At 35.5% G+C, this 72089-nt stretch overlaps 1 pseudogene across 1 annotated transcript; it reads left to right on the forward strand.

Annotated features, from left to right (window-relative positions):
- The first annotated feature begins 18333 nt into the window (after positions 1–18333).
- Positions 18334–55946, forward strand: LOC308340215 (small ribosomal subunit protein eS7-like; annotated as a pseudogene). The gene is made up of 2 exons: positions 18334–18385; positions 55334–55946. The product of its transcript is annotated as a small ribosomal subunit protein eS7-like (transcript).
- The last annotated feature ends 16143 nt before the right edge of the window (positions 55947–72089 follow it).

Raw genomic sequence — 72089 nt, forward strand, 5'->3', positions numbered from 1 at the left:
TCCCAGTTCACATAAGCAGATGGTCCAAAAAAACAATCTGGCTTGGGAAAAAGTACCTTCTGTACCTTTGAACTTATCAAGGGAAACTGACAGTTTATATAAATTGAGAAGAGTACAATTTAACAAGGTAAGTATTATGGACTCAAAGGCTATAATTTTTGTTATATAAAGTTGCTTAAGGTCTTAACTCTTCACACTTTCTCAACCCAAAATTATTTATGAAATAATTTCAAATTGATACTTTTGAACATAGGAATAGTTACAACTACTTGAAATCAAACAAGATCTCTGTTCATTTTTGTTTTGAGGTTGTGAGCTGGATAGTTAGAGAAAGCTGTTCCTAGTTAACCAAAATCATAAAAAAATTAATATTATATTACTCATAACACTAGCTAGTTAAAAAACTTTGAAAACCCATTTTTGAAAGCACATTTATGTAAGATAAATGCCAGCATTCTACGAAAAGTTACATTTGTTAAAAATAAACATCTAGGGGCACCTGAGTGGCTCAGTTGGTTAAGCAACTGCCTTCGGCTCAGGTCATGATCCTGGAGTCCCGGGATCAAGTCCCACATTGGCTCCCTGCTCAGCAGGGAGTCTACTTCTCCCTTTGAGCACTCCCCTCTCATGCTCTCTTCTTTCTCACTCTCTCTCAAATAAATAAATAAATAAATAAATAAATAAATAAAAACAAAAACATCTAAGTGAATATCAATGAAGACGGCAATTGCACTGATAACACTTCATTGTTTTAAACATCCATTTCTGATATCCTGATTCCAGAAGTATACCGCATTATAGGCAGAAATGAGAGAGATGTCTGTGCTAATGGAATGTTTTCCCTGGCCCTTGTACTCTCCCCAGCCTGCTACCAGGATCAGGACGCGACCGTCTCTCTGAAACACATGTTAGAGCTAGTTTAGTAGTCCTTCCGACAGGAGTGCATACATACCATTGGAATCTTGAGCCTCCAATTTTGAAGAGTTTGTGACAATTAGTTATCAGTTATCACTAACAATTAGTTAGCAGGAGTTAAGAAGCTGGCTTTAAAATTAACTCACTCAGGAAGTCATTCAACCCTTGTGAGAAAAGCACCCCCTTACAGGGATCACAGATTTAAAAATACAGAACCGGCCGATTTTCTTTTGGCAGTAGCTTTGATGTTAGAGACATCAAGCAAATACATCTGGAGCTGACTTTGACATATGTTGAGTATTCTTTGTAGGTCAACCAAAACAAACAAATAAGCAAACAAACAACAAACCCCAAAACTCAAAGGATTATTTGATATCACAGTGGATTTCATTAGTTTCCACTTAAAAATACTGTTTGGACATGAATATTACCTGCAAAAATTCATTTTAATCTCCTTTATCCTTTCTTCTTCCTCCTTGACTAAAGCAAGGAGTTGTATTTACAAGGAAAGCAATGTGAATCATGCTACCACAGAGCTATGGAGCTCTATAGGTTCTGTCTCTTACTGAACACTTGCTCTTTGAAAGGTGGAAAACTAAGTACAGTGGACAAATGGGAGAAAGGAAGGAATTGGATAACATTTTTTACTATCCACTATATGAAGGACACCATACTTGGAAACTTCCACATACTGATTGCATGAAACAGTTTAATCTTTTCAGTAGCTTTAAGAGACAAATATTGTTACAATTTTACAAAGAGAAAGAGACACTGAATTGCAGGCTAAGTATTGCCCAAGGTTACACAGCTAGTTAGTAAAAGAAACAAAATCTATATAGGATTAATCCCAAACACCCTGTGGTTCCTACCTCATGAAGCTGACCAATTCATTTCTGTCAAATTTAATTGACTGTGGATCTGTTATACCATATCTTCTCAAAAAAATTTAATTTCCTTCTGACATATGCTTTGGGATTTTGCACAAACTATATGTATTTTCTCCACTTCCATGTTTAATCCTCTAGAGAATAAAACCAAACATTTTTATTCAGTTACTTTATTATTTATTTACCATGTGTATGGTTGCCATTTTATTAAACTAGAATATAAATGAAGATTAATGATTTGGTTTCTTTTTATTTTAGCAAATAGAGGCATTGTTGCTGATACTCTTTAATCATTACTAAACTTGATTTTCGGCCCATTACCACAAAGACTATTTTATTCTCCTAATTGAACTGGCATTATTCCTGATTAAAAACATTTTAATAAGTTATACTAAGTACTTGAAATATTGTCTCAAGTGTAAGTTATTATTTTCTATGTAAGGCAATTAATTATCTGAGGTTCTTCAGTATGTTATTAAGTATAAGCACTATTTCCAATAAACATTAACTTAACCCTCTTAATTTTTTTTAAATGGTTATTTTAAATAGACTACTGCTATGAAGCAGATTACAGTTTCCTGAAATATTGCCAATAACTTCGTACTACTGAACCGTTGCTCTCTTGTGGTGCTTTTAACATGCCCACTTGCTTTCGGGCTCTACTTGGCTCCTCCTTCACAAGGACCATATGAGAAACACCAGTAGTTTTCTCCTTGTGCTATTGACTTTTGTATTTTATCCATGCCAATTAAAAATCTGTTTCACTTCAATGGGTGCCTGGGTGGCTCAGTCAGTTAAGCATCTGCCTTCACCCAGGCCATGATCCCAGGGTCCTGGGATTGAGTCCCACGTCAGGCTCCGAGACAAGCCGTTCTCCCTCTGTCCCTCCCCCCAGTCACCCCATCTCTTGCTCTCTTTCTCTCTCAAATGAATAAAAGTTTTTTTTTTAAAAAAACCTATATCACTTCAAAATTCACGTTGTCAGCTTCTGCACATTGAAAATTTGAGAAAAACACTATTCGGACTAGACAGCCTCAGAAACTGGTATTATTTTGGTGTTAATACTCCACCACATTTTCAGTGTTCCCATTATTTTATTCCCCAAGTCTCAAACACCTCAACACTTCTAGATCCTTTACTGTCAACAGAGGGTCCTCATCTAATGAGATTCTGGGGACACTTTAGCAGAAGCTAAGCAGCAATGAAGGATTCTATTTAGAGGCTCAGAAATTAATAGCCTTGTTGACACCTTGATTTCCAACTTCTAGCCTCCAGAACTGTGAAAACATGCATTTGTGTTGTTGTGAACCTCCCAGTTTGTCAAACTTTGTTACAGCAGCCCTAAGAAATACAAATATGAATCCTAGAACTACCCTGGTTCCTGACAACACTGAATCCATACTTAAACACTCTGGCTAAAGTCACATTACAGAAAACCAAATCCTACAGTCTTTCCTAATATTCTCTTATTTAAATACTGCATGATTCCTCACTACAGTGTGGAATTCCTCTTATTGCAAAAAGTCAGTACACCCAAATTTGTTCAACCACCTGACAGCCTCTAACTGAAGGGCAGTGAAATCTCCCTCTTCATTCTTGATATTTTTTACCTCACAATTAAAAAGCTGTAACAGGTTCCTAACTATCGTTATGCCTTAAGTTTTGACTATATTAATTTCTGATCTACTACTTAATATACCAGTTAATCTTTCTAAGTATGTTCTGAGAGGTTTTCATGATGTCCAATAAACCATGACTCATGGATTAGTGTAATCCCTTCTAATCAGTGCTGGCCTGTGACCTGCTTGAGTCAATAGGAGATGACAGAAGTTATGCTGCGTCAGTTTCCAGACTAAGCCTTATGAAGGTTTGACAACTTCCAATTTTGCACTGTGAGGGAAATCAGCCCCCATGTATGAAGTCTGAATACTCTTGAGGTCATTTTTATGAGCAAGAAGTACAACTGAGAATAAATGAAGGCTCACACTCTATATTTCTAAACATTTAAAATTATTAATCAAGCTAAAGAAATGATTTTTAAAAATCTGTCCTCTCTAGTGTAGAAATACAGCTTAATCATGACCTGGTGGGTCAATTCTGAACATTCAAATTCTCAGAATCCTTGGAATTCTGTGCTGGGCTTGAATGATGTGGGGACAGTAGGCCTAGGCTCCTGATCCCCATTTCCCTGGCTCTATGTGCTTTGTCAACCCTCTTCTCTTCTCTTTTCCAGTCTGTTTTGCACTACAAAGGGCCTCACATATATATCCAAGATCCATCCCTATCCCTACAAGAGTTGCCTTTGAGCTAATGACTCTCAACCTACTGATCTTCAAGAGGACAGAAGCAAGGGTCAGGACTGTGCAGGCTTTGAATTAGGCTCAGGATTATTTGGTTGAAAAATTTAATGTTCCAGTTAGCTCTACTTGCTTGGGGCTATAAACAGGAACAAGATCTGAATTGTGGTTTACCTTGGCCTATTAGTGCCTCAACATCTGGGGTAGCGTGAGACTGGAAGAAGACAAGAGCTCCTTCATAAGCTGTAGGCTCCAGGGCAAGACTCTCATAATGGGTCTACGCTTAGTACTGAGTACTGTGCTCGCATCTTATAAACTGTGCCTCATATCACACCATGATAGAAGCCATTATTTTAGTGATTATGAGTGAAATTTCTTCTGTATAATAGAATATTAAGGCTAATTCTAGATCCAAATGTGGTAAATGAAATTTATCCCATTTTTTTATAGTCCCTACTTATAGTTCCTATTCCAGCATGTGGACTTATCTTTGCAGCCATATTTCTACAGGATAATGGGATGCTTGCTTTAAAGCTATATCAGTCTCTTAAAAAATATATATATAAAATAATTTAATTTGGGGTGCCTGGGTGGCTCAGTGGGTTAAAGCCTCTGCCTTTGGCTCAGGTCATGATCTCAGCATCCTGGGATCGAGCCCCGCATCGGGCTCTTTGCTCAGCAGGGAGCCTGCTTCCTCCTCTCTCTCTGCCTGCCTCTCTGCCTACTTGTGATCTCTGTCTGTCAAATGAATAAATAAAATCTTTTTAAAAAATAACTTAATTTATCATAAAGCATCTTTATTCCTCAGTGAGATGCTAAAATACCCCACCATATTTGTATTTCAAATAATTTTCTTGATTAGCCCCCATTGTTCCTTATACTTTTAACATTTAACATAATTTACACATTATTACACACATCACTTACACATTTAACATAATAGTCAAAAGTGAGTGTATATTCAGATAATCAATTTTAGGTATTTTTAAGTGGTTTGCAGTATTAAGAGTAAATATAAAAGAATACATATTAAAATTATTCAAATTCCCTTTGAATGTGCAAAAAATGATATCGTGTCAGATATTCTCCAAGATATGTATACTCATTAAGAGACTGTTTAAAGCATAGGACCTATAATCACAACTTTATTCATATGATACCATATTAGAAACCTTACCTCAAAATTATATGTTGTCAAAAATGGTAAGTAGCATGTCATTTGTAATTCTGCTAGACTTTCTTATTTTGGGGGGTCAATTTGTATCCAGGAGTCATGGGAAAATTCTCACTAAAGATTACTTTCAGCTCTAATTGCAGATATTAATTTAAAAAGCATATCATTAGCTATACGGAGACTTCGGAGATACTGGAAAATTGATTTAAAGGGTATATTTTCATTAGCTGCACACTTTGAAAGTTCTTCCATTTTTTTTTTTCAATTCCATGCTTGGATGTACACTTTCAATATAATCTCGTTATCATTTCCTTCACAGATATGTGAAGGAAATCATCAGCTGATGGTGAGAAGTTAAGTTCGGAGACTGACACATTGGTCTTTCAGTCATATTAAAAAATCCTAAGGTCTTAAAGGTCTTATTTTATATTAAAAGTCATTAAATTTGGACTGTGATTCTTAGTCAGCTCAAGCCACAGAACATGTGGTGGTAAACACTGGCTGTAAGGAAGTCCACTAAAGTGTTAGTTTTTCTTTACCATGTTATTAATATCATGAAAAAATATTTGTAGTTTTGTCCCCTGATTCAGACATTCTTGAGAACACATGTCCCATTAACCATGAGAGCATTCCACAATTGAAAAAAAAAAAAAAAAGGTTTTCTGATGCATCCATTTATTCAAACAGGTATCAAAGAACATATAAGTGGCCATGATATCTTAACTAGTGATTTTCACTATTCTCTTTAACACTGACTGACTCCAAATCCAAGGAATATTTTTGACTGACAATTATTTTTTGAATAGTGCAGTTTTGGGATTGATATTCAGATGCAAAATCTTTTACATCTCCTCAATTAAGATATCTGGAGTGCCTGTGTGGCTCAGTCAGTTAAGTGTCTGCCTTCTGCTCAGGTCATGATCACAGGGTTCCGGGATCAAGCCCTATACTGGACTCCTTGCTCAGCAGAGAGTCTGCTACTCCCTCTCCCTCTACTCCTCTCCCCCAGCTCGGTGCTCTTTCTCTCTCTCTATCTTGCTCTCTCTCTCTCTCAAATAAATAAATAAATCTTAAAAAAAAAAAGTTCTATTGCACACATAGTGGTTCTTTGAACACTGACTGAGAAGTATTAGGAATTAAGGAAAATCCTTCTGTCCCTATAGCATACATTCACAATGGTGAATGAAACAAAAGTCATTAAGCACTTTTCCCTCCTGTGTCAAAACACATTTTCAAAAGATGGCACATTCTCTCCATACTAGTGTTTCTGTCCTACTGTGAGCTAAAATATCAGACAGCCCAACTCCTGATAGTAATCGTTCTTGCACATTGTATGTCACTGGTGTGAACAGTCCACCATGTAATTTGGCAAGGTATTTTCCAGAACTTCATTTTCCCCCTGAATGTATTATGTGTTATTAACTTCACAGGTGGCTTAGAAGCTTCTTAGCAATTACCTTAATCTTACATTTCAAATTTGTGAAATGTATATGAGAATAATTGTTTCATCCCTTTTTTCCCTGGGACCAACAAATGACCTGTAGACTAACTGATGGTGTGTCAAAGATCCCAGTTTTCAAAACACTGCCTTGACTTCAAGACCCAAATACAAAGTAATAATATCTGTAGTACAATGGAGTGTCGGTGTGCTACATATTTTAGACAATTTTCTGGAGGAATTAAAATCTAAAATATCTGAGTAAAACTACACTTTTAAACTTAAAAATAATAATTTTGCTGAAATAATGAAATACAGACCCTTCAAACATATACAACTTTGTCTCACTTAATTTCAAAGTGGTGCTATAGTACAAATTCAAATCCACAATATGGAGCAAGCTTGCTAGTTTGCTATATGTGGATCAGTAGCATTAATAGAAAAAATTTTAAAAATCTGCCTCATACAATATGGAAAAAGGCATTATACCTTCCTTATACTAAAGAGTTATTCTAAAAAAAAAGAGTTATTCTAAGTCAGTATTTAAAATTCTGAGATAATAAAAACTGTTACATATGCATAATCTGTCGTAGTTTTGGATTGGTGTCAGGGGTTGGATTTATAACTCTTGCCCCACTTGATTTCTGATAGGCACGATAGTGTCAAGATAAAGAGCACAGATTCTATATAGTGCTTTGATAATTATTTACTTCTTCAAACTTAAATACAATAATTTACCTTCCTATACCTGATTCTCCTCACTTAAAAAATACGGATATTAATAGTGTGGATACTAAAAATATATTTAGTACATAAACTAATATATATTTATACATATATACTAACTCATATATGAAAGTATCTGAAATGACTGGCTCATGATAATTGCTCTAAAATCAACAGATTTTACTACTACAACTATCACTGTAAATTAATTATTTAAAAAACAAACATAAATGATGTGTTTTATGATGGTCTGAGAAAGTATAAAAAGAAATTTTCTCATCCCTTTTTCCTAAACTCCTCTGGTCAGAATACACAGAGCTTTTCTCATGACAAATATATACATCTGTCCACCTCCTCATTAATTGTGAGAATCCTGAGAAAATAATATTGATCAGATAAACATACTCCAGGCTCTCACAGAGTTTACACTTGAGTATATCTATACTGTGAATCAGTAAAAGTTTTTATTTCTTACATTGTTGCTTATATAAAAATAGTTTTTCCCCTATAAAGCAGAGATGTATTTATATATTTATGAAAGGTCTGGATGACTATACAAAATAGTTAAGAAAAAATATTTTTTCAGAGGTTAAAAGTAACTTTTACAATCATACTGACATTGCAAAGACATTAGGAAAATATTTTTTTTAATTTTTTTATTAACATATAATGTATTATTAGCCCCAGGGGTACAGGTCTGTGAATCACCAGGTTTACACACTTCACAGCACTCACCATATCACATACCCTCCCCAATGTCCATAACCCCACCACCCTCTCCCTCCCCCCTTCCCCCAGCAACGCTCAGTTTGTTTAGTGAGATTAAGAGTCTCTTATGGTTTGTCTCCCTCCCAATGCCATCTTGTTTCATTTTTTCCTTCCCTACCCCCTAAACCCCCCACTTTGCCTCTCAACTTCCTCATATCAGGGAGATCATATGATAATTGTCTTTCTCTGATTGGCTTATTTCACTCAGCATAATATCCTCTGGTTCCATCCACATCATTGCAAATGGCAAGGTACCATTTCTTTTGATGGCTGCATAGTATTCCATTGTATATATATACCAATTCTTCTTTATCCATCCATCTGTTGATGGACATCTAGGTTCTTTCCATAGTTTGGCTATGGACATTGGACATTACTGCTATAAACATTCAGGTGCACGTGCCCCTTCGGATCACTACATTTGTATCTTTAGGGTAAATACTCAGTAGTGCGATTGCTGGGTCGTAGGGTAACTCTATTTTAAACTTTTTGAGGAACCTCCATGCTGTTTTAGGAAAAGATATTTTTTAAAAATTTACTGGGTCAAGGACCGATGACATGACTCTAATAATTTAGACCAGATGATATATCTGGATTTTTCAATAGATGATAGCAGAAACAGAAGTGAAGTCAACCCAGAGACATGGAATGTTTGATAACTGTAAATTGGCTTCAGAAATAAAATAGTATCAATGTAGTATCAGATGCCACACCCAATGACATTTAACATTTTATCCATAAATATGTAAGTGGAGGTAAGTATAGCATGCCTTACACAGTGGTTACAATATATTGACAGACCTTCTGAATTCCACTTTTTTTTTTTAAGATTTTATTTATTTGACAGACAGAGATCACAAGTAGGCAGAGAGGCAGGCAGAGAGAGAGGAAGGGAAGCAGGCTCCCTGATGAGCAGAAAGTCCAATGTGGGGCTCGACCCCAGGACCCTGAGACCATGACCTGAGCTGAAAGCAGAGGCTTAACACACTGAGTCACCCAGGCGCCCCCTGAATTCTACTTCTAAGGTGTATCTTTCCACATACTGATGAGGCGAGCTGTACTACATTCCCAGTAAATATGTAAGTTGTCTTAGATGAAGATGATTATGTCAGTTCACTGAATCAGAGGTTAGAAGCTATAATTATGAGACTAGCATTCTTCTTGATTATGTGCATCCTAAATATCAAACCTAAAGTGGTGAAAATATACATGGCTTATCAAGACTAACATGACAGAGGAACTTAGGTTTCTAAAATAGAGACTCTCATCAAAGCCTTGGGAAGAACGGAGTAATATTTAAGGAAGGCAGGTATTATTATAAGGGCACAGCATGAAAACTAGACAAAAGGAGGCAAAAAATCTAAAATTGTTCCCAAACTTATAGGCAAGGTTATTGTAACTAGATCCTTACTGATGGTCCCATAGAAAATGGCCTAATTTTGACCAAATTGATTCTGAGCTGACTTTTTATAGTTGGCCTTATTATATGCTGACATACAATATAACATATAGTACTATTAGAAAATATTTACAATATCATTTTAAACACTCCATCACATTGTAATAGATGAGACAATCTGATAAAGTTGGTTCAGAAATTCCCCCACTAGAAGGTATGTGCTATGGTGAGTGCTGTGAAGTGTGTAAACCTGGCGATTCACAGACCTGTACCCCGGGGCTAATAATACATTATATGCTAATTAGAAAATTAAAAATTAAAAAAAAAAAGAAATTTCCTCACTGTTTTGTTTGTTGTTGGTTGTTATGGAAAAGTAAAGTGGGGGGAAGGAAAACACTATATACTCATGTGGGAAAAAGCTAAGATCTGTGAAACATTTTACAATATACAGCAATCACATTGGTTTTCTCTTTACAAGACTGAACAGTGTGATGATAATTTCTTTGACACTTATTAGGGAATCAGAAGCTGAGCACCTTATCTATGATCTCTCAGGTACTGAGTGCTGGAAGAAGTTGGGAGACCATTTGCAGGTGCCTTTCATAGGCCAGTTTCTGTATCAGGTTCTTTTATAAGCATTATCTCTTTTAACCTTTCCTATCCTGTGAGAAAGATGCAAAATGTAGAAACAAAGAGTCAGATCAGAAAAAAATACATTCCTATCTTGGTGCCAGAGTTCACTGCATTTAATCAGGCTGACTCACACTAACTAAACTCACAAAAAATTAAAATATATACTCTCAGATAAATTAATATACTAATTCACAGTGAGCGATATACCTGTCACACAAACCGTATTTGCTCATATGGCCAAAAAATCAATTTGGCAAACCAAATTAGTCAGAAGTTTTACTGTAAGCATGCAAATCACAATAAGGAAGGTGATTTTGCATGCTTCAAGTATTAGACGGCATCAGGCTCTGATTGCTTAATTTATAGATTACCATCATTGAAAGATGTCTGTCATAAGCACCATGAGAGTTGAATTTTATGTCAGAACTCTATTTTCCCTGCACAGTGTGGAAGACAAACTGCCAACCTTGCTCCCCCGTTACTTAATTTTCTTATTCCATTTCCAACTCCTTCTCTTCCTCTTTTTCCTCTTTGCCATTCTCCTCCTTCTATTTGATCTATTCTCTTATTTCTTTAGGTCTGTTAAAGCTATCTAATTAATGTGAAGTCTCACATTTTCCCAGGGACCAATCTATTTCTGTTATTCATAGAAAAAATCTTATTTATGACCTTATTTTTCATCATTTATTATCTCTTATTTATTATTTATGTTCATTACTATCTATTGCAGCTTAACTTTTATAGGGTGTATAAAGTCAGACTAATTTCAGTTTTCTATATAATCTAAGATGAAACTCAAAATAATGGCAATATTACCACCATATAATTTTCTGGAGATAGGTCCAAGGTGGGCATGGTGGCTCTTGGGGACATGAGGAAACAATCTATTTCTGTCTTATTCTCTTCCGTAATGTTTTCCATCATCAGCATTACCTCATGGTATAAGATGACTGTAAGAGCTAACCACCCAGACCAGTACTTTCAAAACTACATCATGTACATCATTAATGTGATACGTGCATAGAAAACATGGTTTGCTTTTACTCACCTCAATTTGTACTAACTAGGAAGGGCATGGATTGCTAGCATATGCTTGGCAGAATCCACAGCGTTTATCAGGAAACCTGAAACTGACTTCCCTCTCTTCCACTTACTGCCTATATTATACTACTTCCATAGCCTTAAAAGCTTCAGTTTCCTCTTATTTACTATGGATATAATCTACCTGTTTAATGAGGAACATTGACACAGAAAATGAAACTATTTTTGAGAGTCTAGTGTGTTACTATCTATATGATTCTTTATTTTGTTCATTAATCAGCTGCTCCCATGTTGGGGGCATAGTGTTACAGAAGGGAAGAGCTGCCGGGATGGGGTGACCAGCTGATGGGTGTTAAGGAGGGCACGTGTTGGGATGAGCACTGGGTGTTATATGCAACTAATGAATCGTTGAACACTACAACAAAATTTTATGATGTACTATAAGTTGCTAACAGAACATAATGAAAAATAAAAATAAAATAAAATAAAGTAAGTATATTTTGTAGTTAAAAAAAAGTATATAGTGCAAAACAAGTCAACTGAATACATTTTTAAGCCATGCATTATGAGTAAAAAAATGTAATTTTATTTTTCCATGTCTAAGTTACTCTTTATTCAGAACCCATTTCATCTAAGGATGAAAGACACACTCTTTGTAAACTGATATATCAATTTCACTACTGCAACAAGTCACTTCAGAACCTTCCCGTTTCTTGTTTCATCCTGCAGTGAGGAATAAGATGAAGCCTTCCAACATCATAGATTTGCTTATGTTGATCAGCATTTGTTCACTCTGCCTTTTCAGGCCTCTAAGCTTTGTGGATGTTCTATTGCTTTTCAACTTTGGAAATGCCATTGCTGAAGACTCACCTCCAGAATTATTCCCACATACAATCCCTTGCCCCTTCATCCATTTCTTCTTTCTTAAAACTTATTATTGGTTGCATGATCTTTATGTAGGCTGGGCAAAGTGGAATACATATTCCAACTGATCACAAGTATTTATGTTACTTGGATCAGGATGTTGGATTGCATTTGTAACTCAAGAAGATGTTATCTTTCAAAGCTATTGTCTACCATTACCTTCTGAAGTATTTTTTAAAAGATTTTATTTATTTATTTACTTATCTATTTATTTGAGACAAAGTGAAGAGAGAGCACAAAAGGGGTAGGGGATAGGGAGACAGAAGCAGACTCCCCACTGAGCAGGGAGCCAGATGCAGGACTGGATCCCAGGACCCCAGGATCATGACCTGTGCCTAAGGAAGATGCTTAACCAACTGAGCCACCCAGGCACCCCCAAGATATTTTTTTAAATAAGGAACTGCACTCTCTATTTCTATTTGATTTCTTAACACACATACAAACAAAAATGTGTTCTAGAATTAAAAGGAAATAAAATTTTCTGAGAAGCAATAAATTGGGGGGAAGAGCAGAATTTCTACCTAGTTACATCTCTATGGCAACTCATTACGTCCATTAAGGTCTGAATTTTCCATAACTCACCAAAAATAGTGCCACTGAGCAGGGAGATGGAGAATCAGAAACTCTGTGCATACTAACAATGTACATATTATGTATTATGGAGTTATATAAAAATCTTGTTGTCAATTAAGAAAATGGAGAATTTTCATGAAATTGGCATAAATACAAGTAGAAATTATGGGTTAACTATAAATTTTGGTGAAAGCTGATACTTTAAAAGCCTTTAAGTTTAACTTACATTTTTCATCCTGTAATTCAAGTGTGAATGATCCAAAAACACCTTAGTTCTATAACAGCCCTGTTATTTATCACCACAAAAATAGCTGACATTGTCCAGTTAGTCCAAATGTTAGGACAGAAAAAGAGTAATGGATAAAATTAATGGAATTGTTTTCATCCTTAATACTTATACCCAGTAGAATCAATTTTCTCATGCCATGTTATGGTCTGTGATATATGGGCAACTCAGAGGAAGAAAGTAAGAGTAAAGATATATTATCTCTGTTTCCCATTCAACTCAAAAAAATGAAAAGTTTTTTTTTTTCTATGAAGGCAACATTCCCAATTTCCAAAATCTATCAGATTTTTTAAGATCTAATCAATCTTTTCCCACTGTCTATCCTATTTTGAAAAATAAAGACACAAAATTATAAATATGTATTTCCCATAGATATGAACTAATACTGTCATTGTAATGAGTTATTAAAGTCATACAGGGTTGGCCAGCCAGCAATGCTTTCCTTTTCTCTCAAACTTTCCTCTACCCACTAATAAAAACATCAATGTATACATCAATGACTGCAGATACCTTCTCACTAAATGTATTAATAGCAAGCAAACAAAACATTTCTTATCCAAGATGTGCAAGTTATTTCCTAAAATAACTTGTTTTTATTATATTAGGTCTACAGTATATGGTTTTGCAACCCACATGGGATTAAGTGTAACGTGGTATGTATATTATGCACTTATATTTTTAAGAGCGTTTGGGTGGGGGTGGGGGATGCGTGGGTGGCTTAGTTGTTAAGCATCTGCCTTTGGCTCAGGTCATGATACCAGGGTCCCGGGATCAAGCCCTGCATTGGGCTCCCAGCTCTGCAGGAAGCCTGCTTTTCCCTCTCCCACTCCCCCTGCTTGTGTTACCTCTCTCACTGTGTCTCTGTCAAATAAATAAACTTAAAAAAAAAAAAAAAAGTGTCTTGGAGGGGCCCCTGGATGGCTCAGTCAGTTAAGTATCTGACTCTTGATTTCAGCTCAGGTAATGATCTCAGGGTCATGAGATTGAGCCCAGAGTTGGGCTCCATACTCAGCACAGAGTCTGCTTAAGATTTTCTCTCCCTGGAGTGCCTGGGTGGCTCAGTGGGTTAAAGCCTCTGCCTTTGGCTCAGGTCATGATCTCAGGGTCCTAGGACTGAACTCTGCATCTGGCTATCTGCTCAGCAGGGAGCCTGCTTCCCCCTCTCCCCCTCTCTCTGCCTGCCTCTGTGACTACATGTGATCTCTGTCTGTCAAATAAATAAATAAATCTTAAAAAAAAAAAAAAAGATTCTCTCTCTCCCTCTGCCCCCCCACCCCTGCTTGCACTCTCTCTTAAAAAAAAAAAAAAAAAAAAGGCAGAAACACTGCTTGTAAGCTACTTCTTTTAAATAAGAAGAAAAGAAGAACCAATACAAATGTCCAGGCATTATAATTCAGACACCAACAAGTTGTGTATGAAGAAATCAAATCCAAAAATCTCTTTCAAAGGGTGAGATTTTGCCATTTATAAAAAATGGATGGACCCAGAAGGTATTATGCTGAGTGAAATAATCAGAAACAGAAAGACAAATACCATATGATTTCACTCATATGTCGACTCAGAAAAACAATACAAATGAATAAACAAAAATAAGCAAAGATCAGCAACAGACCTATAAACACAGAAAACAAGCTAATGGCTGCCAGAGGGAAGGGATGCAGGGGTAGGGTAAAGGGGGGTGGGAGACACAGGCTTCCAGTTGTGGAATTAATAAATCATGGGAATAAAAGGAACAGCACAGGGAATATAGTCAATGATATTGTAGTAGTGCTGTATGGTGACAGATGGTAGCTACACTTCTAAGCAAAACATAACATATAAAGAAGTTCATTCACTATGTCATACTCCTGAAAATGTAACATTGTGTGTCAACTACACTCAAATAAAACAATTTTTAAAAAGTGAAATGAAAAACAAAAAGCAAACCCCCCAAACAAACAACAACAACAACAACAACAACAAACTCCACAAAAATCTCTTCTGGAAAGTCAAAGAAAGAACACTTTACATTTTAAAATAAAAAGTTATTTTCATATAGTGATATGAGGTAAATTTAAATGAGCACAGTATGAAAATTATATAAAAGCACATTATTTAATGGGTGCCTGGGTGGCTCAGTTGATTAAGCTTCCAACTTTTGGTTTCAACTCAAGTCATGATCCCAGGGTTGTGAGACTGAGTCCGGCATCAGGCTTTGCACTCAGTGTGGAGTCTCCTGCAGAGTCTTTCTCTCTTTCCCTCTGCCCCTACCCCAACTCGTGCACGTACACACACACACACACACACACTCTCTCTCTCTCTCAATCAAATAAATAAATAAATAAATAAAATCTTTTTTTAAGGACCACATTATTTAGTATAAGTTGACTATTAATGATTCAAATAAATAATGGTTGTATTTAGGAATTTGACTATATATAGGTTGTTATTTATTAACGGCTTGTTAAAGAATTCCACAAAAAACAATATAGGTTCTGTTATTTTCCCTAATTAGTATCTCAAAGATATGTTAACTTGGGTGTTCTGGAATGGATAGCTGCTATATCAGGCTAGCATCTGCAAATACTGGCCTAAATGGAATGCTGCCTGGGATACCTGTGGAATCTGAACCCTATTTACTGAGGCCTTAAGAAAAGCAGTAGGTATGTATTTGACTGGGCTGATTGATAGTGATGAGAAATCCACCCAGAGCTGAAAATCCTGATATTCCCACTTACTGAGTAGCAGAAGGACTAATGATGATGATGGTGGACCAGGGTATAAGGAGATCAAATTTCCACTTTCCTGCTTTTTGCATTTATGAACTTGGGTGTATATATATAATTATATGTACATATAATTATATATATAATTATATATTTATATAATTACATAAATTATAATTATATACATAATTATATGTACATAAAATTATTAATTATATTTGAATATATTTAATTATAATTAATTCATTAAATATGTACACACAATTAATTATATATATAATTTAGGAATTATATATATATAATTTAGGAATATATATATTTATATATATTATATATATTTATATTTATAATGTATATAATATATATAATTTGGGAATATATAATTAATTGTATGTACATAATTATATATACAAACTTTCATATATATGAAAATTATTCATATATATTCGTATATATTATTATTCATTTTTATTCATATATATTATATATAATTCATATATAAAAATTCATATAATATAAAATTATATGTACATATAATTATATATATATACAAACTTTCACAAATATATATATATGGCCATTTTTTTCTTTAGTATTGCAGCTTTTTTTTTTAAAGATATTATTTATTTATTTTAGAGAGACAGAGAGAGAGAGAGGACATGTGAGTAGCGGGAGGGGCAAAGGGAGATGGAGAAAGAGAATCTCACGCAGATCCCACATAGAGCATGGAGCCTGACCCAGGGCTCAATCCCAGGACCCTGAGATGATGAACTGAGCTGAAACCAAGAGTCAGACACTTAACTGACCAATGCCTCTAGTACTGGAGCTTTCATCAATGTGTGAGAGAATGACCAATAATGCAATGGAAAATAAACAAAAAAACATAATATACTCGACTGGAAAAGGAAAACACTTGTTAAACATGTAAGAAGACACTCAGAATAAAATCTAGAATATGGAAAAATGGTATTATTTTACTATAACATATATATGTGTACATATATATTAAATCTTATAGTATTAGCACTGGCATGGTAGAATAATATATAATAAATATTTAAGTGAAATTGCCCATAAAAATGGCATGGCATTGACATTATTTTTCACATTTGCAGTAAAATATTCTAAAAAAAATATGTGGTTGACCAAAAAAAATGAGCCTGATTCCCCATTCCCCCTTCTTCCACAATCTTTGAGATATGCTTTTGCAATACTTCACATTAAGAGGTGGATTCGTTTTCCCACGCTGAGCCTAGATCTAAGGGAAACTTGCTTGGTTCTGCTCTCTCTCTCAGACTCCAACATGTGTCTTGAGGAATCAGACTAGGACAACTTTCTGAAGGATGAGAGACTATAAGAAACAAAACCAAGGCAGCCCACTTGTTCAAGCTGAATCTCAATTATGTGAGAGAGATCAGCCAGTATCAGTAAGTGCTAAAGAATGAACGTTTACATCCCCCTAAAATCCATTATGTTGAAATCCTAACCTCCATTAGGATAGTACCGGAAGGTGGGGACTTCGGGAGATAATTAGATTGTGAGGGTGCAGCCCTCATGAACGGTATTCATGTCCTTATTAATGAGACCCTAAAGGGCTCCCTTCCTCTTCTGCCATGTGAGGTCATAGCGAGAAGATGACCAACTATGAGCCTGCAAGCAAACTCTCACCAGACACTGAATCTGCCAGCACCTTGACCTTGGAGTTCCCAGCCTCCAGAACCATGAGAAATAAATTTCTCTTGTTTATTAGCCATCTAGTTTATGGTATTTTCATTATAGCAGCCCAAACAGACTAAAACAGTAAGTCATCTTAGCCATTCTACAACTGACCACAGATACGAAATTGAGTCCAGCTGTGTGAAGCCAAGAATTTTGGAGCAATTAGTTACACCATATTATTTTGGCTATATGTAGCTAAAACAGAATCATATATTTGCTGTAACTCTACCATGTCCATGAAGAGCCTTCAGGCTTATTACATACACTCTTGCCCTAGACATGCAATCAGCACGATACTGAATATGAAAAACTCTTCAAAATTAATCACCTTATTCAACAAATAAATTAAGTAAAAGGAAAATAATTGTGAGAGAAAACCTACAACCTTACAGATTTAAGGCACAATTCAATGAAATGCCATATGTGGCTGTGTTTGATCTTCATTTTATTTATTTTAAAATATTTTACTTATTTAAGAGAGAAAGAGTGCGCCTGAGAGAGACCATGAGCAAGGGGAGGGGCAGAAGCAGATGCAGACTACCACAGAGCAGGGAGCCCTACACAGAGGGACTTGATCCCAGGACCTCAGGATCATGACCTGAGCGACCCAGGCACCCCCTGGATCCCAATTTTAATAAACAAACCATGAATGAAAGCATTCATGACTTAAACAGGAAGATTTAAAACTGAAAACTATTGATAATGGTTTAGTATATTAATAATACAATAATGGGGTTGTGATCATGTTTTTTAGAAAATAATACAAATCTTCGTGAGCCTCATACTGAAATATTTTCAGGGATATGATGATATCTTCGGAATTTGCTTCAAAACAATCCAGTGTGATAATGGTAGAGAAGTGGGCCATACTGAAGACCAGCGATTCTCAAGCTTTTATGCGTAAGAGTCATTTGGGAATCTGGTTAAAATGCAGACCTGGAATCAGTACTTCTGTGGTGTCTATGTGTTAAGGAGCTCCCAGGGAATGGGAATGCTACTGAACCCCAGAACACACTTTGAGAAATAAGGTTATAGATAAAATGAAGGGCCATGAATTAGTAATTGTATATCTGAGTAGTGGCTACGTGAGGCTTCACAGCACATTCTCCCTACTTTCACATATGTTTAAATTTTTCATAATACAATAAAAATTGTTTAAAATAATATTTCTAATTCAGTTGAGCAGATATATATTGCTGCTGGAACAGTGAGGTCCTAGGTTGTATTTGAGTCTGATATGCCAGATGAGAGAATAAAAGAATGCCACATTTCAGGAGACGGAAACTGCCTAAAAGCAAGAACGAAGATGGAATGATTATGTAGAAGATATCTAACTTGCATTCTAACTGAAAGATATTTACAAATGTCCTACGTTGCCATGGAATTTGAGAATTCAAGATATATATTGTTGCTTTCATTGTGGGGTGTAGTTGGGAAAGAAAACAAACCAGGACCATAATCTAATTAACCGCAAGATGGCGCCAAAGCCCCTTCTGACCATCTCACAGCTTGAAATTTTCTCCCCCCTGGAAGAAATTTGGAGTAGAATCAGAGCATAAAATAGAAACTCCGTGTTTTAAGCAAGTAGTTAAAATAATTAAAATTTGAACCTAGCTATTATCAAGAATGATTTAATCATGAGGGAACTCATGCATTTTAATCACAGATATTAAATGCATTTATTAGTTCACATTAAGTGATAGAAAAAGTACATATTCATATTTGATAAGTTTATTCTTCCTTAAATATCTTGGGCAAACTGCAGATAAAGTTTTATTGGCAGCACTAATAATAATACCACTAAAATGAATTCTGCATCTTTATTTATTATATCCATTACTGTAAATGGTTTCTGAATATCTTTTCAAAACTGATGAGTCAGATAAAAAAAGGAAAAAGGAAAAACTAGTGATTTCCTAAAACTTTTCATAAAGGAATGACCTTAACTTTTAGTATGAAAGAACATGTGATTTAAGTAACAAAATACATTTTGGAAACATTTATTTTAATATTAGATTTACTGGATGATGTTTTGACCATACAAAGTTGACTCTAGCCCTATTTTTGGGTGCTTATCTTTTCCATGCTAAATTTTCAATACATTAGAAAACAGGAGATTGGCAAACTTAAGTCATTGGTATTAATGAGCTACACGTACACCTTGTCCAAAAATTTCAGTACCAATAAATAAATTTAAAAATTATTTATTGTGAATTTATTATATACTACCCAACATGTGACTTGAATGATATTCAGTGAAATAAAAATAAATAAGTCATAATTTGAAAGGATGGATGATGGACAGCATTAAATGTGGAAGAATATTCCAGCTAAGCTTAAAGTTCTTTCTTGGAAATTATGGCTGGGAATTCACTAGTTAATTAGTAGTTGGAAATTTCATTACCAATGATTAAAGTAGGAATCCAGAATAACATGGACTTGGGAGTAAATTTAAGGTAAAAATTGAGACAGTTTTGGATACTACTCTTTCAAGAAGTAGGGTACTAAAGAGAAAGATAAAACTAGGAAAGTATCTTTGAGGGGAATTCAAGAAAAAGAATGATTTAGAATAAAATATTGGATTTACAATGTAGGTAAAATGAGAGTATTATGAAGACATGCTTTCCAAGTTTGGGCTTTATTCACATACTGTGGCTTAATAACAAAAAGAGCTTTAAACATGGAAAAAATATATAGTTGACTTTTTAGAGTCATATCTATGATTTCATAGAGAAAACATATATCATTCATTCCTCAGGGATGAGCCTACAATATAATCAAAATACAAATTACTACAAAGTAAAAATTATATTACTCAAAATGGTATGAAAAATTTTATCATGAAACATCAACCAGAACTGAATTTGGAAGTTTCTAAAGGAAAGTATTTATAATTTAATGTTTTATGGAGAAAAAGACAAACTATTAAGTAGTAAAGATTTTTAGAGCCATGTCTTTAATAAACATTATACGTGATTAGTAATCACAATAAAAATTGCAAGGCAATTGGATGTTTTAATTAATAATGGTAATTTTTAAGTAACTTAGATATTTTATTTACTTAATACATAAGCAGTTTACTAAACTGCTTAGCAAACATGTTTCATTAAAAAAATATTAGGGTAATCAGCTTGTGCCTCCAGTCCTAAATGTAAAGAGAGGAGACCAATTAGTAAGTTTATTTTTCACAGAAATTCATGCATACTACTTCTTCTATGATCAGTAGGCCTCTAGATAGCAAAGACATTTCAACATTAAATGTGATAAAATAAATTCAAACATGATAAAACAGATTAATATAAAAAATGAAATTACTGTTCCACATAAGTGATTATTGAATTAGTTGCACTCTTAACACAGAGTTTAAATGTTTTTTAGCCTACTAGGATAGAATATTTATGTTTTTATTTCTCCAAAGTCTTTTAATTTTTTTCTTATCCATTACTCAAAAACAAATCACAATGTCTTTGACATCAAGAGAATATTGTTTAAATATGCCTGAGCTCTACTTTGGTGGACATAAAGCACTCCGACTACTTAGGGAAGATTCGGTGGCAAATGATCCCTTAAACAGAATGAGATGCTTAGCATTTATTATTTTATGATTGGTCAGAAGAGAATGTGGGAGTCTTTTATAGTGAGAATACTTTATAAAGAACTTGTACATAATGAGAAGGGCATTGTATGGAGGAAGCAAAATCAGTACAGAACATTTGAGTTGCAGGAATATCATTTCACTTCTTTTGTTAAAACAAGATGATCATGGCAGACATGGTATTTGGAGAAACTAAATATTTGGTGGTATTTGCCCCCAAATTACAAAACTCATTTATGTTTGGTTTAATAATTGGTGAGATGCATTGCTCCCAAACTGTGAGCACTCTGCCCTGAAACCACATTTTTGTAATACATCATTTTTGATATCAAGAGTTGAATTTTGTTCCTAAGCTGGTACTTGGACATGTAGTTTCCTTTGTTACTGTTCAACAGACAATTTTGCTTGTAGGAGGGGTCGGGTGGGGACTTCCATAGTCAGTAAGTCACCTACTTTTTAAAGCACTGTTCAGAACACATTGTCTTGTAGCATTTGTTTATGTTTTCCCCCTTAAAGCTAGGGACTGAATTTTGTTTCTTGAGCTTTTCATTATGGTTACACGATAATTACACAATTATTTTTCTTTATGTCTATTATTCCATATGGGTCAAATTAATTTATACAATTAGACTTTCACCCTTGCAATTCCTGATAATATCTTAAATCTTATTTGTGAAAAACATAGGTCCTAAGAAAAAGGAAAGGATCCCCTTTAGTATCTAGAAAGTGAACTCGTTCTAAAGTATAAGCCATGGCAAAAATCTTTTCCTACTGTGCCGGTCAGTTGGAGACAATAAAACGAAATATAAAATTCGATACTTGAGAGCCTGACAGATACGGACTTTAATCTACTCAATTCATTACTGTGTGTCAGCGGGGAGGGGAGTAGTTTAAGGAAACAGACTGGAGTAACTATTTGCTATCCAGAACACTAGTTTACAATCCTTCCAGAAACAAAAAGATCTATGTAAAAGGGGAAAAAGGCAAATTTTCATTTAATTTTGCTTTCTACCTTATAATTTTAAACCTGTAATACAGACAGGGAAGCAGAAAGATGAAAATATCCAAAGCCGTTCACATCCATCCCCTTCAGCACTACTGACATCATTTAATTACAGATGGTTTTTCTATCAGCTACTGCATCTTCTGTTTTCAGTTTTAGAAAGAAAAATTTATTAGCATCGATAAAGAGTTCACTTAAATTAGTAATGCTTTTATTAAAACTTTCCATTTCCTTTTGAAAAATGTACATACAGGTAATTTTATGTGTATTTAATTTTTCTGAGTTAAAAGGAAAATGCATTGCTAGATGCCATGCAAATCAAAATACTGAGGTTTATTTGATCATTTAAAATCAATCCACAGGGGCACCTGGGTGGCTCAGTCGGTTAAGCATCTGCCTTTGGCTCAGGCCACGGTCTTGGGGTCCGGGGATCAAGCCCCACTTCACACTCCCTGCTCAGCAGGGAGCCTGCTTCTCCCTCACCCTCTGCCTCTCCCCCCTCGCTTGTGCTCTCTCTCTTGTTCACTTCCTCTCAAATAAATAAAATGTTTGAAAAATAAAATAAAATAAATCTGTAGATTTCATCTTAGAAGTAATATATGCATTCATATCACTGAAATATTAAAAGATAATGAAGAGATAAAGGTCAAAGTAATCATTCTAATTAATTTAATTTTCTATGATTATCTTTCTGATAAATATTTTACAATGGTTACCTTTCCTAAAATGAAATATAAATTAGAGATGTGAAGCTCTCCTCAAAATGCATTTGCATCTTTAAATAAACTAGACAGATTCCCTAATACTATGAGAATTGTTTGAACTTTAAATGTTTGGAAATGAAGTCTTGAAAGAAGCATGATCCTTATAGTATGATGCTCCTTAGGAAAAAACAAATGAAATGACTTTCTTATCACTGCCACTAGACTTTTACAAAATGGTGAATGAATGAACAAATGCTTACCTCTCGTGCTAGCTCTTAGTAATGACAATCAAAACTTTCACTTAACACTAGTTTTTATGCCCTTTATGACCATATCAATATCATTCATTCTCCTACGAATGTTTCTCCTGGTTTTTACCCAGAGAAAACCCATTTTTTAAAATCCATTCTTTTTGTTTAAACTATAAACCCACAAAACAAATCATCAATACTTTAAACCAATAATATTCATTATGGGGTGAATTTCTATTGCTATTTGCTTTGCTCTTGATTAGGAAAAGTGAAGATTTTATTTTTTTTGTACTAATGACTAAATATATATACCCCATAAGTATATATGGGATTATACTTATACTTATATACTTATAATCCCATAAGTATATATGGGATTATACTTAATGAATCAGGCTTTAATGAATCTATCTTTCTAGACTATCAGAGTTCAATGACTATTAATTCAGTCACTATTTATTGAGTGTATATTATGCCCCAAGCATTCATAGAAGTACTAAGGATATAATAATAAATTAATGAAAAATACTGAAAAAACAAAACCAAAAATCAGAAACAAAATTTGCCATGTGGATATGCATTTTGATATTTTGTTTTTAAATAAAGAATAGCAAGGAGAAAATTATCACAATATGGTCCACTATTTTCTGTTTGGATTCTGCCACTGCCTATGGAGAAAGCACTCAGAACTTCAGGCCAATAACCAGCGATCAATATCTAGACGTTTAAAAAAAAACAAAACAAAACTGTGAAAGCCTATAGAAAATACTGTTGAAAGTATGACACTATAGCTTGTTTAGATTAACATAATAATCCATGATCTCCTCTATAGAAGAACAGTGGTGTTCCTGTATTACTCATAATAGGCTCTTTCTCCAAATATGACATTATTCTACACTTCAAGAAATGAATTTATAATGAATTACAATTTATAGACAAAATGAAATCTTGCCATTTGCAATGGCATGGATGGAAATAGAGGGTATTATGCTGAGCGAAATAAGTCAATTAAAGACAACATTCTTCTGCAAATAGTTATTATAAGCTCTCAAGATTAGAGTTACATAGAAACAAAGTGTTAAAATACAAAAGGCAAACGCCAAAGTCCCTATTATGTGTGTAGTTACCTGAAACACTGGACTTATGAACTCATTTGTACCTTTGTCTCCTTGATATTTCCTGATATAGAATAAGCTACTTTTCATTTTTCAAAATTAATTATATCTTGATTGCCTAATCAATATATATCAATATATTCAAATCTTAATAGTTCCTCAAGATTAAGTATCCAAAAATCACTGATTAGTCTGCAGCAATCAAGGTTGGAGTTATTTCTCTAGGGTACCACAAAAGACGATCTAAGAGGTAAAGTAGCAGGGTCCTAAACTGGCAAATTCTCTAGACAACTACCTGGAAGTAAAACAGTAATCTTCGTATATTTTCATTATAAGGGGATTATCAGAGATTTTAGAAAGGCTCACATGAAATATATTTCCATCTTCATCAGAACTTGGTGTCCTGGCTTATCATTTCCTATTAGAGTGATAAAGCTGTTTTATTTTGTCCTTTTTGGCAGAGGGGGGAACTTCTTGACTGAAGGCCCAGCTGTATATTGATTTTTCTATTGCCCAGGATCTTGGGAATTCTAATATTTCCAAGTCTAACATGGTTAAACATTATCCAGGCAGCAGCTAATGAAAGATTCTTAATAAGCCAGATAATACACATCATCTCTCAGGTAAGAAATCAAGATTAGAAAGAGAATTGAGATAAAAATTAATTGTCTTGTTTTTAAAATAAACTTGACAGGTACAAGCACTGGGGGGATATTATTTCTCTATTACCTATTAGTGTTACTATTCTTACACTTAGCTTTATTACCTTCAATAATCAAAAATTAATCATTGGCTTTAATGTTTATACTAATTACTGATTTTTTTTAAATACAAAAGTAAGATATAATCTAACTTTTAAGATTAGCTACCAGTGTGGATCTTTCTACATTGCGATGAACATCAATATGAATTAATTGTAACACTTTAAAACATAGATTGTCTCTTTTTAGATATTTTTTGGGTAATAACTTCACAAAGCCCATTTCTTCATGTGATAAGTATACTGTCTGCCTGAGTGTCTTGAAATGGTAATTGTTCAGTGACTTATAAATATGTTTGTTGGTCTTTGATAACTTTGTAATAATATTTTGGAAATGAATGAATAATAAGTAGAAAATGTGAAGTGATTCTTCTTCTATGCCATGGTACTTAAGATTTATTTTAATACAGTGTTTTATCCAAACCTCAAAAGAACTTGTAGAAAAACAAGAGAGATCTTTAGAATGTGGAAAGTATATTAAGGTTAATATATTGCTTGAATTGGGATGATGGGGTGGGAAAAATGTAATCTATGTTATCTCTATATTTATTTACCAGATTAACTGTGTTATTAATAGGAAGTGAAGGAGTGCCCAGTGATACAACCTTATCCCTTTTCCTTCATCCCATAATCACAGCCTGTAATTGCTGCCAGATGTGACAAGGTGATTAGGAGGATTCATTTCTTTCTAGCTCTATTTTTCTTCCTTTTCAATTTATTTCGTCTTGTTTCATAACAGTACGTCACAGAGCCACTTTCCATGTTAATAGATTTCCACCTTACCTCTAAAATCATAATAAAATACCACATTCATGGACAACTTAGATAGCCATGAAGGTTATATACTAAGATATAAGGGCATTAGTAGATGCAGAACAAGCTCTTGAAAGTTCTTCATTCCTGAGAATGCAGTCAACTGCAAACTATAAGAATGAAGTAGAAAGAAAACCATTAATACTTCTATTGAGTTGACTAAGGGTATAGATTGCTTAAATGTTTAAAAAAGACAAAGATTCCTTTAGTTAAGTTCTTGAGAAAATATTATAAGCAGTTCTCTCAAAAAGAGAGAGAGGGGAAAAAACATGAAGAGAGAAAACGAGGTACAGAGAAGAGAATGAATTAGTTAATGCCTCTCTTCAAAGGATTATAATTTTATTATGGCTATAATTAGAGACCAAAAACAAACACATTACATTGTGGACACTCTAATCAAGGGAGCAATCAGAGTATAGTGAAAATGGGGAAAAGATGTTGGCAAGAGACCACAGAAATAATGCATCAAACATGTCACAGTTGAAGAAAGCAAACCGGGAAGATATTTTAGGTAGCACAAGTAGATTGAGCAAGTACACCTAAAATGGTGTAAGAAAAGGTTTGACTAGATTGTATTGGATGAGTCATGCTGTGAGATAATGCCATTACCTAATTTGGGGAAATGGTTAATGGAGTAGAACTTGGTATTTATAAAAGAATTTTTATTGAAATTAAGAGAATATGTGAACCCACACAAACACCTTGAAAACAGGAGTGAAATGGTGAATAAAGTAGTGGGGAAATTATTCAGTTTTGGAATGTGGCAAAGAGATCACAAAGGGATAAAATAAATATGTATATGACTGAAATTAAATTTAGTATGACCTATTTGAATTAGAGTTGAAAACTATGCAATATCTAAAACTAAAGGACCAACTAGGATTGTAGCATCACCAACTGGTGACTAGTTTTTATAAGGTTAAATATCATTCTAAGTTAACTGATTCATATTAGGGAATTTAAGCCTGTTTGAATTCTGACTATGCAATCCTATAGGCTTATCCTAGACTACATTTCCCCCTTTTCCCCCTCCCCGCTGCTAGGAGTAGCTGTTTGAATGGTCTTAGTGTACTTTAGATTGGGTGGCTTTCTCTGAAAACAACTGTTTTGCAAATAAATAAATAAATAAATAAATTATGTATGAGAATATGAAGACAGACTAATTCACTTAGAACTGTTATTTTAGAATATTTCTAAATATTAAATATGGGAAATGTGTAAAAATGTAATACTTTCAACTAAGTAATTTCCCAAATATATATATATAAATAAGATGAAATATAACATACATAACATATGTAAATGACAAATGATATATAATTATATATACAAATAAATACATGTAATGCATTTTACATTGTTAAATGAAGTTATTACACAAAAATTGTATTATACATTTAAATACTTACTGGAGTTTTTTTTTTTTTTAAGATTTTATTCATTTATTTGACAGACAGAGATCACAAGTAGGCAGAGAGGCAGGCAGAGAGAGAGAGGGGGAAGCAGGCTCCCCGCTGCCAGGGAGCCCGATGCGGGGCTTGATCCCAGGACCCTGAGATCATGACCGGAGCGGAAGGCAGAGGCTTAACCCACTGAGCCACCCAGGTGCCCCAATACTTACTGGAGTTTTTAAATCACCTAAGGGAGCTCTCCCCTCTTTTATGATATTAATATTCAGTAATATAAAAATATATGAATACTTTAATTTTAAGATAAAATCCTCTACAGAAAGACATGCTTTAGAAGTATTTATACAATCAACATATTTATAATCTTTCAAAAAGATTCATAAAGAAATTATTTCCAAATTTACTTCTATGGTACATCATATTTGTGTCACAGATATTCATTTTGTAAAGTTAACCGGTGCACTTATTTAGTAATAATGAAAACAGATAAGACATTTGGGTAAGGTTTTCACCCACTGTTTCAACTGAAGAGAGTATTATTTCTAAATAATACAAAGTGATGCAAAAATGTATGAAAATATGGTATTACACTTGGATTTTAAGGAGAGTTTGAATAAAGCATTAACCATCCTGATTTGTTGATGCCTGCCATTTATAATGCTGTTTACAAGCACAATAAGCATATTTAAACTAATGTTGATTTTCCCCATCTGCATCTGAGCAGTGTTTGGTCCTCCCAAATGCTAATTATTGAGAGACATAAAAATGTTTATGGTTATATAAAGCCATTAATATAATTCACAAGGTTTCTATAGTAGATTGTCTACAAATAATATTGACTCTATTAATTTCCAGGGCCATTGAATACAAGTGATTATGGAGGAATTGCCCTGTCATGGCCATGAATAAATCATGTTCTATGCTCCACTGGACAACACCTCTTAAAATTATATTGGAATCTATAAATATGATCTGGACAAAGGATGGAAGCATTTATGATAGGGTAATGACAGTGTGATAATAAAGCAAAAATAACTGAACTAGAAGTTAAGAGATCTGTGGCCTAACTCTGAACTTTGACTAGTTGTGTATTTGTGGAGATACACCAATTTACTTCTTTTCCTCTTTTGTAATGCTAAGGGATATACCAGACTTTCTAATGGTCTTTCTGGTTTAGTGGTTTTAAAATTATATATTATATGAAAATATAAGACTACTGATTAGTCAACTAATTGTATATTAATTTGCTGAAGGCCTACTCATTTTAAACTGTGAAAGTTAATTTTGTGGGAAAAAAATCCAGTAGTTTATTCAGGATTTACACTGGGGTTTTTAATATGGAAAATTTATCTTTGAGTTTTCAGTTTTACTTACATGATACTATATGCCCTACTTTGGCTGGTTTCTGACCTAGTTATTAATACGCTTGATCTTATGGGTATTGAACTCCTGCATGAAAGCAGACTTGCTGAAAGGTTAAATAAAATTTGTTTACATGAAATCAGTACCAGTACGTGGAATGTAGTCATCATGAATATTTATGACAGTGTGACTGGGATATATAGTCCTTGCAGAAATATTTTATTTCAAAATATTATGTATAGAGAGAGTAGAGATAATGCACAGAAGACTAAGATTTCTTACATTTTTTTGGAATGTGATAGTAAGGATATTTTGTTGCTGCTTAAAATTGCATTGAAAGAGCAAAATAAATGCCATGCTTCCTTAAATTTAATTTTGGTCTTCTATTTTGTAAATACGTATATAAAAATTGATAATGCTTTTTGTCTATCATGTATCTATTATATACATATATACATACCTGTGAATATATAAGCTATTTACATAAGTATAATTTTTGTATAAGGTTTTTTTGTTTTTTTTTTTTAAATTCAAGACCCTGAGATCAAGACTTGAGCTGAGATTAAGAGTCCTATGCTCAAATAAGTCAATCAGAGAAAGACAACTATCATATAATCTCCCTGATATGAGGAAGTGGAGATGCAATGTGGGGGGTTTGGGGGGTAGGAAAAGAATAAATGAAACAAGATGGGATCGAAGGAGACAAACCATAAGAGACTCTTAATGTCACAAAACAAACTGAGGGTGGCCGGGGGGAGGGGAGTAGGGAGAGGGTGGTGGGGTTATGGTCATTGGGGACGGTATGTGCCATGGTGAGTGCTGTGAAGTGTATAAAGCTGGCGATTCACAGACCTGTACCCCTGGGGCTAATAATACATCATACGTTTATAAAAAATTTAAAAATTAAATTAAAAAAAAAAAGAGTCCTACGCTCAATCAACTGAACCACCCAGGCATCCCAGTTCGAATTTTTCTTGATTATGATCCCTAGGTCTTTATTTTCCCTGCACAATAATTATTTTCCCATGTTTATGAAATACTTGTGAGAATTTCTCATATCAAGCTTTAAAATATATGCTAAAATCCATATCCTATTAGGCAGTATATAATTTTTGAGTTAAAAAATGCTTAAAGCTAGTGAGTCATATATATCTGAATTTTAATCTGATTATTACCACTTCTTAACTTTGTAACCAAAGACAAATCTCTGAACTGCCAAATTTCAATCATCTCACCAATAACATATAGATTATGAGTATAAAATGTATACAGTTTTTGTGACGACAACATAAATTCATAGCAAGTACTTAATGTTATCTTGGGTCACGGACATGCTGAGAGACTGAATATACAAACAGGCAATGGCTGGAACATACATAGGCAGTGGGCCAGAACTCTGACCATGAGCTGCAGCAACCTGCCTGGAGACCAACCCCATTATCTACAATAACCAGTCCAGGAAGCTGGCTTGCCCTAAGTCAGAACAGAAGGAAGCCCGATTACTAGCCTTGTAACAATCTAGTAAGCTAAGCAATAACTTCTATAACAATCAGCCTAAAATGGCCAGGACCTGATTAATAACCAACAGTTTTCTTGATTTTTGCTCCCCCTTCCAACTTAGACTCAACAAGAGAAAGCCAGACATGCATCCCTTACTGATCCCACAGGATACCTTGCTTCTATTGTTAGCCTGCCTCCAGCTTCTCCATGCCAACGGCCTCTAATCAGGACACACCTGAAGTCTTCCCTTTGTTCCACTATAAAGGCTTCCCATTTCCCTGCCTGCCTTTGAGTTTCTGCCGAAATCCAAGGGACACGGCGGATCCCCTTGCTACAGCAAGCTGTCAGTAAATCTCCTTTGCTCTTCTCTTTAATCTTTGTTTTTGCTTTGTATAAGAGACAACATTAAAAATCTTAACATCGTGTGCATTACACAGTATGTAAAAATAGATACATTCAATATACTGTTGGACAGCATTACCATATATGCATAGTCTCATAATTTTGCACCCATTTGCTTCTGTAATAACAAACAGCATAGATAATTACCTGGATCAAAGAGTGGAAGGACTCCTCTAATATATGAAAACACAGTACTCCAATTAATCACCCAGATTGTAGTACAATTTTTACCCAGGTTATACTCAGGAGCAACAATCAGTGCTCTGACCAGTATAATACAACTAATAAGTGACCTTTGATTGGCTTACAGACAAGATAGAAGCTAATACCACAAAAATGTCTGCATGATTTTCATGTTGCTGACCCTTATTCATTCATCCACTCAGTAGTATTTTTGAATGGTACTAGGTATGTGATAGATACTTTGGTATCAATACAAAGTTCAATGCTATCATACAGTTCACCCAAGATGAGAGGAATACAGACACCAAACAACAATAATAAAAATAATTTAAAAATTACATACTACAGCATATTAAGATGGGGTATGTTCTATAGATAAGAAGGTACTGCATGGTGAGGGGAATACATTATCCTTGGGAAAGGAGCCAACACTTAACCTAGAATACTCAGGAGAGGTTTCATGTAGAAGATGCTTCAGCTACCACTGGAAGAAGTGACCTAGTGGGTATGTGGTAGAAAAGTGCTTCAGAAAGAGGCAGCAGTGACTGCAGAGGAGATGGGGCCTGGCCAGAAGTGGGCAATAGAGAGTCACGGGGCCGGTTATCGCTGGGCTGGGGTGAGTATGGTAGACCTGGCCATCAGAAGAGGAAGCAGAGTAAGGTGGGGAGGGTAGTATGTGCAGGGTTTGTGGGGCACTGTAAAATCTGTGGCTTTCATTCTGAAGGACATGGGAGGCCACTGCGAGATTTTGAACAGAGCAGTAATACAATAAGATTTACATTTTAAAATGATCATCGAGATATAGAAAGAATAGGTGAAGAATAGATGTTAGGGATCAAATTTAGAAACAAAGATTCAGAACAGAGATCTACTGTACTAATCCCAGCTGGAGAAGGAGGTGTCCAGGACCAGAGTGCTTGCAGTGAAGGTGATAAAAGCAGTTAGATTCTCATAAAAGCTTGAAGACAGCCAGCGGTATTTGCTAACAGATTAGATGTGTGTGAGAGAGAAAATAAGGAATCAAGGATAAGACTGAGAATTTTTGTCTGACAAACTGGAAGGAACTTCAGATAAAAAAAAAAAAATGCTACTACCTATATGTCTGAGGAAAGCAAAAGATCAGGAATTCTAGTTCTTATACTCTCAGTGATTTTTGTTTCTGGACAATCTCCCTCCTTTATCCCTGACTTTGATTTTCAGTATGCTATCTGTTTAAGTAACCTTAAGACATCTGTAAACATAAAACAATTGTTGCTTTGGAAAACCTTGTTAAGCTTTGGCTATATATATATATATATATAAATTTTATATATAAAATTTGAATTTCTAATGCGATTCCAAATTCTTCTTACATTAAAAAAATGAAATCAAAACAAGACTAGGTTCTTTTGTCCTTGGTACACCAGCCTATATAACCCTATACAATCCTCCCTTCAGCCTGGGAGGTGGGTGTGATTTGGAGGGGGGCTGAATTTCTCCTCCAATTTCTTTCTCTGAATTCTGCTGAGGTGCAATATTTACACCAGCCCAGAATCAAGAGAGTAAGGGATTTTCTATCAGGTACAAGAAGACTAATAAGAGGGAGTCACAGAATTAACTGCTATAGCTACTAACCAGTAAAAAGGCTCTATTAAGCATCTCTGAATTCTCATATACTGTACTATGAAAATGTGCTTTCAGAAAGAAAAGGAGTTTTCAACTTAAACTTCGTATCTTAGATTTCAACTCAGCCTCCTAAACCTGCTTCTCCTTCAGTTTTTGCCATCCACTCAGTTTGGTTCAAGTCATAATCTTAAGAGTCACTGGGATCCCTCCCTAATTTTCATACTGCATGGAGAATCATTAACGAATGTTAATACCAGCAATAAATAGTAATGATATTAATTACTTATTGAGTTCTATGTGTCAGGCATTGTGTTAATAGCTTTATATTCACAATCTCATTTAATTATCTCAACAACATTATGAGGTAATTACCATTATTATTGTGAAGACACTAGAACTTCTTGCATAATTAATTTTCCCAAGGAGATGGAATTTAGAAAACAGAAAATACAGGATATCTGACTTTGTTACATTATATGGTCTTCCTAAGTTGTGTCAATCCTCTCGCCTACATTTTTTTTTTTTATGTTGTCTACTTGTCACTGTCCCCACTGTCACAACAGTAATTCATATCCTTCTTTCTTAGGCTAATTCAGTGGTCTTATCAACTGTTTCCCTCCACTGTTCTTGCTCCATCATCCATTTTCTACATGGCAGTGGTAGATATCTTTCAAAATGGAAAATAAAATCATGTTTATACTCTTGCAGTAAAGTCACTCATGTTATCACATTACCCTTAGTCTTGACGTAAAGGTATAAGCCCCTATTGGGACAGGCACATGTTCGATCCTTACCTTATGCCTGTATACTAGTTGTGCCCATCTTGTAGCTCAAATTCTTAGCATCTTCAGAGGTAACGAAGGATCTAGCTCATCTGGGGGAAAAAAAAAGTTATGAGATTAAAATTTTTTTTATTTTTTTTTTAAAGATTTTATTTATTTATTTGACAGACAGAGATCACAAGTAGGCAGAGAAGCAGGCAGAGAGAGAGGAGGGGAAGCAGGCTCCCTGCTGAGCAGACAGCCTGACGTGGGGCTCGATCCCAGGACCCTGGGATCATGACCCGAGCCAAAGGCAGAGGCTTTAACCCACTGAGCCACCCAGGCGCCCTGAGATTAAAATTTAAGAAAGACCTTTTAATAATTCAATATTGAAATAATGGCCAAGTAGAGTACTTTTGACAATCTCTTTATTTTCTACCAGTAGTTAAATATGTGAGGAAAGCAAAATTGTCATGAGAACACTGTTTTGTAAAAATAGAATCAGTGAATGAGAATTTTGCTGCGTTATGTCAAGGGTAATTTCAGTAGACTGTATTAACCTGTTGAGCAAATATATACTCAAAACCAGATCAGCAGAAAACCAGACACCTTTGAAGAATTTTCACTCTTTTTACACTTCCATTTCTTACCTCCACACTGGCTATCATAATTATGTTAAGACTCTAAAATTTAGGTAGAAAAATATAATGCACTCAAGTTTATTTTTATAATTTATCATAATTTAATGGGCCTGAGTATCTGATTTGATCTTCAGGTCACCAAGATTTGAATGTGATTTTCACTGAAATTCCTTAAACACCTATTTACAGATTATTATTTGGGGTAGCTCACCTGAATCTATTTTGATTTCATTCTTGCATTTAATTATTAAATAAATACACACATACCAAACAAAACCTCCTGTCTTTATAGGATTTGCATTCTACTGGTGGAAGACAAATATTAAACAATAAACAATAATTAAAAGAAGTAAATTTAGACAGTCTGCTAAGAACATGCAAATGGGAAAACTTTTTTTTTTTAAATAGAATAAAATAAGGAGGAGTGAGAGTATTTGGCAATTTTGCTATTTTAAACCGAGTGGTGACAGCAAGACTAATTGAAAACATGACACTTGGAGGTGGTAAAAAATTTAGATGCATGGGAATCTGGATGAATAACATGTTAGGCTGAGGAACCAGGCACTGCAAAATCTCTCTGGCAAGAATAGTTCATGTAGATAGGGCGGAGGGTGTGAAAGAGAGGATAGGAGAATTAATGGTAAGGATAAAAAAGGCTTGTAGGCCATTTCAAGGACTTACTTTTATTCTGAATGAAATGGGGAGCCACTGCAGAATTTATAGTGAAGAAGGGACTTGATCTGGCTTACACTTCTTCAGTATCTCTCTGTTACAGTGTTGAATATAACATATGGGGGTGAATGTGGAAGGAGGAGATCACTGAGGAAGTCACTGTTACAATGCAAAGAAGACATAATATTGACTTGATCTGAAAGGGTTGCAGAGGTGGTAAGAAGGGTTAGAGTCTGTATATATTTTAAGACACACTGAATAATAACTAATGACAGACAGGATAAGGAGCAAGAGATAAAGACGGTTATTGAAGATTATTTTAATGTGTTTTTTTCCTGTATGATGGAGGAATGGGTTGTGATCAACTGAGATGGCAAAATGTTAGATGAACTGATTCTTGGTGGGGGGTGTTGGGAGTTCAGTTAAGTACATGTAAAGGTAAAGCTATCTGTCAGACCTTCAGATGTGGAAGTGGAAAAAACAGTTGAATGTGGGAGTTAGGAGGTCAGGGAGAGATTTTTTTTTATTTCCTTTGTGTGTTGACGATATTAACAGGCATGAGAGAGGAAGAAATCACTAAGGAACTGAATGGAAGTAGAAGAGAAGAGGTCCAAGATAAAAACCTTGAAATATTCCCAAATTAAGAGGTTATGGAGAAAACAAAAGAAAGGAAAGGATACTGAGACAGATGCCAAGTAAGACAGATAAAAACTTAATTGACCCATCAACATGGAAATATAGGCATTATTACTAACTTGACAAGTGGAGTAATTTTTATGAATTGGCTTCTCTTTACATAGAATTAATTTTAGCATTTTCATTTTCCTTTTTCTTTTTAAAATATATTTATTTATTTTTATTTGAGAGAGAGAGAGAGAATGCAAGGTGGGAGGGGGTAGAGGAAGAAAATCCCAAGCAGATACCCTGCTGAGTGCAGAGCCTGCCAGCACTAGATCCTGGGACCCTGAAATCATGACCTGAGCTGAAACTAAGGGCCGACACTTAATCGACTGAGCCACCCAAGAGTCCCTTCATCTTCCTTTTCCTATCTAACCACATATTTAATAATAGTTTTCTCACTAGGCATCAAGAGTATGCTAACTTTGGATGGAATTTCTATACTACAGCATATTTCAATGGGGCAACTGGTCACTGCGAATATATACTTCAAAGCCTTGCTTTCACTCTATTAGACTCTGTAGCCAAAGGTATCTATGACTCCAATGGAAACATTACTTCATGTAATGTTAATCCTTTTCCTTCTCTGCTGTCTCTCCCCTGGTGGTTGAAATATGGAAATGATTGTAAAAGCACCCATCATGGACCATGACTCAAGATCATTCACAGAGAAAGAATAAGAAGAAAGGAGGAATAAGAGAGATTACCCAACACCATTAACATCAAAAATGGCCCTGTAACCTACTCATATTTTTGCATGAGGAAGATAAATTCTATGTCATTTAAATAATTGTTTTTAACCTAATTATCATTTTCCTCACTCAAAACTTAAGTAATATAGGGGTCAAACCAAAAACCCTTTCCTCTATGCTACATGGAAGCAAAGGAAAAGAAGAAAATCAAATAAATTATAGAAAGAAAATTCATTATTACCAGTGAAGCTGAGTGCTGTATAACTCTAGCCAGAGCAGTGGCTGGAAGAAGTAGAACAAAACAAAATGGAAAAGAAGCTGGGAGAAAAAAAATAAATAAAAAGGAAAGAAGCCGAAACTTTGGATGAGAACACAAACATTTTACTTCAAGTGAATTTCAAATGTCCCCTTGAAAGCAATGCTTAGTGAGGCTGCTATAAATATGGGTATTATGCCTTCTGATCCCTGAATATACTCCCAGATTGAATTAACTAGCCTAGTGCTTCTCAAAACATGTTCTCATGATAATCTTCAAAAAGAGAGTCTAAGAAGTCTTGCATCTTTTAATTCCCCTTTGAGGGCAATATTTACATTAACAGAATTAAACTAATAATACATTAAGAACACTGAAGATACTATTTGATTTTTTTCAACCAAAATTTTTCAAGGACTGCCTCCCACAGCCCTTTCACATTGTTAATGACACAAACACATGCTTTGGAAACAACATGGCACACTAAAGTTGTAGTTAAAGCTATCTTTATAAGAAAACTTCATGTTATAAAAGAAATTTGAGGATTAGTTTTATTGATGCAGTAGCCAAAACATCTTCACAAAAATTACAGGAGTAAATCAGAGTTCATGTTTTGAATTCAGTTTAAGTCTTGTTTTCTAATCACCTCTGGGTTTCTGTCTTCTATCTTTCCTCTTTGTTAAAATAATAATAATAATGATAATAAAAACATATGCTTCCCTGCCTGGAAGATCCTGACAACCTGTGTAAAAAAGTAATTCACTCCTAAGCAGCAAATCCATTTAAAACATTCCAAAAAAGAATCACCAACCAAGCATTAAAATTACATTTCAACCATGATCAAAAAAATGTAGCATAATCAATTAGGTGTTAAAGCATCTAAACACAATTATTCAAACTCCTAACTGAATCCAGAAAGTAGTCTCCAAACTTAAAGAACAGAAGGTAACACTTTCACGTTTAAACATACATCCACAGAGCACTCACCAATACAGGCAAAATTAGAGTAATCCTAAAGACAGATATTTATTCTTAAAATCTTTACATCTGTCATTTAACTACATGTTAACTAAACTTACAGCTACATAATGTAAGCTAAGGATTTTGAAAGCTACAAATATATCCTGGGTATGTAAAATGTCCCAGAATTTTTCTCAAATCTGTATTTGTATTTTAAAAATACGTTGAATAAAAACATTTATGTTAGCAATTAATCATAAAAGTTCATTATGTTGATTTTTACTATTTTATCCATGATTCATACTGATTTATAACAGGAAACAAGTCATCTGGTTATCAGTAAAAAGCTTGGGTAAACAGCATATGTAGTACAATTGAATTTAAACTTCCAACATACTTATTCATTGAGACTTAGGTGTTAGGCAAGAACTTTTCCCAAGGGCACCTGGGTGGCTCAGTACATCGAGCCTCTGCCTTCAGCTCAGGTCATGATCTCAGAGTCCTGGGGTCAAGCCCCACATTGGGCTTTCTGCTCAGTGGAAAGCCTGATTCCCCCTCTCCCTCTGCCGGCCTCTCTGCCTACTTGTGATCTCTCTCTCTCTGTCAAATAAATAAATAAAATCTTAAAAAAAAGAAAAATAACTTTTTCCAGGCACTAGGAATAAAAGAATGAATAAAACTGTTTCTGCCATATTAACTGTCCCTTAAAATAATGAATTCCTAATCTAGCTCAAAACAGATCACTCACAGTTTATTGTATTAAATGAGTTAATAGCGCCTGAAATAAAATAAACATCATTCAAGGTTATAATCATCATTATCTCTTATCATAATTATTTCTTTATTGTACATCTTCCCTTTCATTATGAAAGCAAGTATCAGTGTCTATCACAGTTCATGACATTTAATAAGCATTTAAGAATACTGAGGAGTAAATGCTATTTTAACTTTTAGCTTTGTGAGGAAGGTATAATCTTTGATGTAAAATATTCTTTTCAGATTCTTTTTTGAAATATCAAATATGTTAAAATTACATAGTTCCATATATGTCATGTTAGAAGGAATATGTAATAATGGAAAATAGCTGATTTATTCACAAATGACCATAAACAATGCTTTAAAGATATGCTACTCCTATGTCAATGTTTATGAAATAAAATAATAATATGACCTACATGTCAAAGTTAAGACATGATGGAATTATTTTTAAGGAAGATCATTAGTAAATGCAGATTAGTACCTTTTACTAAGCTGTAATTATAGAGTTCCAAGCTCTAATGAAAAATAAAATGGCTATAGATTAGCAGTAGAATGAGATGGTATCATCATAGGAAGAAAACAGTAACAAATACAACTAGGCTTAAGCCCTGTGCAAGATAATAGAACCAAGTTCTATTTGATATGTCATACCAGTACTAATTCGTTTCGGTAACTAAGAAATTGCTATGTGTGGAGCAGTTGCTAGAAGCTGAGAACAGAAATATTATAAAAATATAATGAAAGGAGACATATATCTCAATATGTAATATTGATATAATACAATATAATATCAATATATAAAATAATACATGAGGGGCGCCTGGGTGGCTCAGTTGTTAAACGTCTGCCTTCAGCTCTGGTCATGATCCCAGGGTCCTGGGATCAAGCCACGCATTGGGCTCCCTGCTCAGCAGGAAGTCTGCTTCTCCCTCTCCAACTCCCCCTGCTTATGTTCCCTCTCTCGTTGTCTCTCTCTCTGTCAAATAAATAAAATCTTTAAAACAAACAAACAAACAAAAATACATGAAATATTTTAATAAATGTGGGTATAAAATCCTCCCAATGCAACAGAAGATGGATAAACTTTCCCTGAGCAAATCCATTACACTCCTAGATGAGAAGAGGGCATTTAGGCCAGATCTTGAAAACTGCATAGGAGCACAGGAATTTGCAAAGGAGGAAACAGAATTTTTCAAAAGCACTGAGACAACAGAGCATGCATCACATCTAAAAACAGACAAGGGTTCTGTTTAACTGGAATGTAGCCAGGGTAGTGATGAGCAATGAGAGGAGGCTCAAAAGGAAAACCGAAGAAATATTTTTACTAAGGTAGCACAGTACAGAAGATCTTGGACATTATATGCTAGTCAAGGGGGAAGTATTAATCACTTTAAATACTGTCACAGATTTCAAATAGTTTTCATAGAGAAAAATACTTGGTAGATAGATTAGAAAGTAAAGAAATTTGGAGGAGAGATGCATTGGTAAAGATTATATGAACTTGAAAAAGAAAGAGATAAAGATCGATTTAGATAGAGCATCAGTAAAACTCATCGGTACACTGTTTCATAGTTCTTGAATAGGAGACAGATAAAACCTAGTGACAAATTTTATTAGGGGATATGGCTGACAAGGTTTGTAAACTCCTAAGGATGAGTAGATAGGGGTGACCTTGACTAAGATGTTGAATACAGGACAGAAGGTACTGAGTAAGGGTGAAATAATGCATTTAGTTATTAACTTAGCTTTAAAATTCAATACATCTATTAAATACTTAAAAATATCTCTTAATCTCTTGAAAATATGGTTCTCAAATGCAGGAAAGGTATCTGAGCTGAAGATACATATATATTTAAGTACTGCCTTATATCTCTGGTTGAACCCATCTCTCCAGTCAGTACATGCTTGGCTAAATACTGTGAGATGGGTCTCAGCAGCTGGATGTGGGATATGACCCCTCACAGAGTGAGACGGCACATGGTTGGGGAGAGCGCCTCAGAGACTTGGTATTTACTCTAGGAAATAGGAGCTAATCTCTGTATTTAGTATAATTTATCTATTATATATCTATATATCTATTATAATAATTTATCTATTATATTATATTATCTATGATATTATATTATAGCTGTTTTATATATATAATACTAATAGATAAATTATACTATACTAATAGATAAATTATACTATTCCTGATAAAAACTTTCAGCAAATTAGTTATACAAGGGACCTTCCTCCCCCTGATAAAGAGTATTCAAAAAAAAAAAAAAAAAAGAAGCCTCAGCTAATATTATACATGACAATTCAAAAAATTTCTCCTTAAGATGAGGAACAAGGCTAGAAAGTCCTATACTATTCACTGCTGTGGAACATCACACTTGGTGTCTTTGCTGGTGCAGTAAGAGAAAAAAGAAGAAATGAATGCTTCTAGAACTAAAAGGTAAGTTTAGTAATGTTTAAGGATACAGGATGAATAAGCAAATGAAAGCTGAATGTACAGAAAATATGCCAGATATTTCATCAAAAGGGTGTGAAAAGATGACAAATAAACACATCAAGAGATGCTCATTGCACCAGGTGTTACATGCAACTGATCAGTCACTGAACTCTACATCTGAAACTTATGAGGTACTATTTGCTGACTAACTAAATTAAATAAAATAAAGAGATGCTCAATATTACTAATCATTAGATAAATGCGAATTACAACCATGGTATGCCATCTGAATGGGGAAAAAAACAACACTAACGAACAAAACTGACAATATCAAGTTCTGACATGGATACACAATAAATGTATTTCTAACTGATAATTTTTTGGAGGGAGGTGAGACTTGAAAATGGTACTCTAGAAAACATATTTGTAATTTCCAGTGAAGTCAAACAAATGCCGGCATACCTCAGAGACATTGGGAGTTTGGATCCAGATGTTGCAATAAAGCAAATATTGCAATGAGACAGTCAAATAAATTATTTCGGTTCCCCAATACATAAAACAGTTATGTTTAAACTATACTGCAATCTAGTAATTGTGCAAGAGCATTATGTCTACAAAACAATGCACATACCTTTATATAAAAAATACTTTACTGGTTTTAAAAAAAAGTTAAGTATCGCCCAAGCTTTTAGCAAGTCCTAATCTTTTGGCTGATGGAGTGTCTTGTCTTGATGCTGATGACTGGTGACCGATCAGGGTGGTGGTTATTGAAGGCTAGGGTGGCTGTGGCAGTTTCTTTAAGACAAAATTGAAGTTTGCACATCAATTGACTCTTCCTTTCACAATTTGTCTGTCCCACGTGATGATGTTTTATAGCATTTTACCCACAATAGAACTTCCAAAATTGGAGTCAGTCTTCTCAAATGCTGCCACTGCTTTATCAACTAAGTTTATGTAATATTCTAAATCCTCTGCTATTATTTCAATGATCTTCACAGCATCTTTACCAGGAGTACATTCCATCTCAAGATACCACTTTTTTTCTTATCCATAAGAAACCCTTACTCACCCATTGAAGTTTTATCATGAGATTGTAGCAATTCAGTCACATCTTTAGGCTCCACTTTTAATTCTAGTTCTTTTGCTATTTCCACCATAACTGCATTATTTCCTCCACTGAAACCCTTACAGTCACCCTTGAGGGTTGGAATTTCTTCCACACTCCTGTTCATATTGATATTTTGACCTTTTCTCATGAATCACGAATGTTCTCAAGGCATCTAGAATGGTGAATCCTTTCCACAAAGTTTTCCATTTACTTTGCCCAGATCAGGTCTGTCACAGGAATCCCTATCTATGGCAGGTGTAGCCTTACAAAATGTATTTCTTAAATAATAAGAATTTAAGTCAAAATTAGTTTTTGATCCGCATGGGCTACAGCATGGATGTTGTGTTAGCAGACAAGGAGACACTTACCTCACTGTACATCTTCATCAGAGCTCTTGGGTGATGTAGTGCATTGTCAAAAAGCAATAATATTTTCAAAGGAGTTTTTTTGTTTGTTTGTTTGTTTGTTTGTTTCTGGGTTTTTTTGTTTTTTTCTGAGCAGCAGTTCTCAACAGTGGACTTAAAATATTCAGTAATCTCGTTGTAAGCAGAGGTGCTGTCATCCAGGCTTTGTCGTTCCTTTTACAAAGCACAAGCATAATTCTTGTAGATTTAGCAATTCTTAAGGGCACTAGAATTTTGGGAGAGGTAAGTGAGCACTGGCTTCACCTTAAAGTCACCAGCTGCATTAGCTGCTGTCCATTGAAGTTTTGAAGCCAGGCACTGATTTCTCCTCTCTAGCTATGAAATCACTAAATGGTATCTTCTTCCAATAAAAGGCCACTTTATTTACACTAACCATCTGTTGTTTCCTGTAGCCACCTTCATTAATGATCTTGGCTAGATGTGGCTAACTTGCTACCGTTTGTACATCAGCACTTGCTGCTTCACCTTGCATCTTTACGTTTTGGAGACGGCTTCTTTCTGAGCATCTCATGAACCAAGCTCTGTTAGCTTCAAACTCTTCTGCAGCTGCCTCACCTCTCTCCGCCTTCACAGAATTAAAGAGACTTAGGACCTTATTCCAGAGTAGGCTTGGGTTTTAGGAAATGTTGTGGCTGCTTTGACTTCTAACCAGACCACTAAAACTTTGTCCACATCCGCGGTAAGTCTGTCTCGTGCTCATCATGTGTGTGTTCAGTGCAGTAGCACTTTTAATCTCCTTTAAGAACTCTTTCTTTGCGTTTGCAACCTTGGCTAACTGTTGTAAGAAGCTCAGCTCTTGGCCTTTCTCACTTTTGGAAGGCCTTCTTTGCTAAACTTAATCATTTCTATTAATTTAGTATTTTTAAAAATGTTTTATTTATTTGTCTGTTTATTTGAGAGAGAGAGATGGAGAGAGAGAGTGCAGGGGGCAGAGGGAGAGGAAAAGGGAGAGAAGTTCAGATAGACTCCATGCTGAGCACAAGCCATGTGCGGGGCCTGATCCCATGGCCCTGAGATCATGGCCTGAGCTGAATCCAAGAGTCAAATGCTTAACCAACTGAACCTCCCAGGTGCCCCAAATTTCAACATTGTGGGGAATAGGGAGGCCTGAGGAGAGGGAAAGAGATGAGGGAATGCTTGGTTGGTGCAAAAGGTAGAACACACACAACATTTGCCTAAGTTGCTGTCTTATACGGATACAGTTTGTGGAGCCCCAAGCACCTGGACAAATGGCACTGACAGACTTGCTTGATGCAGGATTGCCAGAAACCTTCAATGTAAAAAATGCAGTATCTGCAAAGTGCAATAAAGTGACGCACATGGAAAAGGTCTGCCTGTAATTACCATTATATCCAGCAATCCTGCTAACAGTTATTTGCCGCCAATAAAAGCAAACTTTCAGTAATACAAAAGTCTGTAGATGAATACATATATAATTAGTAAGAAATGACATATATCCCATTATCTTGTATATTATCTTCATTATTCTTTAATCATTTAGTATGCTTTTTTGCTCTTTCAGTATTGTTTATAAACCACATGAGAAAGGGGATCATCTCTCCTTTCTAAATTCTTAAATGTTCCAGAAATACGATTGTCTTACTATGATCTTCAGTAACACAAAACAGAACAGTGACCCACCTAGTTGTTGGAAACAGAGGCCAGAATTATCTTACGTTAGAAATAACAAAAAGACTTAGCTCAGGATCAATGAGACACTGTATTTTTTAAAATCTTATAAGGGCACCTGGGTGGGTCAGTTGGTTAAATGACTGCCTTAGGTTCAGGTCATGATCCTGGAGTCCCAGGATCGAGTCCCACATCAGGCTCTCTGCTCAGCAGGGAGTCTGCTTCTCCCTCTGACCCTCCCCCTTCTCATTCTCTCTCTCTCTCTCCCATTCTCTGTCTTTCTCAAATAAAAAAATAAAATCTTAAAAAAAAATCTTATAAAAAATGCCAGGAAAACTAACCATTTAGATGCTTATCAATTAATAGTCTCACTATTTAATTTGATAACTGATGATGTGCCAGATGTTTAAAATGACAGAATATTTCTTGCATGTCTTCTTGGATCATAAGTTACACTCCAAGATTTCTGTGCAATATTTTGAAATTTTTAGGTTCTTTAAAACTTTAAAAATTATTTTATATAAATATAAAACAATGATCCACTATTAACAGAATACACTATTTACATGTATTTTTCAACTTCAGTAATAGAATGTAAAGAATTCTCAAGTATACAGGAAGACATTTTGGCTACATGCCTAGACACATTTCTCAGGCATCTACAACAGAGTACCCTTCCTATTGTAATTCAGAAAATTACCATATCCCAATATTTTAGAGATATATTTATCACCATCATAAAATTACAGACAAAAAAATAAATTCACAAAATTAAATTTGACCTCTACCTTAATTCATGAGTCTGAAAGAACTTAGGGATATTTCTAGGATCACTAGATAATGTGGTAGAAAAAAGCTGAATTGCCCAGCCAGTATAAATCGTGTTTATACTATTCTTATTATTAGCACATAACACTGACATATGCTTCATGCCTTAACATGCCATTCATGATCCTCAAGATCTAGAACTAGATAAAAATGTAAACCTAATAGCTCAGAGAAGTAAAAATTAAAAATTGTTTTCCACATCAATACATCTACTTTCATTTAGCATGATTAATCACCTACCATATACTTACCACATCACCAAGATGTCTGAGCATAATTTGCAGCAAAATTGATGGCATATTTTACCAGGTTTCCTGAATACTTACACTGAAAGATTGTTGTCAAAGTCATCTACAGTTTAAGACAAAATGTGATAACTTGTTTCTATTCTCTTTGCAGGCTATAATTTACTGAAAACTCAAAGTTTAAATTGTCAGGATCACTCATTTTGACAATAAAATTATTAGCATTCTAGAAGGCTAACAGGATACAAGTTTACAAATAACCAAAAGAGAGTAACTAGAAATGGGTAAAGCAGCATTTATGGGATTATGCTGAGGAAAAAAAAAGTATAATAACCTATATTCAAGTTTAATCTAGTATATTGTTAACCTACTATATTTTTATCATGTATTTAACATAATATAGTAAGTGACTCAAGAAATAACTCTCTCCTTAAACACAACAGAAACATCCCATCAGATAAAAGACTGTCTAGGTAATTCAGATACACGAAAGAGTTTAAAATATCATTTTTTCATATAGTTTTCTCCTTTTCAATGCCCTCCTTCTTTATTATTGCTAATCCAGCTCATAGAAAAAATTCAACTTTAATAAATACAAAGCATGTATAATGATATCCCCTAGAAGGTGCTTTTCTCACAGGATTAAAAAAAAATCAAGTAAAAAATACAGACATTTCCAAAGGTAGTAATGTTAAAACTTATTTTTATTCAGGTTCATATATATGCATATGTGTGTGTTTGTGTATATATAGTAACTGTATGTAAGTGTATATATAAGACAGAGGCAGAGAGACAAAGATAAATGAAGATTTTTCCCCCATTGAAACTCTTTTACAAGGACTTAAAAGCAGAAGACAAAGCTTAAAATCCTTTAAGAACTAAAAGAAACATAGCAAAACCAAAACATATTCCTTTCTTTAAACAAATACCTCTAACTAGATTCTAATTAGAATCCTATATTTAACAAGTAACTAAATGCCATCCATGTAAGTTTGCTGGCATATAATTATTTTTAAACAGATATTAATGTTTGTTGACTTCAATTATGACATGGGCCATATGCTTATTCTGAAAATCATTTAGAATAATTAGCAGTAAAATATCTTAGCAAGAAAAGAATTAAGATGATAAATGGTAAATAGAATAGTTTGAAGTTATTAGTTTAGTCCAGTAGTTTTCAACAATTTCCTGCTTTCTGGAGCTCAACTACAGTTATTTTCTTAATTAGATTTTTTTTTTCTCCTATGGCTGATAATGTCTTTACTAAAAGTAGCTATTCCTTTATGCTTGTTTCTTCTTTCATTTTGGATATTTTAATAATTATATCTATGCTATAATCTGTATTCATTTCCCTATTGTTTAAAAATAGAAGAGACATTGGGGAACCTGAGTGGTTCAGCGGGTTAAGCATCTGCCTTCGGCTCAGGTCATGATCTCAGGGTCCTGGGATTGAGCCCCACATCAGGTGCTCTCTGCTCAGCAGGGAGCCTGCTTCTCCCTCTCTCTCTGCCTGCCTCTCTGCCTAATTGTGATCTCTCTGTCAAATAAATAAATAAAATATTTTAAAAATAAACAAACAAATAAATAAATAAACAAACAAATAAAAGAGACATTATTTTAAAACAGAAGACCTTGACTGTAAGCCATGTGACAAACCAAGGCATACCCTGATAAAGGATGGGAATACCCAGGAGCTCAGGAGATGGTTCCTCTGTGTGAATGCTACCCACAGTTGGTGATGGACAGCCTAAATTATGGTTTTCCAGTTGGCATGGTAGTGAGCACAAATCTCAAGATACATTTAGTTGTTCTATGTTTATTTTTAATGGGAGTAATATTTGTTGAAAGAATCCATGTTAAGTATTTGAGGAGCAATTTGAAAAGAGGAAAGGGGACTCTTCGATAACAGCAGAATAGGCATGATAACTATTAGTATACTCGGGAAAAAGAAGAAATTAAAGATTTTCTCAGAGATTTAGAGTAAGATAGAAAATGCAAATGCCAAACAGTGTGTGAAAAAGATCAGAAGTTCATTTACAAACTTTAATAAATCAAAAATTTAAGAAAATTATATAGGTTTTATTGAAAAAAAAATGAATATTTTGATTAGTTTAAAAGAAACAGGAAACATGCAGAATACAGTTATAACCAGTTGCATTTGTCCACACATATATTTACAGATACAGAAATAGAAGTAATAAAAATATATGGAGGCCAAATGGATGTACTTGGTTATTTCTCATATCTAGGAATAAATTGTATTTTAAGTGTTAATGGTGTGAATAAAAAATATGGGGAAAAGGAGTAAGAATAAAGAGATAGTTTCAACATGCAGACATTAACTTTTCCTAGGAATAAGCTAAAACAGTATGGATTTTATGAATACTTTCATTTAATAAAATGCAACCATTTGCATTTTGCATTTGCAGTATGGAATTTTACTGAATATTCTCATTTAATAAAATGCAACCATTTGTGCAGTGGTCTTCTCCATACCCTGAAATGGTTAGTTTCAAGTTTCAAATTTGCAATATTGATTCTATTTCACTAGCACTGAGATGGAATGTACTTGAGACCATTCATCATGACAGAAAGAGCTACAGATAAACACTCAGAGGTACAGGAATATATCTATCATATTCTGCCAAGGTTTCCTTTCAATTACCCTATACTTCTATAGAATGGACTTTGGAAGTATGATTTCTTCAGAAACTGGGATAAAGACATCTGTAGCAGTCCTTTATTCTAATTGTAAATGGTCTAGTATGTCTACAGTATATTTGATATAAGAGATGATACTTGGCTTCTGGGTAAAAAATGGTGACTTTCTGAAGGCTTAAGAGTTTTATCTTAGACCTAGCCCCAAGACACATGTGAGATATTCTGAGAGAGATTTCTGCAACTCTGATTTTCTAATGTGCTGATACATTTGGCTAGAATCCATAGAAACTCACTTCATAGAAAATCCTTATTTGGGATGCACCAATTATTCTTTTCATACAAGGAAATCACAGAGAAGAAGGAATTCCTCTTTGAGAACACCACAAATCAGCATTTCTTACTTCTTTGAGGATATGCAGTGCACTTTAATCTCCTTTTCTTTTTTTTTTTTAAGTTTTTGTTTATGTATTTGACAGACAGAGATCACAAGTAGGCAGAGAGGCAGGCGGGGTCGGGGGGGGGGGGGAAAGCAGGCTTCCTGATGGGCACAGAGCCCAATGCGGGGCTCCATCCCAGGACCCTGGGATCATGACCCGAGCCGAAGGTAGAAGCTCCAACCCACTGAGCCACCCAGGCGCCCCTTAATCTCCTTTTCTTAAAGTAAGCTGGAAAGTTTAATATTCCTGCCATAATGGCTAGCTGGAATATTTCATGTAGCTGGAATATTTTATATCTCTGGACTCTCTTTAGATAGTTACTTTCTTCTGCTAAGAATGGATGCCTGGTTATTAAAATTAGCAGAGCAAAGATATATAAATGCCCACAAAGCCCTCAAATGAGTTTACTGTTGGTAGTATACCCAAATGTGGATCTCTGCTGAGCTAGTGCTATTTTTAGAAAACATGAGGTATGGGTTAAAAGGAAGAGCTGATGATAATATAAAGTAGGACCAAAGTTACAAGATGTTCCTCCAGAGACTTGATTTAGATCTCAAAGTTCCCTCTTACAGTTAAAATAACTACACCCTGATGTATCCATACCTTGTAATGAGTACACAGTGTTTAATTTTCCAAGAACTTCAAATAACTAGTATAGATAATTCAACTTCTTTCTACACAATGAACACTCAACGCTTAACTAAGAAAAGTGTTGTAGAAAGAACAACTGTAAATTGGTATTAAATAAAATAGGACTTGAGGAATTATGAGAACTCCTTTTATAATGTTTTATTACTTCTTTGCAATAGTAAACTTTCCCTAAGGTATGTTACAAATATAATCAAAAGCATCTCATAGGAGGAAGCATAATATCAACCTCATGATAAGAGATTATGCTAGTGCAAGATTTCAAAGCCCACTACTTCACTCTGCATTGGGCCTTAAATATTTTAATTAGTGTACACATCAAAGTCTTTCCAAGGATGCTTAAATACATAGTGTCTTGAATGAGAACATGGTCTAAAGCCAGAATGCTCTGTTTTAAACCCTGGCTCTATCATTTAATGCTCCTGTGACTCTAAGCACATCACTTAGACTCGTTTCCTTATTTGTAAAATGGGATATGAGATAATAATGATACTAAACACAGAGAAACACTGAGAGTGATTGATCAGTACATAGGGGAAAAAAAAACATATGAATGAAATTTAAAGGTGCACAACTGTAAGCCAAAATAGGAGGCTATTATAATCTTTACCTACTCAGTAACAAAAACAATCAAAGCCATCCAAACATATCCTTACTCTATGTTTAGTGAACATTCTCCACACTCCCCTACAAACTTAAAAACTCAAAAGGTAGTTATTTGCTTTATCAGAATAGAAACGTCACAAATGTGCAAAGTGATTCAACGGGTAAGTAATGCTTGTGTGGTATGTTTGGTCTGGTTGTCGGTTCCTGGTTTATAACGTTCTTAGTCTAGAACCTCCTGTCTTGTGAATGTTTACTCTGACATTTTATAACATCTCCTGTAACATTTTTTTTTTTTGCTCAGAAGATAAAAGTACAGTTATATCTGTTCAAATATGCTTAAAACAACAACTCCTTTTTCTTGTTTATATCATAAAAATGCCAAACTAACAAGCGCTTGTTTGTCTGGACATTTATTTAATTAGACATCTAGGTTGCCCAGACGTGGTAAAGAGAAATGGTCTTCCTAGTGCTCAGCGTGCACAAAGGGAAGCCTCAATCTTGCACCTGCCTCAATGAAGCTAAATTCCTATAAACTTATGAGAAAAGAAGCAGGAAAAAAAAAAAAAAAAGAAAGAAAAGAAAAAGAGGAAAGAGGAAAGAAAGTCCTCTGTAAAAAGAATATAAAATGTATTTAGGAGCACATTTCTCTCTTCTTAGTTTTTTGTTCATATTAGAATGAAATTGTTTGAAAGAGCTTGTTAAAGCTCCATCTCTTTTTGGCATTTAAAGTGGAACTAATAGTTATGTTTATGATAGTGGGATTTTAAATGTGTAACTGCATTTGCATTATAAAAAATTTTAAACTAAACTTGAAGCTTTGGATGGGACAAGCATTCAAGCATTGTGAAACATTAATATTCAAAAGAAATAACTAAATCATGTCATAATTGTCTAGCACTATTTAAATATAAATGGCAATAGTGAATGTCATTAACAAATGCACTTTTACATCTTAACCTGGTTAGGCATTTATGAAAACAAAGCCAGAGAAAGAAAGCCTCATTGAACTATAAGCCAGAAAGAGGAACGAACTCTTCTTCACTAATTGAGTACATAAGTCTTTTAGAAAGAATTCCCAGTAGCTCAGATAATCTTTTTTGTAAGAAACTCAAATTAAAAGCCTGTTTAAGAAGCTTATGACCTAAAGTAAAAGGAATTCACTTTCCTTAACCTTGACAGTATAAACTTGACGTTTTCCCCTTCTAACAGGATGAACATTTACGAACTTACCATGTTCAGGTAGAATGTCAAGCATTCTGCAAAAAAGAATTATATAACTACTTCTCCAATAAGCCAGGGAACATATTGGCCCATTCTTCTTAAACTTAAAATTTCAGGGTTTTAAAAACATGTGAATAATACGTCTGTCTTTATCCCTACTTAACCTCATAGACATGAACGAAGGGAACAGATATTAAGCCATTTTGTAAAATGAATTTTCCTAAGAAAGGCACTGATAATACTCTTAATAAATCCATAGACTTAAAAAAGGAAAAAAGGAAATAAAAAACTTGAATTAACCATTTCAGACCAGTAGGCATGTGTTTGTAAATCAAAGCAGTTTTTTTTTTTTTTTTAAGATTTCATTTATTTATTTGACAGAGAGAGAGAGAGATCACAAGTAGGCAGAGAGGCAGGCAGAGGCAGAGGGGGAAGCTTGATCCCAGGACCCTAAGATCATGACCTGAGCAGAAGGCAAAGGCTTAACCCACTGAGGCACCCAGGTGCCCCTGAAGCAGTTTTGTTAAATAAAAGCCATCCGAAGGTTTTGTTTTGGTTTTCTCCTATTGTTTTATCTTCTATCACAGCCACTGTTTTTTACACCAAAATTGCTCAGTGGAAATAGTACCAATTTAGAACTACAAATTTCCTACCTACCAATCAGTCATCTGTGATCCTGTTTGAGCAACAAATATTGTTATTTAGGGAAGAAGCAATTCTTTAAATCATGATAAAACTCATTCTTGTTACTTTATTTCTTTTGTGAACTGATTCTAATACCTCAGGTAACCAACCTCTGTCATTCCTTTCTGGCTGTTCTACTGAATGGACCAGATATGTCAGTCTAAGTAACATGTGTGTATTCTTTGATTTAAGTAAGTGAGGGGAATTGCACAGACAGGACACATTTGACAGTAAAGTACTGAAAGATGTGGCCTGATGTACTAGATTTAGTTTCTCAGTCAGTTTGATATGAAAATCGGAATTATAGGGAAAAGGAAATCTAGGAGAGATGACTGAACATTGGAAGTATGCTTGACTCTTGTAAAACAGCAAGTGCTAAAAGAGGGCTGGCACTGATCCACCATCTACCTTCCCTTTGGGGCCAAAGATGTCCTCAGTGCATTACTTCCAATTTTACTGTGGGATCCACACTGAGTCACCGCTGTCATATATACTTAAATAGGACAGTCTCTCCCAGTATCAACTTTATAAGCCATTCATATTAGACTATGAATTAATGATAACTTTTTGGGAGGAGGTCAATAATGAAAACTCTGGCATCTAGGTAATAGTCTTATTTTCAATATTTAAAGGAAATAGTTCAAAGTTAACCAAGAATCAGGTTACAATGACATGACATATGGAAACTAATCAACTACATTGTATCATCTTCTTTGAAGTGAGGTACTGTCCAATATTGTTCTGGTTCAATTTCAAAAATTCAGAGCAGTCAATCTTAACCTGAGGTGTTCATCAGAATCCCTTAGGAGGATGTAAATAAAACACATGTTCCCTAGCCCCTCCTCTAAAATTCTGATAGATTATGCTCAATAATCTTAAAACAGAACAAAACAAAGCAAAATCTCTATATATAATTTTATTTGTTTATTTGTTTAATTTATTTAAAATCAATTGGCCAAGAGATAGTACATCACTGGTTTTTGATATAATGTTCAATGATTTATCAGTTCAGTATAATACAATCTTTTTTTTTAAGATCTTATTTATTTATTTGACAGAGAGAGATCACAAGTAGGCAGAGAGGCAGGCAGAGAGAGGGGAAGCAGGCTCCCTGCGGAGCAGAGAGCCAGATCCAGGGCTCCATCCCAGGACCCTGAGATCATGACCTGAGCCGAAGGCAGAGGCTTAACCCACTGAGCCACTCAGGTGCCCCCAGTATAATATAATCTTAAATACAAACTCTGTTGTATGTTTTTTTAATGATTTATTTATTTATTTTACTGGGAAGGGTAGAGGGAGAGAGAGTCCTAAGCAGCTTCTGTGCTGAGTGCAGAGTAGAGGCGGGGCTGGACCTCATGACCTCATGACCTCATGACCTCATGACTCTGAGATTACCACCTGAGCCAAAATCAAGAGTTGGACACTTAACCGACTGCGCCACCCAGGTGCCCCTTTGTTGTCTGTTTTAATAGCAAATAATCATAATTCAGACTAAGAAACAGGTGAATGTCTCAGTAGTCTCAATTCAACCTTTGGTTACATTCTTTCAAATATACTGGAATGAAATCTTAGGCATCTAGAAAAAACTTCAAGCCACACATTTGATTTTATGATTTTTGAAAATTTTTGAATATAATTAACTTCTCAATAGAGTTTAAGAATAATGGGCTTTAAAACTTTTCTGCCCTGTCACTATATTCCTTCAACTAGAAGAATATGTGGTACCAAAAAGATTCACTACAATTATTTTTTCATCATTACTCAACACTGGAAACAACCTAAACGGTCTTCAGTGGGAGAATAAACAAACAGTGACAAATCCCTTCAATGCAATTTTTCTTAGCAATAAAAAGAGTAAATTACTGATTCAGGCAACAATTTTGGATTGTATGGATTGTAGCCTCTGATGGTCACATATTCTATGATTCCATTTATGTGGAATAATAAAAAAGATAAAACTCTAGTTACATATCAGTGTGAATACAAGTGGACAGCATGAAAGAGTATTTTTTTTAATTTTTTATTTCTTTTCAGCGTAACAGTATTCATTATTTTTGCACCACACCCAGTGTTCCATGCAATCCGTGCCCTCCCTAATACCCACCACCTGGTTCCTCCAACCTCCCACTCCCCACTCCTTCAAAACCCTCAGGTTGTTTTTCAGAGTCCATAGTCTCTCATGGTTCACCTCCCCTTCCAATTTCCCTCAACTCCCTTCTCCTCTCCATCTCCCCATGTCCTCCATGTTATTTGTTATGCTCCACAAATAAGTGAAACCATATGATACTTGACTCTCTCTGCTTGACTTATTTCACTCAGCATAATCTCTTCCAGTCTCGTCCATGTTGCTACAAAAGTTGGGTATTCATCCTTTCTGATGGAGGCATAATACTCCATAGTGTATATGGACCACATCTTCCTTATCTATTCGTCCGTTGAAGGGCATCTTGGTTCTTTCCACAGTTTGCCGACCGTGGCCATTGCTGCTAAAAACATTGGGGTACAGATGGCCCTTCTTTTCACTACATCTGTATCTTTGGGGTAAATACCCAGTAGTGCAATTGCACGGTCATAGGAAAGCTCTATGCTTAATTTCTTGAGGAATCCCCACACTGTTCTCCAAAGCGGCTGCACCAACTTGCATTCCCACCAACACTGTAAGAGGGTTCCCCTTTCTCCACATCCTCTCCAACACATGTTGTTTCCTGTCTTGCTAATCTTGGCCATTCTAACTGGTGTAAGGTGATATCTCAATGTGGTTTTAATTTGAATCTCCCTGATGGCTAGTGATGATGAACATTTTTTCATGTGTCTAATAGCCATTTGTATGTCTTCATTGGAGAAGTGTCTGTTCATATCTTCTGCCCATTTTTTATATGATTTTCTGTTTTGTGTGCGTTGAGTTTGAGGAGTACTTTTTAGATCCTGGATATCAACCTTTTGTCTGTACTGTCATTTGCAAATATCTCCTCCCATTCCGTGGGTTGCCTCTTTGTTTTGTTGACTGTTTCCTTTGCTGTGCAGAAGCTTTTGATCTTGGTGAAATCCCAAAAGTTCATTTTCGCTTTTGTTTCCTTTGCCTTTGGAGACATATCTTGAAAGAAGTTGCTGTGGCTGATATCGAAGAGGTTACTGCCTATGTTCTCCTCTAGGATTCTGATGGATTCCTGTCTCACATCGAGGTCTTTTATCCATTTCGAGTTTATCTTTGTGTACGGTGTAAGAGAATGGTCGAGTTTCATTCTTCTACATATAGCTGTCCAGTTTTCCCAGCACCATTTATTGAAGAGACTGTCTTTTTTCCACTGGATATTTTTTCCTGTTTTGTCGAAGATTATTTGACCATAGAGTTGAGGGTCCATATCTGGGCTCTCTACTCTGTCCCACTGGTCTATGTGTCTGTTTTTGTGCCAGTACCATGCTGTCTTGGTGATCACAGCTTTGTAGTAAACCTTGAAATCAGGTAATGTGATGCCACCAGTTTTATTTTTGTTTTTCAACATTTCCTTAGCGATTCGGGGTCTCTTCTGATTCCATACATATTTTAGGATTATTTGCTCCAGCTCTTTGAAAAATACCGGTGGAATTTTGATCGGAATGGCATTAAAAGTATAGATTGCTCTAAGCAGTATAGACATTTTGACAATGTTTATTCTTCCGATCCAAGAGCATGGAATGGTCTTCCATCTTTTTGTTTCTTCTTCAATTTCATGAAAGAGTATTTTGGATGACAGACAATTCTCCATACTGATTATAGTGGTGGTTAAATGAATATATATGTGTTCAATTCATAAACCTATATACTAAAAATAGTCGGGGCACCTGGGTGGCTCAGTGGGTTAAAGCCTCTGCCTTCGGCTCAGGTCATGATCCCAGGGTCCTGGGATTGAGCCCCGCATTGGGCTCCCTACTCAGCAGGGAGCCTGCTTCCTGCTCTCTCTCTGCCTGCTTCTCTGCCTACTTGTGATCTCCATCTGTCAAATAAAACAATGAATACTGTTATGCTGAAAATTAAAAAAAAAAAAATAAATAAAAAAACCTTTTGATTTTGATAGTGAAAAAATAAATAAATAAAAAAATAAAATAAAATAAAATAAAAATAGTCAACTTTACTGTATGTTAACTTAAAAATAAACAACTTTTTGGAAATATATTCTGACATTAAAACGCATATCTGTATGTAGGCTACTTGTGTACAATGTCCAAAAAAGTCACAAAACAATTGTTTTTCATTTTAATCTAAAGAGTGAAGACCTCTAGAAATACAGAATTGTCATGACCCTGCAAATCCATCAATACCCTTCCCCTATATTGGGTGTCCAAACTGGGAAATCTTTTAGTATCCTTCCAGAGTTTTGAGGTGGCACAGGAAAGGAATGAGAATTATCCAGAACCCACTCTCTATGTACACTCTCAAGCTATGCTCTGGCAGCACTATGCTCCAGTTCTATTACATTCATGACTACAACAAACACATTGTATAATCCTCATGGAAGCATTTAGTAGGTTTTTGATCTTTTGCCTGGGTGGCCTAGAGATTACATAATTCAGTTTAATTGAGTGTCTACTAAGTATTATTTCAGCCACTTTTGTATATCAGGCATAATCTGAATTATGGATCTTTCTTCCATCATTCATTGAATAACATTTTTTCTTTTAACTATGTCACACACTATGTTAGCCATTAAGTAACAAGCAACAAATAACATCTCTGCTGTCCTGGAGTTGATACTCTACTGAGGAGTAAGTGATACATAAAAACTTATAAGATAAAAAAAATAAAAAAATGTGCTCTTCCTAGGCCAGCGCGCTCTCACCAAGGAGAAGTCCATCTTCAGTTCAAGGTTGAAGATTGTGAAGCCCAATGGCGAGAAGCCCAACAAGTTTTAGTCTGGCATCTCCCAGGCTCTGCCGGAGTTGGAGATGAGCTCCGACCTCAGAGCCCAGGTAAGGGAGCTGAGTATCATGGTATCCAAGGAAACTGAAGTTGGCGGTGTTCAGAAAGCTATTATCATCTTTGTTCCCGTTTCTCACCTGAAATCTTTCCAGAAAATCCAAGTCCCGCAAGTCCGTGAATTGGAGAAAAAGTTCAATGGGAAGCACGTTGTCTTTATCGCTCAGAGGAGAATTCTGCCTAAACCAACTAAAAAAGTCATACAAAAAATAAGCAAAAGCGTCCCAGGAGCCGCACTTTGACAGCTGTGCATGCCGCGATCCTGGAGGACTTGGTTTTCCCAAGCGAAATTGTGGGCAAGAGAATTTGTGTGAAACTGGATGGTAGTCGGCTCATCAAGGTTCATTTGGATAAAGCACAGCAGAACAACGTGGAGCACAAGGTTGAAACTTTTTTTGCTGTCTATAAGAAGCTCACAGGCAAGGATGTTAACTCTGAGTTCCCCAAGTTTCAGTTGTAAATAAAAATGATTAAATAAAACTTTGACAGTAAAAAAAAAAAAAAATATGAAAGGGGAAATATAAACTACAATGATGGTACATATGAGAGGACTAAACCAGGTTTTCATATCATAGAAGGTCCTGGAAGTTAACACTGGATTCTCTCTACAGTAAAAACTCTTAAAATTAACTTAACAAACAGAGAAGTCTCTCACTTATGACAAAGACTGTAAATGTTAAACCCATCATCCTTAGAGTCACCCTATGAGACAAGAACAATTACTCTTATTTCCATTTGCGGGCCAAGGAAAATAAGGTACGAATCTACCCGCTGTACCACAGCCTGGGTGACCCCAAGAGGATTCACCTCAGGAAGTCTAGTTTCCATCTGTTCTTGTTATGATTACACTATGCTGCCACTGCCTCCAGCTCTTCTTACATTATGCAAGGAACATGACCTACAGCACAGCCACATGGTGCTCAGTTCAGTCAATAATACAACGTTCTGGATTGACTTCTGTTAAGTGAGAAGCACACAGAGCACAAAGCCCATGAGAGGGCCACAAGGATCTTCAGAGTACTGTACTTTGGGGAAACGAGATCAGCCTTACCCTGAATTCCCAAAACACATATTTTATCTTCTTTTTACCTTCAGTGGGACACAGACCTGACCTCACACATCTCTGCACATTTGCAACTTTGTTTCCAGTTGGAGTAAGTTGGGGAACATGCTGCCTTCACAGCAGTGAGAAAGACACACAGAAGACAGAAATGAGGCAACTGACTATCCATGTTGCCTGCTGTACTTTCTCCATGAGTTTCTGCCTCTTTGGTACTCTGGGTGTTTGTTCATCAACTTTCCTGTGTTAACAGGTGGACCGTTTCCCCTCTGCAAAACACTTAACATGGATTTTGCCCCCTGCACTCTCCATTAACACTAGGGTATCATATTGTGCAAATGTGCCAGCATGGATCAAGAAACCGATGTAAGAAAACCTGTTATATTGCTCAAGATTTTGTCACTGAACCTTATGGCATTGGTACTTAAACAGGGAGAATGATGTTTCCAGGAAATTACTCTGATTCAAAATGTAAGCCCATTTTCTAGTGACTTCCCACCAGGGTTGGTTTATTTGTTTGTTTTTGTTCCTTAATGCACTTTACCACTTATTTTGTCTTGCTTCTGGCCTTTGTAATAGGCTCCCTCTGATGAGATTGCCATCATATTCCTGAGCAAGTTCTAGCTTTAGCACTTTCTTCAGTAACCATGTAATTTTTTTTGAAGCTTTGTGGCTCAAAGGAGTAATATGCCTAAATAAAAAACACAGCACAAACCCATTCACATTCAGAATAGGAGAGAGAGACAGACAGACAGAAAGTGTTTGTATGTGTCTGCACGTGCGTGTGCCTGGACATGTCTGTGTATTCTCCCTCACTTTTCCAACCCTTTATGGTCTGGTTTAAAATACTGTACATTATTTGTATTTTAACTTGCAGTCTTTGCTGTAAAAACATGTTGGAGTTTCTGAAGAAAGCCCAGTCAATGGCATTCTTCCTTGTTCATGTCTGAAAAAGCTGACGGATAAAACAAAGAGTTAAAATGGAGGCTGATATATCACCTTTATACAGAGACCAGCTGGGAAAAGTTTTTATGTCTGTAGGCTACTTTGCAGAAGTAGAACTGATGTGGCAAGGTACCCCAGTAAGACTTCATGGATGGACAAAGAAGAAAACCCTGCGTGGGCTTTCCCTCGAAAGGAAGAAAGACATAGCTCGGTTCTGAATACCCAGTTATTTTTGCCAATCTATCAACCAGTAAGTCAATGATTTTCTGCAGCTATTCAAGAGCCTGTTTCCCAAAGATCTTCCTGGGAATTCTGGTGGATGCTCCACACTTCATTTCTAGCACACTCTACCATGGATCAGAACTCTATTCTATTTAAGTCCATGCCACAGCCAAGTTGTCCTCAAACCTGGGAGTATTCCCTTTCCTCTTCTCCCTCCCTCGCTGTCCAACATAGTAGAATACATGTTACATAACTGGCTATCTACACATATCTTGAAAAGAAATGAAAGTGTCACTAAATACACTTAAAAAAAAACTGTTTTAGAGAGTGTGTAGCATCATAATAACTTATGTAGGCCTGTGAACTGTCAAATCAGTCTACACTGTCTGAATTCACAAAAAGAAATTATTAAATTATTATGTGAAGGATAGAGACCGCTAGAAATAGAGAAATGCAAATCCACCCAAGTTTGTCTTCTGATAATGGTGCACATTTGAGGCAGGAGTCACTACCTTTCCTAAGTTAGCCAAGTGCACAGGGCAGATTACAGGCATCATCCAGAATTCTCTCTATAAGTATATTCTCAAGCTGTTTTTCTTGCAGTTTTAAGGAAAGTCTTACATAAAACTGAAAATAAAAGGCCAAATTAAGATGAACAATAGATACTTCAACAACAACCTGCAAATAACATAGAGATGAACCAAATTTAAATATAAGTCCCCTCCTATTATGATGTTCTGAAGGAGAAAAAAAAAAAATCTCTTTGAAAATGAAAATTGAAAGATCAAAGGAACTGATGTTCAAGTCCATTTGCTTAAACCTTGAGTATCAAAAGCCATGTATCCAAAGTCCTAAATTACATAAAATACAAAATATTATTTCTTATCTAGCTTACAGTCTGCCAGGAGTTTCTTGACTCCTGAATAGAACTAGGACTCACATTAGTTGCATTCTGCCTGGGCTTTCTCTCCTATTGAATGGGTATGGTTCCTCTGGGGTCCTGGGAGTGGTATTAATTTAATTGCAAATTCCTCAGCAGCCTCTTAAAGGAACACACTAGATCTTCATAGCAGTGACCCAAGACCTGTGCAATTTAGAAAAACAATTCAATCCGTAGTTCTTAAGATAATGAGCTCAGGTAAAAATATGTTGCAAAATCCAGTATTCAGTATTTTCAGAGACCACAGCAGAGACTGACTGATAACCAGTTTCACCAGGAGGCCAGATGTCTATACCTGCTACCCAGAGTCCAAGGCTTATGAACTAAAAATGAATTGGGATAATTTTCAAGCCAGATGCTAATTTTGGTATTTGAATTTATTTATTGGATTCTTCTTGTTACTATAACCAATTATCAATAACTTAGAGGCTTATTACATTACAAAACTACCACTTACAATTCTGGGGATCAGTGGTCTGAAATGGGTTTATGGGCCAAAGGTCAAGGTCTCTGCAGGGCTGCATTCCTCCTGGAGTTTCTACAGGAACATGTTTACTTACCCTTTCCAGTTCAAGAGACCGCTCACATTTCTTGGCTCATGACTTTCTTCCATCTTCAAAGCCAGTAATCCCATCCCTCCAGGTTCTGCTTCAGCTGTTACACTTCTCTGACTCAGACTCTCCCTCCTTACTCTTTCACTTACAAAGTTCCTTGCTATTGAGTCTGTTTAATGGTTTACCTCTCTCTCTCCTTTTATAGAACAAACTGAGGGTTGCTGGAGGGGAGGTTGGAGGGGATGGGTTAAATGGGTGATGGGCATTAAGGAGGGCACTTGTGATGAGCACTGGTATTATAGTGAACTGATGAATCACTAAATTCCACACCTGAAACTAATATTACACTGTATGTTAACTAACTGGAATTTAAATTAAAATTTTAAAAAAATTTTTGAAAACCCTAAAAAATTAATATAGCTTATTTTGGAAAAATTACTTATTTTGATATAATTGTAAACTTTCTCCTCACTTAGTTTACCATTCTCTCTCTCACTCTTTCTCTCTCTCTCTCTCTCTCTCTCTCATTATACAGACTGAGCAGGGAGCCAGATACGGAGTTTGATCCTAGGATCCTGGGATCGTGACCTGAGCCAAAGGCAGATGCTTAACTGACTGAGCCACCCAGGCGCCCCTCAACTGAAAAAAGTACCACAAAATCATGGAGCTCTTTTTAAAACTTTTTATTTATTTGAGAGAGAGAGCATGAAGGGGTAAGAGGGGAAAACAGGCTCCCCACTGAGCCGGGAGCCTGACGTGGGGCTCAATGTGGGGTTCGATCCCAGGACTCTGGGATCATGACCTGAGCCAAAGGCAGATGCTTTAACCAACTGAGCCACCCAGGCACCCCACAAAATTACGTAAAGTAATATATTATTCCAACTTCCACTGTTTCTTAGAAGAACCAAATAATAGCTTTAGCATCCTTTTGTTGAAGTTTGAATACTGCTAATATCCAACTGAATATAGTTATTAAATAGTGTTTATATTCAAAAACCAATAACCTAGCTGTAAGTACTACACTTCGGGACTCAATATTTATTTAAAGTTCCTTCCATAAAAAGAGTCACATTTGTGATGGTACTCTTCCTTTAAACTGACTTGTACTTCACAGTTCTCAAATTCTTAATACATTGCTCCAGGGTGACACTTCAAATCTGAGCATTTCACAGTAGTACTTTAGTAACCTTCCACTCTTGGAGCACCACAGGGAACCATTAGCATCATTCCCATTTTATAGAGCAGGATATTAAAGCAAATGGTGCCAAGCCCTGGTCATATTCACCTGTCCTTGGAAGGGAAGACAGAATTTACAATCCCCAACTGTCAAGTCTGCCCACTAACAGCCAGTGTATGGTTCTTCTAAAACACTTGCTCTAGCTTATATCTGACTTTTGGAAGGAAGACAGACCAATGCAAGGAATGGTTAACACTAATAGATATTATGTAGTAGGAAATTTGTAATTTAAATACCCAAAAGTAACAGGTGTTGTAGCTAACAAACCACTCATATTGGCTCCAAATAAAACTGGAAATAAGATGTTTTAGTCCCGCTCTTTATAATGAATGATAATCCTGGAACAGTTACTTAATGCATTTTGATGGAACTCAAGAATCCATAAATTATCAATTTCAAGCAATTACTCCCATATAAGGGACTACTGTGAATATTATGATTACAAAGGGAAAAAAAAAAAAACTAGATAAAAAAGCACTATCTAATCCAAACGGGCATCTGCACCCAAATGTTTATAGCAGCAATGTCCACAATAGCCAAACTATGGAAAGAGCCTAGCTGTCCATCAAGAGATGAATGGATAAAGAAGATGTGGGGTGTGTGTGTGTGTGTGTGTGTGTGTGTGTGTTTGTAAAATGGACTAATACTCAGCCATCAAGAAAGAAATTTGCCATTTGCAACAATGTGGATGGAACTAGAGGGTATTAAGCTAAGAGAAATAAGTTAATCAGAGAGGGACAATTATCATATGGTCTCATTGATTTGAGGAATTTGAGAAACAAGACAGAAGACCATAGGGGAAGGGAGGGAAAAATGAAACAAGACAAAACCAGACAGGGAGACAAACCTTAAGAGACTCTTGTTCTCAGGAAACAAACTGGGGGTTGCTGAAGTGGAGGAGGATGGAGTGATGAGGAGGCTGGGTGATGAACACTGGAGAGGGTATGTGCTATGGTGAGTGCTGTTAATTATTAAAGACGGATGAATCACAGACCTGTACCCCTGAAACAAATAATACATTATATGTTAAAAAAAAAACCAAAAACACTATCTGATTCTGTGCTACGTACATTCTACCAGCAAACCTACTAAATGTATACTACTGTTATTTTATGACAGCACCTGTCAAACACTTTGGTCTCATAAACACCTTATACTCTTAGAAATCATTGAAGACCCAACGCTATTATCAGTAACTGTATAAGAAATTTAAAAAGCTAAAAAAATATTTCATTTAAAATAACAAAAGCACAAATGAATACAAATAATATACTTATATGGATCATATATTTTAAAAATCAAAAATAAATTAGTGAGAACAATAGCATTGTCCTTAATATCTGAATCAATGAAAAACTCCTAAATTTGCATATCTGCTTTTATACTCAATCTATTGTGATATGTTGCTTTGTTTTACCTATATAAAATTTCTAGCCTAACTCAGATATACATGTGGAAAAGAGAGAAAAAAGCGTGTATTTTTTAGGTAGTTGTAGATATTCTTCTCTGACACTACACCACTAATCCACAAGTAGTAGTTTCTTAAGGGATAATTCTAACTAACACAAGCCTAAACACAAACCAATGAACTTTTTGTACCATCTCATTAAAGTTCATTGGTCTATCTTGCACTTTGAATGAATTTATATTGGTTCACGTAATAATGAAGATCTTTCAAATACTGTCATTTTTATTACACCAAGTCAAAAAATTACATTTGGTATTAATACAACAAATCTCATCACTTAACTTTTAAATATTTCAAGTATATTTTCTAACTAATAGTTGCTTCCTTAATGGAAAATTTGGGGCACATTTGTGTCAAACACATCAAAATACCTGATATAGTATTTTTGAGTATTTTGTATACTTTTGGCAGTCTAAGGAGACATTCAAATAATTTGCAATAGTAATAATTTTGAAACATTTTACTCATTTCTTTAATAATGGCACTAGAAAGTATGTCTGTCATATTCCAAATTTTAATTAAAGGGTCTAATAGTTTCATTGTGGAATAGAATATGAACTGATGATGTAAGGTATCTTGTTAACAACGCATTCTTCTGTTTGTACTAGACTACAAGCTTTTATGAGAAATATGTTTTCAGTTTTATCAAATGTCTTTTAGCATATTTCTTCATCTTATATGTATGCAGTCTGTTTTATTAGTATCCATTATTAAGACACTTTTGCACTGATGGGCAACATTCTTTGGTGGATTTTTCTTTTTAATATGCCATTGAGAAAACTCCCAGCCTAAACAAGCTCAAACATAGTTTTCAGTTATTCAAGAAAATCATTTGAAAAATACATTTCAAAGTATATTTAAATTCCACAAATAAGATATTAGTTAATCAGTTTCAGTGACATGCTAAAGGATCTAATTTCTGAGTGGATACAGTAAGAATAAATAACAGGGTGAAGAAAAAGAAAATACAGAGCTTGATTCATATATACACACACAGACACAATTGAAGTTCAGTTTTCTGAGACTGAACTGTACAATGAAAGGATAATTTCTTTTTGAAAGATTCATTTATTTATTTGAGAGAGAGAGAGAGAGAGACTCCCTGCTAAGCGTGGAGCCTTGCTGAGCTTGGAGCCTGTGCAACCCAGGCTTGATCCCAGGACCCCAAGATCATGACCTGAGCTGAAATCCAGAGTTCGATGCTTAACTGACTGAACCACACAGGTGCCCCCATGAAAGGATAATCTTTGTTATTAAGTCATAACAGCCAGGGTACAGACATACTAGACAACTTGTAGTAAGGCAAAATTTTAAAATACTCTTCCTAAAGTATCAGATTCAAACATTAGAAATGATGGAAATAGCATCTAATTATTTCTGATTTATGGAGAATAAAATATAGATTTAACACAGCAGCATTTCTCATCAATGATGTTTACAGCTGATTTAAACAAGAAAACAGAAATTTCCACTTCTGGATTAAAATGAACAGCTTTTAACATCGTTCTGTAGAAAGAAAGACAGAAAGAGAGAAAGAGAGAGAGAAAGAGGAAGAAAGAATGAACAAACAAAAGAAAGAAAAAAGAAAAGAATAAAAAAGGAAAGAAAAGAAAAATAAGAAAAGAAGAGAAAAAAAGGAGAAAGAAAAAAAAGAAAGAAGGGAAGAAAGAGGGAAGGGAAGGAAACAAAAATGAGAAAAGGGGAAGAAAAATCTAAAAGAGACAATATATATTAGCACAGATCAAACAATACTTGTCAGATATCAGTTGTCAAGTGGCAAAAATCATGCTCTCTGAGAGGAGGCAAAGTGAGCCTACAATTACCCCAGTTCACTGCCTGAAGACAGTTTACAGGACATGGTGTTATAAGGTGGAAACCAAAGGAAACTGGGCAGAATTTCAAGGCTGAGGAGGAAGAAAGCAGAATTCAGGGAGGCCTAGGCAGATACCTGTGTAAGGCAGAATACCAGATAGGAGGCCATAAGACAGAATTTCAAAAATCTGGAGAGCAAGCTCAAGTTTTGGGCTGTGTACTAACCCATGTACTTTTGAGATGAATTGCCCAAGTTCAAGGAAAGAGCCCAGGGAAATCAATAGACCAAACAATTCTTAGCAGTCCTAGAGAGCTGGGAATTATTTTCGCATCACCCAAAGTTCAAACCCATCATAATACAGAGGCATCACATGGAGTACTTGGATAGGTATTGCCTAGTTGGGAGGCAGGGAATTCTTTGGGACTCCTGTGGGACTCTGCATTTTCTTGGATGTTCCAGTCAACGCCCTGACCACTCTTTCATCTGGGCCATTTCTCAGAGTTGTTTATACAGTGAGTTACTCAGAGAGATAAGGGAACATCATCAGGTCCAAGAGCAGAATTGCTTTCTGCTTGTATACAAAAACTCAGTATTTTGCAGTTGCTACACAAACCCAGCGTGTGTGTCACAATTCATTTGGGCACACCATTTAATTGCATAGGACAGAGGATTATCCCAGGACAACCCAGATAAATATGCTGATGTTCATGCTTTCTGTGTCTTAAGAAATCATGCAGATCCTCTACCACTTAAGCAGGAACAGGTGGGTGCCACCACACCCAACAGGTAAGAAGCACGGTCTGAGCTCAGGATCTGTTCAGTTATTTAAAACTGGATGCAGCTGACTACTTCTGAGCTTCAGTATTAATAAAACCACTTGGCCAACCAATATAAAACCCTACTGCTTAATAAGGTCTTTTTAGTCATAGAGGTGTTATTTTAATACCTCTCCTTTTTTATATATATCCAGTTGTTCAGGAACTGCCCCCATGATGCTGGTGGTAGTGGGGTGGGGACTGCAATATGCTGTTACTACTGGAGGTGTGTTTAGATTTTCCCAAGTGAATTTTATGGGAAATAAGTAATCACTTATATTCCACATAGATTAGAATTTATTATCAAAAATTTTATTTAGCCTTGAAAATTAAATCTGGATGGGTTTGGTCAGTGCAACTCTAAGAATTTTACCCTTCTTGAAAAGTGCATTGCTGGGTTACTACTTATTTCTTTGATTCATATAAATATTATTTAAGGATTAAAGTATATATTTAACTCATAATAAAATGCATATGCATTTCCAGATATTGTCATAAGGGTTTCTACAATATTAGCCCATGTAGCCCTTACATATGTGCTGGTACAATAATAGTGTATCCACTGTGTAGTTCAGAAAAGTAAGACATAAAAGAGTGCATGATAAATATTTCATGTCTGTACAAGGACCTATAAATTGCAATGACAAAATTTTTGTAGAAAATAATTTTAAAACAAAATGGCAGTGTAATTTGCTTTTCACATATTAACATATATATTTAATGGGTATTGAAGTTAAGTGTAATTTTTGCTTAAAATTTAAGCCTTATAGATATTAAATAAGAATAAAAATAGAAGCATAATCCCCCCCTATTTCTCTTTCAGATCAAATTCAGTTCCGTTAAAGCCTTTATTTAGTTATGTGGTGAAGTAGGATTTTCTAGGGTTTATTTAAATTTAGAAGAGCTTATAAGGTAATTTAAGATATACATGATACTTTGAATCATGGTAAAATGTAAAATGCTTTGAATAACAAATAGTATTCTTGCAGAAATTAGGTGTGCAATAGTGAAGGATGGTTCAGGTTGTACAGCAAGGCAATTTAATCCGAAATACATACATACATACATGCATACATACATACATATATCAGTAATACAGTTCACAATCTAACTTGTTTTTTGCAAGCTTAAGGCCTAAGGCAACCTATTTAATATTCATTTTATTCTGATAATGAGCCTAAACTAGACAGGAATAAAAAATAGCATGCTTTCCCATTGTCTAATTGTATCTTTTCTCCTTGTTAAGTAATTTAGCAAGACTTAGGTCTTCACAAGAAACACTATGCTTTTCTCACAGAGGTATCTTTTGTTTTCAGTTTTAACCTTGAGACAGCAAATCTGCTGTTGTTATATATTTCATATTAGATGGATAAAGGGTTGAATTAGTTTGTTTTGGTCCAAGCTTTCACTTACTTAATATTTCTCTAACTTAAAATGTTTGATGGCATTAAGAATAAAAGTTGACCTTCAGATGAACAGAGACAAAAGCAGTGTGTGAAATATGACAATACACAATTTTTTAAGCAATCCAGGCTTTTGTGGGGTGTGTGTGTGTGTGTGTGTGTGTGTAATCTTATCTTAGGATCCCATCAGACCCTGAAACAAAGTCATGGGGGCAGGTAGTTTATTTGGGATATGACCTCAGGAAATACAATTGAAGGAATGAAAAAAGTGGGACACAGAAGAGTGAAAAGCCAATAAAAAATGCATTAATGGACATATTACACTGAGACTACAGGGACTTAATCTTTCTCAAACCTTCCACAACACCATATGGAGCATTCTTTAGAATTGTCTTAAAAAATAAATACATAAATAAAGGAAGCTGGGGAATTATTTAAAAAAAAAAAAAAAGCTTTCAAACAAAGTTCATTGTTCATTGGTTGAGAGATACCCCACAGGGATTAAGTCCTGCAGGTTTCCATTCTGCACCTTACTATGGCTGAGGAAGCTCCTAGGAGATGCAAGGGGAGAACTAACACGCTGGAAATATCTTCAAGACTGGTGGCACGAAGGCATATGGGCAGGGTATGAACAGGGTTAGTTGGAGTCTGAAACCCAGATCTGCTCATAATCTGCCCTGAATCCACTCTCTTGGTGACACTTGTGGATAAAGGATGACTATAATCTTTTAAAAAATCCTTAAGATAGAAGGATCAGGGGACAAGTTATTATACTTCCTTATTCATCATTTTCCTTCCATTCCACTCATTTTAGATTCTGTTCACCCTCATACAGCACTTTCATTTGTCTGTAGTGCCTGGCCAGAGAAGTGACACAAATCTTCATTAACATGGCATCTGAATCCTTTCCTTTTCCAGAGCATAGTTTTTGCAAAAGATGTCCCAGTGAATCCCTCAAGTTCCAGATATTTTCCTGCCTATCCCCATTACATAGCAGAATCTAGTACTTCCTTACAAGTGGGTCTATTACCCTAGACATACAGTAATCCTTACTTTGCTTCTCTGATAACACTATTAGTACCAAATGGTCAGATGAGGGACATAGCTTTAAATTTAATGGAACCCCTATTGTGTGCTCTCTCCAAAAGGGGCTTCTAGTCATGATTTAACTTCTAGGGATAAGGGAAACAAATTCCCCAAGTGAATCACTGTATACGTGGGTGGTAGGGTCCAATTTTCTTCCCCTTAGTTCTGGTACCCACAAACTGAAAACACAGCATCATTTAATGGCCAATTCTGCAACATAGATACTATGTTCTAGAAGACACTGCCCTACCCACATAGAGTATTAACACAAGGTGATGCATTAAAGAGGTCATTTCAATACTCCACATGGTCGACAGCTTGGATGATATGTAATATTGTGGCACTGATAATTTTGATGATTATGAACCAATCATAACTGTAAGATCAGAGCACCATTGATATGTGAGGTAAATGCTGCCTCATAAATCCAAACAGCTCACCAATACCATGTCTATTTCTTTAGGATAGAAAGTGTAAAGTGTAATAAGTTTGTTACCTTAAGATGAAAGTCCAGAAAACCACTGGACATCTAAAATCTTCACTAATCGGCAAAGGAAAATGGTGAGTAGGAGGACTGTAAGCTTGCCTCATCCCACAAATACAGCTAGGAAACTATCAAATCATCCTAAAAAGCCCCAGAAATTAACCTGAATACTGGCAGAACAAACACCGAAACTAAAGGTAGAGAAGAAGCCACGTGGAGGAAGGTAGGAAGGGAGGAAATGCAGTTTGGGAGAGAAAAGAATCATGGCCTCTACAGTAGGGAGGGAGCTGTGGTCGCCAAGAAGGGCAAGCGACAATCTAGCACACAAGAGCACACAGCGAAAATGAATCCACATAGCAACTGACATGGAGAGCAGAGGGACAAAATTTTCTAACTTCTTGAAACCAGCAAGGTTTAAAGCCTGGTGTTCTAAAGGTCAGCAGACAGCTAGGATAGAGCCTGCAGGGCATTGTGCTGCTCTTGGAGAGAAGGCAGGCACACACCCGTGGGCATGCAGCGTGGAAACGGCAATCAGAAGAGCACCTGGAGCACACAGTGGGGAGGTTGTTTGCTCATCTTGGAGAATCTGCAGGTGGCCCTCAGCATAAGCACAGAGCCCACTGTTCAAACCACAGGGTCAACACTCCCTACCTAATTTGTCTACACCAAGACCACCTTCCTGTTTCCTCCTGCCCCCACCCTGTTCCTGTTCTGGTGGAACTGCCCTTCCCAGTGTTGCCTGCCTCAGTCCCAGAGCAGTAGGGCTCCTCCCACACCATGACTCCTAACATGGGAGTTTTTCGGGGCCTTGGTTCCAGCAGTGGTGCCAACAGGTCTCATCCCCAAGCAGACCACAGCACCCCTAGTTAAAACTGCTCATAATGGGACACCTGGGTGGTTCAGTCAGTTAAGCATGCCTGCCTTTGGCTCAGGTCATGATCTCAAGGTCCTGGGATGGAGTCCATACAGAGCTCCCTGCTTAGCAGCGGGGGGGCCTGCTTCTTCCTTTGCCCCTCCCCCCACTCCAGGTTTCTGGGCTCCTGCCTGTGCTCTCTCCCTCTCACGAAAAAATAAATCAATAAAAATCTTAAAAAACAAACAAAACAAAAACAAACAACAACAACTAGAACAATAAAAAACAAAGAACAAAAACAAAAACGATAACAAACAGGCAAAGACAGCCTCTACAGATGATAGGCCAGAAGGATAAAGCACCCAGGACACAAAGCACAGTGCCCACAAAACCCACTGGAGACACTCCTGGAGGTGCCAAGTCCTGGGGACGTGAGAACACTACACTGTAGGGCACAACAGGACTCCTTTTTCACAAGACCATTACCCTCAAAAACAGGAGACATAGCTGACTTTCCTAACACAGAGAAGCAGACACAGAGACTTAGAGACAATGTGAAGACAGAGGAATTTGTCCTAAATGAAAGAATAGGACAAGGCTATGGCCATATATCTAAGTGAAACAGATATAAGTAACATATCTGATAGAGAATTTAAAGTAATGATTAGAGGGGAGCCTGGATAGTTCAATTGGTTAAACGTCTGCCTTAGGCTCTGGTCATGATGCTGGGGGACCCGCAGGATGGGGACTCGCAGTGGGCTGGGCTCCTGGCTCAATGGGGAGTCTGCTTCTCCCTCTCGCCCTCACCCTGCTCTCCTGCTCTCTCACACTCTCTCAAATAAATAAAAAAAAAAAATCTTTTAAAATTTTTAAAAATAATAAAGTAATGATCATAAAGATACTCACAGGACAAACTAGACTTTGAAAGACGACTATAACAAGAGATCTTAATCATTATATCATAATAAAGGGAACAACCCGTTAAGATATAAAAATTGTAAATATTTTGTATCCAATATGGGAGCACTCACATATATAAAACAGTAACAAATATAAAGGAACTAATTGTTAATAATACAATAATAGTAGGGTACTTTAACTCCCCCACTTACATCAATGGGCACATCATCTAAACAATGGCTTTGAATGACAAACTGGACCAGATGGACTTAACAGATGTATTCAGAACACTCCAGAATGCACATTCTATGGAACATTCCTCAGAAGAGATCACATATTAGGCCACAAAACAAGTCTTAACAAATTCAAAAGACAGAAGTAATACCATGCATCTCTTCTGACCACAAGGCTATGAAATTAGAAATTAAAAAATCTGGAAAGAACAGAAATACATGGAGGTTAAATGACATGGTACTAAACTATTAATGGGTCAATAAAGAAATAAGAGAGAAAATAAAAAAACAAAAACAAAAAACAAAACAAAAAGACCTGATGGAGACAAATGAAAATGAAGGCACCATGGTCCAAAATCTTTGGGATACAGCAAAGAAGGTTCTAAGAGAGAAGTTTATAGCAAGATAGCTTACCTCAAGAAGCTAGGAAAAGCTCAAAAAACAACATAACCTTACACCTAAAGAAGCTAGAAAAAGAACAAACAAAACTGAAAACCAGTAGGAAGAAGGAAATAATAAAGACTAGAACAGAAATAAGTGATATAAAAACTTAAACACCAAAAAAACAAGCAAAAACAAAACAAAACAAAACAAAACATAAAATAGTAGAAAAGATAAATGAAACAAGGAGCTGGTTCTTTAGAAAGATCCACAAAATTCATAAACCTCTAGCCAGGCCCATCAAAAAAACAGAGAGAAAGGACTCAAATAAATAAAATCACAAATGAAAGGGGAGAAATAACAACAAACACCACAGAAATGCAAACAATTATAACAGAATATTATGAAAAACTATATGCTAACAAACTGGACAACCTAGAAGAAATGGATAAATTCCTACAAACATACAAATTACCAAAACTGAAGAAGCAAAAAATAGAAAACAGGAACAGGAACAAACTGATTATCAGCAAGAAGAATTAATCAGTAATCAATAAACACCCAATGAACAAAAGTTTAGGACCAGACGGTTTCACAGGCAAATTCTATCAAATCTTTAAAGAAGAGTTAAAACCTATTTTTTTCAAACTATTCCACATAATAGAAGAGGAAGCAAAAATTCCAAGTTCATTCTATGAGAACAGTATGACGCTGATTAAAAACCAGGTAAAGGCACCACAAAAAAAGAGAACTACAGGCCAATATCACTGATGAAATCAGATGCAAAAATCCTCAACAAAATATCAGCAAACAGAATCCAACAATATATTTTAAAAATCATTTCTCACAAGCAAGTGGCATTTATGCCAAGTATGTGAGAGTGTTTCAATATTTATAAATCAATCAATGTGATGTATCAGGTCAATTAGAGAAAACATAATAACCATATGATCATCTCAATAACAAAGAAAAAAACATTTTACAAAGTATAACATCCATTTGTGATAAAAGCCCTCAACAAAGTAGGCTTAGAGGGAATTTACCTCAACATAATAAAGGCTGTGAATATCATACTCAGTGGGGAAAAACTGAGAACTTTCCCCGGAAGGTCAAGAACAAGACAAGGATGTTGCCTGTCACCACTTTCATTCAACATAGTGCTGGAAGTCCTAGCCACAGCAATTAGACAACAAAAGGACATAAAATGAATCCGAATTAGTAAGGAAGAAGTAAAACTTTAATTATTTGTAGATGACATGACGCTCTATATAGAAAACTCTAAAACTCCATACCAGAAAGCTACTTAAACAGATACACAAATTCTGTAAATTCATAGGATAATAAATCAATGTGCAGAAATCTGTAGCATTTCTATACACTAATAATGAAGCAGCAGAAACGAAGAAAACAATCCCATTTGTAATTGCAGGGAAGTAGTAAGATCCCTAGGGATAACCTAACCAAAAAGGTGAAAGACCTATACTCTAAAAACTATAAAACACTGATGAAAGAATTAAAGATGACACAAAGAAATAGAAAAGACATTCCATGTTCCTGGTTGGAAAAACATTCATTGTTAAAATAGCTATACTACCCAAAGCTATACAAAAATTCAATGTAATCCCTATCAAAATATCAACAGCAGTTTTCACAGAACTAAAACAAAAATCCTAAAATTTATATGGAACCACAAAAGATCCCATATTGCCAAAGCAATTTTGAAAAAGAAAATGAAAGCTGGAGGTATCACAGTTCTAGACTTCAAGTTATATGACAAAACTGGCAATCAAACCAGTATGGTACTGGCATACACAAAAAGAAAAGACACATAGATCAATGGGGTAGAATAGAAAACCCAGAAATGAACCCATAATTATGTTGCCAATTCATCTTTGACAAAGTAGAAAAGAATATCTGATGGGAAAAAGTCTTTTCAACAAATGGTGTTGAGAAAACTAGTCAGCTACATGCAGAAGACCAAAACTGGACCACTTTCTTATGCCATACATAAAAATAAACTCAAAATGGATTAAAGACTTAAATGTGAGGGGGCGCCTGGGTGGCTCAGGGGTTTAAGCCTCTGCCTTCAGCTCTGGTCATGATCTCAGGGTCCTGGGATCGAGCCCCGCATCGGGCTCTCTGCTCAGCAGGAGCCTGCTTCCCCTTCTCTCTGTCTGCCTAGCTCTGATTTCTCTCTGTCAAATAAATA

This window comes from Martes martes, assembly GCF_963455335.1.
Source record: "Martes martes genome assembly, chromosome: 3".
Lineage (NCBI taxonomy): Eukaryota > Metazoa > Chordata > Mammalia > Carnivora > Mustelidae > Martes > Martes martes.